Source organism: Coregonus clupeaformis, chromosome 36 (assembly GCF_020615455.1).
Source record: "Coregonus clupeaformis isolate EN_2021a chromosome 36, ASM2061545v1, whole genome shotgun sequence".
Lineage (NCBI taxonomy): Eukaryota > Metazoa > Chordata > Actinopteri > Salmoniformes > Salmonidae > Coregonus > Coregonus clupeaformis.
Genome location: NC_059227.1, coordinates 10,246,927 through 10,306,089, shown reverse-complemented (window position 1 = coordinate 10,306,089; position 59,163 = coordinate 10,246,927). Strand labels below are relative to the sequence as shown.

At 42.0% G+C, this 59,163-nt stretch overlaps 5 protein-coding genes and 1 non-coding gene across 6 annotated transcripts; 4 read left to right on the top strand and 2 right to left on the bottom strand.

Annotated features, from left to right (window-relative positions):
* Nucleotides 1-2,610: 2,610 nt before the first annotated feature.
* Nucleotides 2,611-2,692, bottom strand: trnas-gcu. The gene has a single exon. It is a non-coding gene; the product is annotated as a tRNA-Ser (tRNA).
* A 254-nt stretch (nt 2,693-2,946) lies between these two features.
* On the top strand, nt 2,947-4,486 carry LOC121552380. Its single transcript, XM_041865265.1, has 2 exons — nt 2,947-3,168; nt 3,785-4,486. The coding sequence occupies exons 1-2, from the start codon at nt 3,033-3,035 to the stop codon at nt 4,309-4,311; spliced, it is 663 nt and encodes a 220-aa protein (XP_041721199.1). The 5' UTR covers nt 2,947-3,032; the 3' UTR covers nt 4,312-4,486.
* Nucleotides 4,487-4,553: 67 nt separating this feature from the next.
* On the top strand, nt 4,554-12,173 carry LOC121552378 (meprin A subunit alpha). The gene is made up of 14 exons (XM_041865262.1): nt 4,554-5,059; nt 5,182-5,206; nt 5,304-5,348; nt 5,480-5,520; nt 5,672-5,747; nt 5,897-6,014; nt 6,243-6,418; nt 6,616-6,837; nt 7,059-7,205; nt 7,330-7,545; nt 10,782-11,246; nt 11,399-11,572; nt 11,763-11,840; nt 11,956-12,173. The coding sequence occupies exons 1-13, from the start codon at nt 5,000-5,002 to the stop codon at nt 11,810-11,812; spliced, it is 1,815 nt and encodes a 604-aa protein (XP_041721196.1). The 5' UTR covers nt 4,554-4,999; the 3' UTR covers nt 11,813-11,840; nt 11,956-12,173.
* Nucleotides 12,174-14,327: 2,154 nt separating this feature from the next.
* LOC121552377 (meprin A subunit alpha) lies at nt 14,328-18,526 on the top strand. The gene is made up of 14 exons (XM_041865261.1): nt 14,328-14,412; nt 14,513-14,537; nt 14,761-14,817; nt 14,921-14,961; nt 15,202-15,277; nt 15,441-15,558; nt 15,762-15,937; nt 16,033-16,254; nt 16,439-16,585; nt 16,762-16,977; nt 17,142-17,276; nt 17,394-17,720; nt 17,961-18,131; nt 18,221-18,526. The coding sequence occupies exons 1-14, from the start codon at nt 14,350-14,352 to the stop codon at nt 18,286-18,288; spliced, it is 1,842 nt and encodes a 613-aa protein (XP_041721195.1). The 5' UTR covers nt 14,328-14,349; the 3' UTR covers nt 18,289-18,526.
* Nucleotides 18,527-19,991: 1,465 nt separating this feature from the next.
* On the top strand, nt 19,992-35,003 carry mep1a.2 (meprin A, alpha (PABA peptide hydrolase), tandem duplicate 2). The gene is made up of 14 exons (XM_041865260.2): nt 19,992-20,077; nt 20,187-20,211; nt 20,299-20,352; nt 20,488-20,528; nt 20,622-20,697; nt 20,788-20,905; nt 22,255-22,430; nt 28,623-28,844; nt 29,023-29,169; nt 29,288-29,503; nt 29,652-30,101; nt 30,337-30,513; nt 32,717-32,930; nt 33,509-35,003. Exons 1-14 carry the CDS (start codon nt 20,015-20,017, stop codon nt 33,657-33,659), a joined length of 2,130 nt encoding a protein of 709 aa, XP_041721194.2. The 5' UTR covers nt 19,992-20,014; the 3' UTR covers nt 33,660-35,003.
* Nucleotides 35,004-36,451: 1,448 nt separating this feature from the next.
* Nucleotides 36,452-38,332, bottom strand: LOC121552379 (adhesion G-protein coupled receptor F3). The gene has a single exon (XM_045211254.1). The coding sequence runs from the start codon at nt 37,908-37,910 to the stop codon at nt 36,570-36,572; it is 1,341 nt and encodes a 446-aa protein (XP_045067189.1). The 5' UTR covers nt 37,911-38,332; the 3' UTR covers nt 36,452-36,569.
* Between the last annotated feature and the right edge of the window lie 20,831 nt (nt 38,333-59,163).

Genomic DNA, 59,163 nt, shown 5'->3' with positions numbered 1-59,163 from the left:
AAATTATGGTCACACCAGATACTGACTGGTTTTCTGATCCATGCCCCTACCTTTAAAAAAAAAGGTATCTGTGACCAACAGATGCATATCTGTATTCCCAGCCATGTGAAATCCACAGATTAAGGCCTAATGAATTTATTTAAATTGACTGATTTCCTTATATGACCTATAACTCAGTAAATGTTTTGAAATTGTTGCATGTTGCGTTTATATTTGTGTTCAGTGTATATATAATACAGTACCAGTCAAAAGTTTGGACACACCTACTCACTCATTCAAGGGTTTTTCTATATTTTTACTATTTTCTACATTGTAATATAACAGTGAAGACATCAAAACTATGAAATAACACAAAAAAGTGTTAAACAAATCAAAATATATTTTATATTTGAGATTCTTCAAATGGCCACCCTTTGCCTTGATGACAGCTTTGCACCTTCTTGGCATTCTCTCAACCAGGTTCATGAGGTAGTCACCTGGAATGCATTTCAATTAACAGGTGTGCCTTCTTAAAAGTTAATTTGTGGAATTTATTTCCTTCTTAATGTGTTTGAGCCAATAAGTTGTGTTGTGACAAGGTGTGTGTGTGTGTGTGTGTGTGTGGGGGGGGGGTATACAGAAGATAGCCCTATTTGGTAAAATACCAAGTCCATATTATGGCAAGAACAGCTCAAATAAGCAAAGAGAAACAACAGTCCATCATTACTTTAAGACATGAAGGTCAGTCAATACGGAACATTTCAAGAACTTTGAAAGTTTCTTCAAGTGCAGTCGCAAAAACCATCAAGCGCTATGATGAAACTGGCTCTCATGAGGACCGTGACAGGAATGGAAGACCCAGAGTTACCTCTGCTGCAGAGGATAAGTTCATTAGAGTTACCAGCCTCAGAAATTGCAGCCCAAATAAATGCTTCACAGAGTTCAAGTAACAGACACATCTCAACGTCAACTGTTCAGAGGGGACTGTGTGAATCAGACCTTCATGGTCAAATGACTGCAAAGAAACCACTACTTAAGGACACCAATAATAAGAAGAGACCTGCTTGGGCCAAGCAATGGACATTAGACCGGTGGAAATTTGTCCTTTGGTCTGGAGTCCAAATTGGAGATTTTTGGTTCCAACCGCTGTGTCTTTGTGAGACGCTGTGTGGGTGACCGGATGATCTCCGCATGTGTATTTCCCACCGTAAAGCATGGAGAAGGAGGTGTTGTGGTGTGTGGTTGCGGAGCTGGTGACACCGTCTGTGATTTATTTAGAATTCAAGGCACACTTAACCAGCATGGCTACCACAGCATTCTGCAGTGATAAGTCATCCCATCTGGTTTGGGCTTAGTGGGACTATCATTTGGACAATGACCCAACACAACTCCAGGCTGTGTAAGGGCTATTTTACCAAGAAGGAGAGTGATGGAGTGCTGCATCAGATGACCTGGCCTCCACAATCCCACAACCTCAACCCAATTGAGATGGTTTGGGATGAGTCGGACCGCAGAGTGAAGGAAAAGCAGCCATCAAGTGCTCAGCATATGTGGGAACTCCTTCAAGACTGTTGGAAAAGCATTCCAGGTGAAGCTGGTTGAGAGAATGCCAAGCGTGTGCAAAGCTGTCATCAAGGCAAAGGTTGGCTATTTGAAGATTCTCAAATATAAAATATACTTTGATTTGTTTAAGATTTTTTTGTTTACTACATGATTCCATATGTGTTATTTCATAGTATTGATGTCTTCACTATTATTCTACAATGTAAAAAATAGTCAAAATAAAGAAAAACCCTTGAATGAGTAGGTAGTGTATATCCCTTATTCCCCCCAGCTCTCAGAAGGTTATTTTAGTATTTTCATGGTTGTTTGACAAAACAAACAAATAGTCTTCCAAATTGTATTTGAAAGTACTGTATTTTCAACTACTTATTTCAAATACATGGGTTAAATTAATGGGAGCCAGTATTTGAGTATTTTCTAATACTTTCCAAGTGTATTTCCAAATACATTCCAATACTCAACTACTTGTTTTTTTTTATTTTACCTTTATTTAAAAAGGCAAGTCAGTTAAGAAGAAATTGTTATTTACAATGACGGCCTACACCGGCCAAACCCGGACGATGCTGGGCCAATTGTGCGCCGCCCTATGGGACTCCGCCTGTTGTTATACAGCCTGGAATCGAACCAGGGGGTCTGTAGTGACGCCTCAAGCGCTGAGATGCAGTGCCTTAGAAATATCTGAAATAGTTTTTGAACCCAGGTCTGGTTTCTACTCCTATTGCACTTTATTTTATTTTAATAAAATGCTGTTTAAAAAAAAAAGGAAACATTTTCCATGCATCCCTTCAATTTAATTGAATTTCTGACTAGATGCGGTTGTACATAATAATAATAATAATAATATGCCATTTAGCAGACGCTTTTATCCAAAGCGACTTACAGTCATGCGTGCATAAATTTTTGTGTATGGGTGATCCCGGGGATCGAACCCACTACCTTGGCGTTACAAGCGCCGTGCTCTACCAGCTGAGCTACAGAGGACCACAATTATGTCAGACATATTGTGTACAGCACAGAGCATAGCTAGTTGCAATATATGACTACATTCAGGATAGGGTTAAAAGTATTCGACGAGGATGGGATTCGAACCCACGCGTGCAGAGCACAATGGATTAGCAGTCCATCGCCTTAACCACTCGGCCACCTCGTCTTTCTTCCCTACGCTAAACAGTTAGCTTTATGAAACCAACCAGGCTACATATGTTCCCCCCAGCTAGCTATACAATATATTCTACTGCATGTTTGATTAGTTTTCGCAACATGTAACGTTGCATTTCAGAATCGTTCTGATTTGTATAAATAAAATGTTTTCATTTTAGCTAGCCTCATCTGTCTTAATCATTCCATTGTGGTAGATAGCTAACGTTAGCCAGCTAGCATTTCAAGCTGGACCTATGAGCGTAAGAAAACACTTGAAACGCAGGCGCATTCTGAATTCAACAAATATCTAGTAGCAGCAGCTAGTGCTTTGAAAGCTCACGCTAGCCAACATGCAAATGGCTGACAGAGTAATTTCGGCTGTTTCGGATTATCCCGAGTTGTATAACATAACTTTAAACTCGTACAAGGACTCACAGAGAAAGGCAAGGGCATGGAGGGCTGTAAGTCTGCAAGTGGAAATGCCTGGTAAGGACAGCTTGCTGCTAGCAAGACAACCTTAGCTAGCTAACTCGTAAGGGTGAGGACTAGATGGTATCAGCTACGAAGATAATTTACTTTTCGTAGCAGGTTAGGATAATTCATGTATCAGGTTAGAATAATTAGGTTAAGGCTTGGACAATTGTTTGGTTTAGGGATAACTAAAAATTGAAAAACTCCCGAAACGACATGATTTTGTGAAGATTTAGACGGTATTTGCGTCACTTCCGTCCGTAGCAGTACAGCATCTAGCCACAACCGCAAGTAAGCTTGCCAACTTGCTAGCAACCTACTTGAACTGTGTTGTTGACCAAAGACCCAACTTTCTCTCACCTAGTAGGTAGCTAGCTACATACATAGCCAGCTACATACTTAGCTAGCTACCTGCCAATTGTTATTTCCCTAATAAAACAACAATGTGATCCCTGCAATAAGGTAAATTAGGAATAAATACATGTTTACATAATATTCAAGAAATGGCATGGTGTGTAATTCCCTCAACCTTTGATAGGTCAGATTGAGATTGCTCTATTTGTGTAAGATGCAGGTACCCTTACCCGTCTCCCCTCTTCTTTTTGTCTGACGTGTCATTTGGTGTGTTCAGTTGATGACTGTCAGAAGAAATGGAAGAACCTGAGGGACACCTTTGTCAGATTCAAGCGGGCTGAGCAGCAGAGGAAAGCCTCTGGGGAGCCAGATAGTCACAAGAAGAACTGGATGCACAGCAGGAGAATGTCCTTCCTCACCCCCTTCATCCAGGCCAAGGGCTGGCAAGGAGACACCTCAGGTGACTTGGAGGATGAGGAGTGGGGAGAGGATGATAAGGAAAGGGAGAGGAACGGGGAAAGTGCCACAGAAGGCGTGGATAATAAATCAGCCTTCATTATCCACGAGATCGAGGGGGACCAGGCAGACGATGAAGATGCTCCCTCTCCTGACACTGCGTCGGGATCCAATGGGCCCAGCCAGAAGAGGAGGTGGCAGATGGATGGGATGGATGGAATGGAGGACATAGAGGACGAGATGTTCTTCTTTAGTTTGCTCCCGTATCTTAGGAAGCTCCCCCATAGAAAGAAGAGTGCTGTAAAACTGAAAATACACCAACTTTTACATGAAGCAGCATTCCAATAACCCACTGCCCCGCCACGCCCCCTCCTTCCCTCAATTCTGTTTCCACTATTTTGTAAAGCATAAGCCTACATTTTGTCATGTTACCAACTATTATTCTATACTCAGTTTGATACTTTGCCTGTTGTTTATGGTGATTGCAAGGTCAATTGTTAACAAATAAATACTTTATACATTTGAGGGCCTGAACTGATTGCTGTGTCTGCAAGCAATTCTCAACTTGCTCAGGATAATGAATCACTACTCCCTTCCCCCTGGACAGATGTGGAGACTGTTGGCAATGGTGATGCTACCTGTTAAGCAAGGTTAAACATTAATATAAGATCTCACTAGCCAGCTTTGACACTGTTTTGCATGCTTTTTATAAGTTTTTAACACAGAAGCAGAGAGGGGTACTTTTCAATACTTACAAGGTGGTGGCAGTCACAGTCTCACTGATTGTCATATAAAAAAAGTGTTATTCTTTTCCCCCAGCCAATGAGTGTTGGCTCACATTCGTTTTCCCTGAGCTGCTTGGGAAGGTGCTCTGAACTGGTTTTATAACATCCCACATGTCAGCAGCACTGTAGAGTCAAGGCCCCCAGTTACTTTTTACCATAGCAGACATAAACTTTATCAAGGGCTAAAGGTCCTCTGGTTCACTTGGAAACTTAAACCAAAGCAGAAACTCAAATCTCTAGCCATATTCATCATGTCCATGCAGACACTTCTCTTCTTGACAGGGCTGGTTGCGCTGTCCAGTTCATACACTGTAAGTACAGTAAATACATTTTAATTATGATTGTGAAGATGATTACTAGACATGTAATGGTAGTGCTTAAAGGAATAGTGGAATTGAAATGATAGCATATTTGTTTCTCTTTGGGGGGACAGATTCCTCTGTCATCTCGTGTGCATGGTATGTCAACCAAATATCTTTACATAAAGTCAATTCTAAGTACATCAAAATTATTCTACTTCCATGTCTTGATCTGAGCCATGCTTTTTATGTGCAGAGGTATACGGAAAGGGTGAAGATGATAATCCCTTACTTAACTTGGGTGAGTTTGAGGAACTTAACCTGATGTTTGTATGTGGTAATTTTGATTAAACATTTCATGTTTGATGTTCATGACATGAATAGTGATCAAATGTTGAATTCATTGTTTTCAAATGATATTTGGCCTGACAGGGGCAGAAGAAGACTTGGTTGAAGGGGATATGCTCATTCTGGTAAGAAACAGTGGTATTATTTTGCTATATGTTATCAGATAGCTGTTATCACTTAAAAAAACAGATTGTCCCTTGATAATCTTTATGTCTTCCCTGAGTCCAGAAAGATTCAGTCCAATTAGTACATGACTCCTTTTCCTCCTTTTAACAGCAAGGACGCAATGCCTTGATTGACACTAAATACAGATGGAAGTTTCCCATACCGTACATTCTGTCAGATGACTTGGGTAAGTGCAAGTTGAATTTGATATAGAGTCCAACTAAAATTACTTGAATTCATTTATTTACATGCAACACAGCATAAAAGGCACAATATCCATTTATTACACAGTAAGCCACTTGTGATGTCTTATCTTTGTTCTTCCTTGTCTTTCAGATTTGAATGCCAAAGGTTGTGTCCATCAGGCATTTGAAATGTACCGTCTGAAATCTTGCATAGACTTCAAGCCCTACGAAGGCGAGAAGACATACATCAAGTTTGAAAAGAGAGGCGGGTATGAGCTGATTATGTACAGATTGTCCAACAACCATTTATTTTACACAGATGCTCTACAGCTTTCATGTATACATTCACCAGGACAGACTAAATGAACAAATCTCAGTCAATTTGTTACGCAAAATGATTGCCTTCTTGCATAACTGCTGCATAGTTTTAACATTCGACTTTAAACATGTCCGCCCTCACACATCCATGTAACGCAACTTTGAACTGTGTTTGCCAGGTGTTTCTCCAGCGTTGGGGACCAGCAGAATGGACAGATCCTGTCCCTTGGCGATGGCTGTGACCACAAGGCTGTGATCGAACATGAGCTCCTCCACGCTCTGGGCTTCTACCATGAGCAGTCTCGCCAGGACAGAGACGACTACGTCAAGATCTGGCTTGACCAGGTCACTCCAGGTCAGTATCAGTCAGCCCTCTGGTTGATGAGAGACAGCAAGGGTGGCTGATCTTGGCCACAAAGGGCCAAGTGGAGGGTTTTGTTACAGCCTAGCACTAACACAGCTGATTCACAAAATGTGACTGTCTAGATGCAATAACATTATTAGTTAAGTGGGAACATTTTAGTATGACATGTTTTGTATTCTTTCTTGCAGGGCTGGAACATAATTTCAACAAATACGATGATTCCTTCATCACTGACCAGAACACCCCTTATGATTATGAGTCTGTCATGCACTACCGGCCATACTCCTTCAACGTGGACCCCAACATTCCCACCATCACCACCAACATCCCAGAATTCAACAATATCATTGGCCAGTACCTGGACTTCAGCAAACTGGACATGCTGAGGTTGAACAGGATGTATAACTGCTGTAAGTGTTGTGAGACAGAGAGTATTACCTATTTTTCCTGACACAGCTGTGTGGCAGCGGTGTAGGAAAATGTAAACTACTAGTTTTAAGAACAAGCTGATCACCTCTCTGTTTTTGTCAAGTTAAAATGTTCTAGTGTCAGATGTGATAATGAAATTAAAGTTGCTTCATTGTGATACACGTGCAAACGTGTCAACTGAGATATGCCCCTCCATTTCCAGCCTCCCCTCTCACTCTCCTGGACCAGTGTTCCTTTGAGTACATCAACATCTGTGGGATGATTCAGAGCCCCACTGATGATGCAGACTGGGTCCACACCAAGAGCAGCACTGGGAACGAGGATCACACTCTCATTGGCCAATGCAGAGGTCAGAGTTCAACGATACATAGCCTCAGATCAACCACTTCTAGGAGTAGATTACCATATCCCCAATCCTAACCATTAGAGTGAAGAGCTCTAACAGTATGTGTGATATCTTTGTGGTCTTTTAGATGCAGGTTACTACATGCACTTCAACACTAAAACTGGGAAGGCGGAGGAGTCAGCTCTGCTAGAGTCTCGCATCCTCTATCCCAAGAGACACCTGCAGTGTCTGCAGTTCTTCTACAAGATGACAGGCGGACCAAAGGACAGACTTGTGATATGGGTCAAGATGGACGATGGGACTGGGACAGTTCGCAAACTGAAGAAAATGCACACTATCTGGGGTATTCATTTTCAAATATACAATCACTGATACAGTTGAAGTCAGAAGTTTACATACACCTTAGCCAAATACATTTAAACTCAGTTTTTAACAATTCCTGACATTTAATCCTAGTAAAAACTCCCTGTTTTAGGATCACCACTTTATTTTAAGAATGTGAAATGTCAGAATAATAGTAGAGAGAATGATTTATTTCATCACATTCCCAGTGGGTCAGAAGTCTACATACACTCAATTAGTATTTGGTAGCATTGCCTTTAAATTGTTTAACTTGGGTCAAACGTTTTGGGTAGCCTTCCACAAGCTTCCCACAATAGGTTGGGTGAATTTTGGCCCATTCCTCCTGACAGAGCTGGTGTAACTGAGTCAGGTTTGTAGGCCTCCTTGCTCGCACATGCTTTTTCAGTTCTGCCCACAAACTTTCTATAGGATTGAGGTCAGGGCTTTGTGATGGCCACTCCAATACCTTGACTTTGTTGTCCATAAGCCATTTTGCCACAGCTTTGGGAGTATGTTAGGGGTCATTGTCCATTTGGAAGACCCATTTGCGACCAAGCTTTAACTTCCTGACTGATGTCTTGAGATGTTGCTTCAATATATCCACATAATTTTCCTTCCTCATAATGCCATCTATTTTGTGAAGCGCACTAGTCCCTCCTGCAGCAAAGCACCCCCACAGCATGATGCTGCCACCCCCGTGCTTCACGGTTGGGATGGTGTTCTTCGGCTTGCAAGCAACCCCCTTTTTCCTCCAAACATAACGATGGTCATTATGGCCAAACAGTTATATTTTTGTTTCATCAGATCAGAGGACATTTCTCCAAAAAGTACGATCTTTGTCCCCATGTGCAGTTGCAAACAGTAGTCTGGCTTTTTTATGGCGGTTTTGGAGCAGTGGCTTCTTCCTTGCTGAACGGCATTTCAGGTTATGTCTATATAGGACTAGTTTTACTGTGGATATAGATACTTGTTTCCTCCAGCATCTTCACAAGGTCCTTTGCTGTTGTTCTGGGATTGATTTGGACTTTTCGCACCAAAGTACGTTCATCTCTAGGAGACAGAATGCGTCTCCTTCCTGAGCGGTATGACGGCTGCATGGTCCCATGGTGTTTATACTTGCGTACTATTGTTTGTATAGATGAATGTTCCCAAGGACGAACCAGACATGTGGAGGTCTACATTTTTTTTTCTGAGGTCTTGGCTGATTTCTTTTGATTTTCCCATGATGTCAAGCAAAGAGGCACTGAGTTTGAAGGTAGGCCTTGAAATACATCCACAGGTACACCCCCAATTGACTCCAATGATGTCAATTAGCCTATCAGAAGCTTCTAAAGCAATGACATCATTTTCTGGAATTTTCCAAGCTGTTTAAAGGCACCGTCAACTTAGTGTATGTAAACTTCTGACCCACTGGAATTGTGATACAGTGAATTCTAAGTGAAATAATCTGTCTGTAAACAATTGTTGGAACAATTACTTGTGTCATGCACAAAGTAGATGTCCTAACCGACTTGCCAAAACTATAGTTTGTTAACAAGAAATTTGTGGAGTGGTTGAAAAACTACTTTTAATGACTCCAACCTAAGTGTATGTAAACTTCAGACTCCAACTGTATATGTATTGTTTATCCTCTTCGTTTGAAACTTTGTTACAGTGAGGGAAAAAAGTATTTGATCCCCTGCTGATTTTGTACATTTACCCACTGACAAAGAAATGATCAATCTATAATTTTAATGGTAGGTTTATTTGAACAGTGAGAGACAGAATAACAACAAAAAAATCCAGATAAACGCATGTCTGGCTCCCAGGTGTCTTTTATACAGGTAACGAGCTGAGATTAGGATCACACTCTTAAAGGGAGTGCTCCTAATCTCAGCTTGTTACCTGTATAAAAGACACCTGTCCACAGAATTAATCAATCAATCAGATTCCAAACTCTCCACCATGGCCAATACCAAAGAGCTCTCCAAGGATGTCAGGGACAAGATTGTAGACCTACACAAGGCTGGAATGGGCTACAAGATCATCGCCAAGCGGCTTGGTGAGAATGTGACAACAGTTGGTGCGATTATTTGCAAATGGAAGAAACACAAAATAACTGTCAATCTCCCTCGGCCTGGGGCTCCATGCAAGATCTCACCTCGTGGAGTTGCAATAATCATGAGAACGGTGAGGAATCAGCCCAGAACTACACGGGAGGATCTTGTCAATGATCTCAAGGCAGCTGGGACCATAGTCACCAAGAAAACAATTGGTAACACACTACGCCGTGAAGGACTGAAATCCTGCAGCGCCCGCAAGGTCCCCCTTTTCAAGAAAGTACATATACAGGCCCGTCTTAAGTTTGCCAATGAACATCTGAATGATTCAGAGGAGAACTGGGTGAAAGTGTTGTGGTCAGATGAGACCAAAATGGAGCTCTTTGGCATCAACTCAACTCGCCGTGTTTGGAGGAGGAGGAATGCTGCCTATGACCCCAAGAACACCATCCCCACCGTCAAACATGGAGGTGGAAACATTATGCTTTGGGGGTGTTTTTTTGCTAAGGGGACAGGACAACTTCACCGCATCAAAGGGATGATGGACGGGGCCATGTACCGTCAATTCTTGGGTGAGAACCTCCTTCCCTAAGCCAGGGCATTGAAAATGGGTCGTGGATGGGTATTCCAGCATGACAATGACCCAAAACACACAGCCAAGGCAACAAAGGAGTGGCTCAAGAAGAAGCACATTAAGGTCCTGGAGTGGCCTAGCCAGTCTCCAGACCTTAATCCCATAGAAAATCTGTGGAGGGAGCTGAAGGTTCGATTTGCCAAACGTCAGCTGAAGGTTCGAGTTGCCAGCCTCGAAACCTTAATGACTTGGAGAAGATCTGCAAAGAGGAGTGGAACAAAATCCCTCCTGAGATGTGTGCAAGCCTGGTGGCCAACTACAAGAAACGTTTGACCTCTGTGATTGCCAACAAGGGTTTTGCCACCAAGTACTAAGTCATGTTTTGCAGAGGGGTCAAATACTTATTTCCCTCATTAAAATGCAAATCAATTTATAACATTTTTGATATGCGTTTTTCTGGATTATTTTGTTGTTTTTCTGTCTCTCACTGTTCAAATAAACCTACCATTAAAATTATAGACTGATCATGTCTTTGTCAGTGGGCAAACGTACAAAATCAGCAGGGGATCAAATACTTTTTTCCCTCACTGTACTACATTGATTTAATTTTGTTTTGTAAACTAGGAGATGCCGACCACACATGGAGGATTGTCCACGTCTCCATGGAGATCGAAGAGAAGTTCCGCTATGCTTTCCAAGGTGTCCGAGGAGATCCAGCTACATCCAGTGGAGGAATCTTCATTGACGACATCAGCCTGACGGAGACTCGCTGTCCCAACGCTGTCTGGCAGATCAAGAACTTCACCGGAATCCTCAACACTGCAAACAATACCACTGTCATGGACAGTCCAGTCTTCTACAGCCCAGAGGGCTATCGTTACGGTGTACGTGTCCGTCCCGTCTCTGACTACAGTGACTACACTGGTGGCTACACTGGGCTGTACTTCCACCTGGCCAGCGGGGCTAATGACGTGGTCATGCAGTGGCCGGCCCTGAACAGGCAGGCTAAAATCGTGGTCATGGACCAGGATCCTGACATCAAACTGAGGATGTCGTCTGCTCGCAGTTTGACTACAGACCTGATAAAGAGTAGGTCATTATTGTGTTTAGAGACTACACTTGTGGTTAGATTTGTCTTCATGATATCTGGCCCATAATCTGATCAGATTACGACGGCCATGAAACAGCTGTAATGTGATTTAATAGTCTTATGATATACAGTATGTTTCTGTGTTCTCCAGCTCCAGATGGGAAGCTGTGGTGGGACAATCCAACCAATGTGGGGACCTATGACCCAGAGTGTGGGTGCTACAGGGGAGAGTCGCGAGGATGGCGCAATATGATCAAGCATTTTGACTTGCGACGACGGAACTACCTGAAAAACGATGACCTCATCATCTTTGTCGACTTTGAAGGTAAGTGGAGGAGGACTAGTATCGTTACTGGTCAGATCATACTATTAAAACACAAATTTGTTTTACATCACTGTCAGATATCAGGATTTGACCTCCTGAAATGCTTTGCGATAGCCAGAGCAATAAACGAGCTTGTTAGATTTTGAGGTCAGCTGATTGAATGGCAACACTGCTTTTAATGTCTCTATAGACATAACATCTCTGATAAAAACCGAGGTTCCCATCAACCCAAAGGAGTGAGAACGTGTTTTACTACCACAGAGGGGAGGTAAGCTGTTTCTTTTAAATTCTCTAAAATTTCTTTCCTTTTTGTGACATTTGTATTTTCATTAATATTGTTCCAATTTATGTTTTTTGTGTCTTTGTATTTAATATTTCGGCAGAACCGGCAGTCCTGAGGATTTGGACAGACTCAGGAAAAGTACAGAAAATAACAGCACAATTTATGTAAACTAATGTTGTTCGTAAATATACATTATTTTGTATAAAATGTGATTGGTTTGCAAACTTTATAAAATAACTAAATACTCTTGAAATTGTATGTGTTTTTACTGTTCAAATATTCTTATTCACATTTCTTTCATTAAAGTTTGAGTCTTCAAATAAATGCTTCATTATGTTTTTTCTGTTGCACAGGATTTTTTGTTTTGAAATAAAAATAAATATTTCGTAGACATGATCACAGTAAAATACAATTTATAAAGTCATATATGTATGAGGGTCATGACTCCTTTATATGCCACTTAAATGACGGGGGATTATTTCGAATAGGCTATCACTTTTAGTACCTCAAAATGTCCATGTTGTAATACAGTTTATGTCACATACTTCAATCATCATGTACATCATATACAATATGTTTGCATTTGTTACCATAGCGCGTTATATTACCCATAGAAATATATACTGAACAAAAATATAAACGCAACATGTAAGGTGTTGGTCTCATGTTTCATGAGCTGAAATAAAAGATCCCAGAACATTTCCATACGCACAAAAAGCTTATTTCTCTAAAATGTTGTGCACAAATTTGTTTACATCACTGTTAGTGAGCATTTCTCCTTTGCCAAGATAATCCATCCACCTGACAGGTGTGGCATATCAAGAAGCTGATTAAACAGCATGATCATTACACAGTTGCACCTTGTGCTGGGGACAATAAAAGGCCACTCTAAAAGTGCATGTTTTGTCACACAACACAATGCCACAGATGTCTCAAGTTTTGAGGGAGCGTGCAATTGGCATGCTGACTACGTTGTTTTAAAGAATTTGGCAGTACATCCAACCGGCCTCACAACCGCAGACTAAGTGTATCCACGCCAGCCCAGGACCTCCACATCCGGCTTCTTCACCTGCAGGATAATCTGAGACCAGCCACCCGGACAACTGATGAAACTGTGGGTTTGCACAAGCAAAACATTTCTGCACAAACTGTCAGAAACCATCTCAGGGAAGCTCATCTGCGTGCTCGTCATCCTCACCAGGGTCTTGACCTGACTGCAATTCAGCATTGTAACCGACTTCAGTGGGCAAATGCTCACCTTCGATGGCCACTGGCATGCTGAAGAAGTGTGCTCTTCATAGATGAATCCCTGTTTCAACTGTACCGGGCAGATGGCATTTAGCATGTATGGCATTGTGTGTGCGAGCAGTTTGCTGATGTCAACGTTGTGAACAGAGTGCCCCATGGTGATGGTGGGGTTATGGTATGGGCAGGCATAACTTATGGACAATGAACACAATTGCATTTTATCGATTGCAATTTGAATGCACAGAGATACCGTGAAGAGATCCTGAGGCCCATTGTCGTGCCGTTCATCTGCCGCCATCACCTCATGTTTCAGCATGATAATGCACAGCCCCATGTCGCAAGGATCTGTAGCATATTCCTGGAAGCTGAAAATGTCCCAGTTCTTCCATGGCCTGCATACTCACCAGACATGTCACCCATTGAGCATGTTTGGACTGCTCTGGATCGACATGTACGACAATGTGTTCCGGTTTCCGCCAATATCCAGCAACTTCTCTGTAGCTCAACTGGTAGAGCACGGCGCTTGTAACGCCAGGGTAGTGGGTTCGATCCCCGGGACCACCCATACACAAAAAATGTATGCACGCATGACTGTAAGTCGCTTTGGATAAAAGTGTCTGCTAAATGGCATATTATTTATTATTATTAACTTAACACAGCCATTGAAAAGGAGTGGGACAACATTCTACAGGCCACAATCAACAGCCTGATCAACTCTATGCGAAGGAGCTGTGTCACGCTGCATGAGGCAAATGGTGGTCACACCAGATACTGACTGTTTTTCTGATCCATGCCCTACATATTGTTAAGGTATCTGTGACCAGTCATGTGAAATCCATAGATTAGGGCCTAATGAATATATTTCAATTGATTTATTTCCTTATAGGAACTGTAACTCCAAATCTTTGAAATTGTTGCGTGTTGCGTTTATATTTTGGTTCAGTGTAATTACTATGTTGTTACCAATGGACACTAGCAGAACACAAAAACCCACTATTGCACTCTTGAACACACTTATCAACACTTATCACTCTCATGGCCATATCTGATCATTAACCAAAACTTTCCACTGAACCTGACGAGACAGTTTCAACACAACGATAAAGTATTGGTGTTGTATTGAAGTTTTGAATATGTAACATGATCACCTGTGGGTCAAAGTTTCCCTTCCAGCTTGCTGTATTAAGAGTATTTAAAGGGCTTTAATAAGTGCTGTGGTATCAGGTCTGTGGTCAACCTCTCCAAAATGACAGTACTAAGGCTCTTGTGCTGTCTGGGACTGCTGCTGTCTCTGTCCTCTGCATTCACAGTAAGATCTCTCTCTCTCTTTCTCTCTCTCTCTCGCTCTATCTAATACATTTCCCATGAATGCGTGATTATGAAAAAAACATTCTCATCTCACTTTACAGATTAGGCGGATGTCAAAGGAGAAATGTGAGAACATGTATATATATTTTGTCCTATAATTAATCAAATCATGTGGTACATATACATTTGTAATGTATCCAATCCTTATGGTGCTCATGTCACATTGGTGAGCTATTTTACATAACAATACTTATTTTTAGTTCAAGACAGGTCTAAGAAAAAGTGTTCAAATGGGCTTATAGCAAAAGTAAAATACATTCATCATCTAACATTGTGGCTCTTACTGTAGCCTTTGCCATTGATGCTGATGAGGTAATACGACGAGACATCCCCTTCGTCAACTCAGGTAAGTCTCTTTGTGCATGCTGGTATACAGTGGATGTATTTGATATCCTCTTTGTGATGTTTTAAAACTATCTTCCATGTCTATAATCTTTTATTTTCCATAGGATTGAAGACCCCTGTTGTCGAGGGCGACATTGCATTGAATGTACGTTTATACTGTGTTAAACCTTTCATTGTCTGCAAGTATGTTCGCTGTCTTTCCAATTAGAAGAAAAAATAGGGCTTTCAATAAAAAAAATAAGTGTGCTAAATAGCCTGCACTCTATAAATGAAACTTTGACCTTTTTGCTATCTAGATTTCGATTAATGTGATTTCAATAAAGTTAACGATAGTACGTCCAGTCAATAATTAAGTATTGCAATAAAAGTTATATCACTCCATCAGCCTGGACGCAATGCCCTTGTGGATCCAGCCTTCAGGTGGAAATTCCCCATCCCTTACATACTGGCTGACAGCCTTGGTAAAAATGTGCACCATCTCTCATCCTAGTAACATGATATACACTGGTGATGAACCATGATTAAAGAAGACTAAACTATCGGTATTGTTACCTCTACCATTATAATCAATGCACATACAGATTATAATATTTATAGTCCGTTAATCCCTTGTTTGTCTTTCAGACCTGAATGCCAAGGGGGTCATTTTCCAGGCCTTTGAGATGTACCGGCTGAAATCCTGTGTGGATTTCAAACCCTATGAAGGAGAGAAGAGCTTTATCAAGTTTGAAAAGCTAGATGGGTATAGTTTGTTTTTCTGATATACGAGTCTGCTCCTCCACTCGATGCTTCTAATGATCATAGTCTTAACAGCCTTAGTTGAATCTTGTGTATTACTGGTTGGCTGGAACAAAGGTCTGCACCCACACTGGCACTATGTGGATAAGATCTGTCTCCCGTGTTCAAGAGGTAATTCACTGCTGTGGCATCATGGAATTGTTGCAGTTGCTGGTCTATGGTCGGAGACCTACAGACAGGCCAGCAGTTGTCATTGGGCCCATCCTGTGACTACAAAGGCACCATAATGCATGAGCTCCTCCACGCCCTGGGCTTTTACCACGAACAGTCTCGCACCGACCGAGATGACTATGTGGACATCTGGTGGGACCAGGTCCTGCCTGGTAAGGTCTAAGAGCTCAACACCCAAAACATTTTTGCATGGCAAGCCAAGCCTTATTTTAGAACTTACCACAACCTTTGTGTGTACATTCTACAGGTATGGACCACAATTTTGATAAATACGCTGATGATTTCATCACCGACCAGAACACGCCATACGACTACGAGTCTATCATGCATTACGGTCCATATTCCTTTAACAAAGACCCACGGTACCCAACCATCACAGCCAAGGACCCAGAGATGACCAAAGTGCTGGGCCAGTACAATGACTTCAGCAGCCTGGATCTACTGAGGCTCAACAGGATGTATAACTGCTGTGAGACCCTTTCTCATTAGGACCAGGAGTTTTTCCTGATCAGGTCACATGATCAGGAGGACCATAATTTTTTTCCTAATCACTTGATTTGACCAGAAAAAACTGCTGATGTTGTGTTTAACTTATGTTGTTTTTAGCTGATTAAGTTTGCTTAGTTTGCCTGTGTATGATGTCTGTCCTGTAGCCTCCTCTCTGACGTTGTTGGACCTGTGTGCCTTTGAGACCGTCAACACCTGTGGGATGATCCAGAACCGTAACGATGATGGTGACTGGGTACGCACCAAGAGCCAGCCAGGGTCACATGACCACACTCTCATTGGCCAGTGCAAAGGTAGGGTTAACCTACAGTATTACTAGGGTCAGGAGCCCTGACATTGTCAGAAGAAAAACTCCTGCCCCTACACATCGCAAGGGTGAACACATAGGTTTATCAACCATTTTGAATGGCATACATTACTATTTTACTATAATACATTTATGATAACATCTTGTTTGTGATCTGTGTAGATGCAGGGTTCTTCATGAACTTTTACACTGACACCGGCCGGGCGGAAGACTCAGCTTTTCTGGAATCCAGGGTCCTGCACTCCAAGAGAAATCTGCAGTGTTTGCAGTTCTTCTACAAGATGACAGGAAGCCCCAAGGACAAGCTGGTGGTCTGGACCAGGAAGGAGGATGCTAAGGGCAAAGTCTTATCCCTTACTGCAGCTGGGAATTTCACAGGTAGGCTTGAGAAAAGTGGTGAACAGCCGTGCTCAATAATCTGATAAACCATGACTGTGCTATGTGTTGTAGCATCATAATATAGCTTCAACAGGTATTGTTTGAAAATGTTCAACCTTAAAAATGATGATTACCCTGCATCTCCCCCACATCTGTTTTCACAGGTGATGATGACCACTCCTGGAAGATTGCCCACGTTCCTTTAACGATGGACTCCAAGTTCCGCTATGCCTTCCAGGGGATCAGGGGCGACCCAGCAAACTCCTTGGGGGGGATCCAGGTGGATGACATCACCCTAGGTACGGTACTCTGTCTTAACATTTTAAGTAACTGTAAAACACTTTAGTGTGCAATGCATTATATGACAGGTGCTATCCGAATGAAGTTTATATTGTCATTATTGTTGTTGTTATTAGCGGAGACACGCTGCCCCAGTGGAACATGGCGTATCAAGAACTTCAGCCAGTACATGAAGAGTTACGCCACGGGAGAGTACATCCAGAGCCCACGTTTCTACAGCCCCGAGGGCTACGCCTTCGGAATCCAGCTGCTGCCCAACTCCTACTACGACGGGTACATCGGGGCCTTCTTCCACCTGAGCACCGGGGAGAACGACCAGGCCCTGGAGTGGCCGGCAGGGAACAGACAGGTCACTATCACACTGCTGGACCAGGACTCTGACGTCAGGCAGAGGCAGTCCTTCTCCTACAGCTTCACCACCAGTCCCACTCATCTCATCCCAGGTATGGGGCAGGCTAATGTTGGTTCAAAGGGGCACATAAAGAGAATTTCCTCACACTCAGATTATTGTGGCTATTAAAGCTTTTGGTCAAACAACTGTCATAGCAATACCAACATGTGTGTGAGTCAGCATAAAAAGACGTCTATACATCTATATCCGACAGGACATGGAAATCAATTCACTTCACATAATCTATATGTAGATTATCTGCTGATTTATAATACTCTCCCCACTCTTTCAGACTCCAACATGCTGTACTGGGACAACCCGTCCAAGATGGGGACGTACGACCCGTCCTGTGACTGTTATCATGGCTGGACCTGGGGCTGGAACGCCTACTTCTCCCACTACCACCTAAATAGGAGGAGCTACCTGAAGAATGATGACCTCATTCTCTTCGTTGAGTTTGAAGGTGCGTCTGACTCTACTTTCAAGGGCTCTGAGATATTTTTGACCACTTGAAACTGTATTAAACCTGTTCACTGTTGTTTGTATTTCCAGATCTTACTCCACTAATCAAAACTGAAGTTCCAATCAAGCTTCCAGTTCAGCTCCGGAGTCAGGACTGAGGTTGACCAGAACATTTATGCATTTTTAAATGTCAAATGTTCACTTTTCTTTTTATTTCAAACATTTACATAAAGGCGGTGGAAGTCAACATTAGCATGCCTATACAAGTAAATTATCAGTTGTCAGTTGCAATGTTAAACACTGTCCTGACAATCTGTCTGTGGCCTCCATCTTGAAACCGGTTTGTTTATTTGTAACCTGTGAAATGCAGCTTCATGCAGCTTTTAACTCATTAAAATCAAGCTATTCAAAGTATTGTCGTCTCTAATTTTGTCTTTTCACCAGTTAACCACCATTTGCCCTGCCACCCATAACCAGAATAAAGGATATACAGTGCGCTCCAAAAGTATTGGGACAGTGACAACGTTTTGTTGTTGTTTTAGCTCTGTACTCCAGCACTTTGTATTTGAAATGATATATGAGGTTAAAGTGCAGACTCTTTTTTTTTTTTTTTTTTTTAACACATACAATATATCACACTAACCAAACAACAACAAAAAAACACCACATGTAAACACATGACACAACAATGTTCTCTCTCTGTCACGTTCGTTGAAAGACGGGTCAGACCAAGGCACAGCGTGATATGCATACATGTTTATTTTAACTGAATAAACACCACGACAAAACAATAAACGAAACGAAACGTGAAGTCCAAGGTAATCTAAAATAATCTGAAACACAACCAAACCAAACAGCAAATGCATCCTACAAATGTGTATAGTCACAAGCTTGATGTAGTTGTTGCGTGCTATGAATATGGGACCAAATACTTAACTTTTTTACTACTTTAATACACATATAAGTGAATTTGTCCCAATACATTTGGTCCCCTAAAATGGGGGGGGGGGGGCTATGTACAAAAAGTGCTGTAATCTCTAAATGGTTCACCCGATATGGATGGAAATACCCTCAAATTAAAGCTGACAGACTGCACTTTAACCTCATAGTCATTGTATCATTTCAAATCCCCCCAAAAAATAATAAAACACTTTTCTTAAACTTTTGGAGCTCACTGTATGTTCAAACACACTGACACACTATTACCTGCTCTGCCTGTCATTCATAACATCATGTATCTCAGGATATATTAAGACTAGTAAATACATAAACCTGGAGGAAACACAACTGCAATTAATACACTATTTGTTTTATATTTAAATCATTTAGAAATAAGTTTAAACTTAAGAAACTTAAACCTGCATGCTAAAGTGCATGTCAGAAACTCAATCGAAAACACTAAATCATGTTTGAAACTGTTGCTGACATAGTACCAATACATTATTTCAAAACACAATAACATATTTATCTGCTAAGGTTACAAGATAAGATCAGTGAAGATAATGACATGACAAGGCACATCTGACTGAACGTCAAAGTGAGAGAGAGATGTCATGGTCGTGTGAAGTTCACATTACTCATTACAGTCATTACAAACAGATGTTGGATCTTAATTTGAACCAGTTTGTTACAGCAGGAAAATAATCCTGCAGCAACAGAAAATGTGAATTATTATGTGGATTATAATGAATGGACATTTTTGTAGGGATTGATACATTTTCATTAGGGCAAATCAAGTCTGATATTTTAAAGTGGAATACACTATAAGTTTGCATTTCTAATTAAGATCCTACATCTGTATAGATCAAGTTCCACCCAGACACTGACTTTATTGGTCTGTTTACAATAGCAGATGAACACATATCCAACTCCTCTAGATTAAACATGGGCTCTGTCTATGCACCATGGAGGATCACCACTTTCATCGCAATTCTGGTTGTGTTCAAGGTAGGGCACACATCCTGTGTTATTATAATTATAATTGTACATTTTATCAATAATTGTACATTTTATCAATTATATGTTGTGAGTCAAGCAGTGTCTCTTTTTGTTGTAGGTGCAAGCTGTTCCGACACTTTATGGTAAGTTCTAGATCGTCTCGTGCATAAGGGTGTATGTGTGATAATGCTCTGTGTTCTTACAGAATGGTTTCTCTGTTGAATTATTAGGTGGTGATGCAGATGCAGGTGAATTGCGAGAGGATATACTCGATATCAATTCAGGTAATTAGCTCTACACTCTCTGTTAAACTGTAACATTACTGAAGTTATATAATAATATGTGCAATAATCTCACAAATCTGGCAATACAATTTTTTACTGAGAGTGATTGATTTTTATTATTTTCTGATATTTCAGAAGCAGATCTAAACCTGTTTGAGGGAGACATTGCAGGTGATGTAAGGACACTTCTCTTCATAGCCTTATTATATGTAATAGTTGACTAAACATAAATCAGTTAGCCTACTTCATTTATTTTATGGATTTTGCAGCCAAGGCGAAATGCAATCCTGGATGAAAGGAGAAGATGGAAGTTTCCCATTCCTTACATTTTGACAGATTCGTTGGGTATGTAGGCTCTACCAACCATGTCTCAATGCTGAATGAAATACAATTGTTGACAACATTCTGAAAACTAGTTCATATTCATTCCCTCAGAGCTGAATGCAAAAGGTGTTATTCAGCAGGCATTCGAAGCATACCGCCTGAAATCCTGTGTGGACTTCAAGCCCTACGAGGGAGAAAGCACATATATCTCCTTCACAAAGCTGAGTGGGTGAGTTCAGCCAAATACACTGTAATGCCATGAGCTCTTGCTTAACTTTATGGACTGTCTGTCCTTCCAAAGCATAAAATGCAAGGTTTTATGGAGAGCACAGATTAGAAAATGCTTATCTAAGGAAATTACATTCATTATAGTGTTCTATGCATCTACAGATTCCAAACCTGCAATAAACGGTGACCCCTCTTTTAGTGTTAAGTCGATGAATGTCCTAAAGCATTTTGTTGAATACAGTCCTTCATGTCACCATTGTTATGATGAGGTACAGTATATATTTTGTGTGGACCACAGTACAGTAATGTTATGGTGAAATATGAAGTAAGATGTACTATTGTGAATCAGTTTTCTCCACAGAACAAATGAGGAAACATTGTGTAGTAGATTGTTAATATTTTTCCTTTAGTTTAGCACATTTTTCTTACTTCCTTTTTAAAAACTCTGCATTGTTGGTTAAGGGCTTCTTGGTTAAGAGAATCATGTATGGATCATTTAGCTATTTGATCTAGAATTTTAGGACCCCTTTAGGTATAAAATAAATATATAAAAAAGTATTAATAAAATATGAAATTTGGCCTTTCTACTATAGCCCATAGAAACACATTGGAAAACACATTCATAAATGGCAAAAAAGACAGTCAAAAAAGTAATAATAAGAAACAAGGTTTTTAAGTGTCTGTCCTATATCTAGGAGCTCAGGAAATATTTGTGTGTTTTTTTTAAACACATATTTAACCCTTTTTTTGGGTGGTAGGCAGAAAACATTATTTTAAACTGGTACCGGTTACCTTCAGACGAGTCCCTTGACACTTGTTCTGTGACACTTGTGGGGGTTGTAGCAAAACGAGAGAACATCATCGTGTTCGTGAGAATCTCCCCTTTCCACAGTGGGGTCACATTAGTTTATAGCCCTAACGGTTTGGACACTACCAAACAGAAGTTTGCACATCAACAGCACCAGCTTCAGATGAGTCCTCTGACACTTGTGGGAGTCATAATTGCTATATAACAGGCCAAACTGTTCAGACACTACAGGCGTTTTCGTGAGAAGACCGATTATCGGGATGTCTCATGGTTTGACAAACACCTTTCACCGCAACATCGGCGGATGATGTGGATTGAGAAACAGCCAATTAAAAAAAAAACAGATATCTCTAGCTTAAATTGACTGATTTTGATGGGGATTTCTTTATTATTTTACTTACCGGTGCGTCAATTGACTCTTAGGGGTAAATAAGTAAGCATTTCACGGTATGTGACAAACAACATTTGATTTGATTTAATTTGATTTGATTTTGTGTTTACTCTGGTGTCATAATGCGTAATCCTGTCTGTGACGGCCACAGATGCTGGTCATTTGTAGGAGATGATAAGGTAGGACAGAACCTCTCTATAGGGGCGCGCTGTGACACTAAGGCCATCGTGGAACATGAGCTCCTCCACGCTCTGGGCTTCTACCATGAGCAGTCACGCTCTGACAGAGACGACTACGTCAAGATCTGGTGGGACCAAATCATAGAAGGTGGGTGTGATGGAATTAGGCATAGACGGTGGCAGATACAGTATCAGTTGTGTATCAAATCAAATCAAAGGTTATTGGTGGTGTACATAGATTTGCAGATGTTATCGCAGGTGCAGCGAAATGCTTGTGTTTCTAGCTCCAACATTGCAGTAATACAGTGGCTTGCGAAAGTATTCACCCCCCTTGGCATTTTTCCTATTTTGTTGCCTTACAACCTGGAATTAAAATTGATTTTTGGGGGGTTTGTATCATTTGATTTACACAACATGCCTACCACTTTGAAGATGCAAAATAAAAACATTTGTGGAACAAACAAGAAATAAGACAAAAAAACAGAAAACTTGAGCGTGCATAACTATTCACCCCCCCCCAAAGTCAATACTTTGTAGAGCCACCTTTTGCAGCAATTACAGCTACAAGTCTCTTGGGGTATGTTTCTATAAGCTTGGCACATCTAGCCACTGGGATTTTTGCCCATTCTTCAAGGCAAAACTGCTCCAGCTCCTTCAAGTTAGATGGGTTCCGCTGGTGTAGAGCAATCTTTAAGTCATACCACATATTCTCAATTGGATTGAGGTCTGGGCTTTGACTAGGCCATTCCAAGACATTTAAATGTTTCCCCTTAAACCACTCGAGTGTTGCTTTAGCAGTATGCTTAGGGTCATTGTCCTGCTGGAATGTGAACCTCCGTCCCAGTCTCAAATCTCTGGAAGACTGAAACAGGTTTCCCTCAAGAATTTCCCTGTATTTAGCGCCATCCATCATTCCTTCAATTCTGACCAGTTTCCCAGTCCCTGCCAATGAAAAACATCCTCGGGGTGATGAGAGGTGTTGGGTTTGCGCCAGACATTGCGTTTTCCTTGATAGCCAAAAAGCTCAATTTACATTTCATCTGACCAGAGTACCTTCTTCCATATGTTTGGGGAGTCTCCCACATGCCTTTTGACGAACACCAAATGTGTTTGCTTAGTTTTTTCTTTAAACAATGGCTTTTTTCTGGCCACTCTTCCGTAAAGCCCAGCTCTGTGGCGTGTACGGCTTAAAGTGGTCCTATGGACAGATACTCCAATCTCCGCTGTGGAGCTTTGCAGCTCCTTCAGGGTTATCTTTGGTCTCTTTGTTGCCTCTCTGATTAATGCCCTCCTTGCCTGGGCCGTGAGTTTTGGTGGGCGGCCCTCTCTTGGCAGTTTTATTGTGGTGCCATATTCTTTCCATTTTTTAATAATGGATTTAATGGTGCTCCGTGGGATGTTCAAAGTTTCTAATATTTTTTTATAACCCAACCCTGATCTTTACTTCTCCACAACTTTGTCCCTGACCTGTTTAGAGAGCTCCTTGGTCTTCATGGTGCCGCTTGCTTGGTGGTGCCCCTTGTTTAGTGGTGTTGCAGACTCCGGGTGCATTTCAGAACAGGTGTACATATACTGAGATCATGTGACAGATCATATGACACTTAGATTACACACAGGTGGACTTTATTTAACTAATTATGTGACTTCTGAAGGTAATTGGTTGCACCAGATCTTATTTAGGGGCTTCATAGCAAAGGGGGTGAAAACATACTGTCACGGATGCCGCCGAGGCTGCTCCTCCTCCTTGCTCGGGCAGGCTTCGGCGTTCGTCGTCCCCGGAGTACTAGCTACTGCCGCTCGATGTTTCGATGTTTGTCTTGTATTGTCTAGTTGGTACACCTGTTTCGTATTCTGTATTGATTATGTACCATATAAGTTCCCTTGTTTTATGTTTGCTTTTGTGTGTTATTGTCCGCGTCTCTTGCATGTATGTTCGGCATTGACCATCTTGTTTATTACGCACTCCGCATACATTTCTCCTCTTGTGTTTGGAGGCTTTTGTTTTGTGTGTATTTTACTTTGGAAAGTAAAGTAGTCGTTACTGATCCTCTGTGTCCTGCGCCTGACTTCACCGCCGCATACACCTCAGCATTGACAGAATAACACACCACCCATGGAGTCAGCAGGAGCAGCGGCGGTGACCGAGTCACTGGAGGATCGGGTCAGCAGCCAGGACGCCATGATCCATAGACTCGGCTCCGCCATGCAAGACGTGATGGACACCCTGTGCCGATGGGAAAGAGGAGGCTTGCCCACACCTCCTCCTACATTACCACCACCATCGGCCAGCCCCTCGTACCATCTCCGGAGTCCAGTGGGATTCGGCTCTCGCTCCCGAGGGCATATGATGGCACCGCAGCCGGGTGTCAGGGTTTCCTACTTCAAGTGGAACTCTACCTGGCAACCATACACCCGGTGCCCTCGGGATACGAGAGCGTTTCCGCCCTCATCTCCTGTCTATCCGGCAAGGCTTTGGAGTGGGCCAATGCCGAATGGAGGGGAATAGACGCCGCCACCATCAGCTACGCTGAGTTCTCCCGCCGCTTCAGGGCTGTTTTCGATCATCCCCCAGAGGGTAAAGCGGCGGGGGAGTGTCTGTTCCACCTCCGACAGGGGAAGAGGAGCGCACAAGAGTTCGCCCTGGACTTCCGGACTCTAGCGGCGGATGCGGGGTGGAATGAGAGGGCCCTCATCGACCACTATCGGTGCAGCCTGCGAGAGGACGTTCGACGAGAGTTGGCCTGCAGGGACACCAATCTAAACTTCGATCAGTTGGTGGACATGTCGATCTGTCTGGATACCCTGCTGGCTACCCGCGGACGTCCGGAGTTGGGGCCGTCCAGTCCATCCCCCAGCACCTCCGAGCCGAGCCCTATGGAGCTCGGGGGTGCTGGCGCTAGAGAGAGGAGGAGAGAGATCCGGAGGGAGGCCGTCCTCTGCACCAACTGTGGCCGTAGAGGACACACTGCGGTTCGGTGCTGGGGAGGGTCTCCAGGGGATCGAGGCAACAGGTCACACACTGGGGAGTCATTCCAGGTGAGTAGGCGCCCAACTCACCCAGAGCTCTCTGTTGTTCACCTGTGTATACAAGTAGTATTTCCCCAGGTTGCATCTCATTCCCAGCATAAGGCGCTAGTCGATTCAGGCGCAGCTGGGAATTTTATTGATCGTAATTTTTGTGTTAAAGTTAGGGATTTCCCCTCCTACCAGTAGATGTGCACTTTCCTATTCATGCCCTAGATAGCCGTCCGTTGGGATCTGGGTTGATTAGGGAGGTCACAGCGCCACTAAAGATGAGGACGCAGGGGGTCATGAGGGAGATCATTCAGTTGTATCTGATCGACTCTCCTGCGTATCCCGTGGTGCTGGGACTTCCTTGGTTAATCTCCCATGACCCCACCATTTCGTGGCAACAGAGGGCTCTCAAGGAGTGGTCTGACCAGTGTGTCGGGCGGTGTCTAGGTGTTTCCGTAGGGGGCGACCACGGTGGAAAGTCCGAACCAAATGCCCGCACTGCACATTCCTCCTGAGTATGATGATTTGGCACTCGTGTTCAGTAAGACGAGGGCGACGCGATTGCCACCTCATAGACAGGGGGATTGTGCGATAGACCTCCAGGCAGGTGTTGCACTTCCGCAGTAGTCATGTGTATCCTCTGTCTCAAGAGGAGACGGCGGCTATGGAGACATACATAGCCGAGTCTCTGAGACAGGGATACGTACGGCCCCTCCACTTCTCCTGCGTCCTCGAGTTTATTTTTTGTGAAGAAGAAGGATGGAGGGTTGCGCCCGTATTGATTACCGTAGTCTCAATCAGATCACTGTTAAATGCAGTTATCCTCTCCCTCTGATTGCGAGTATGACGGAATCAATACACAGAGCGCGCTTTCTTCACAAAACTGGATCTCAGGAGCGCCTACAACTTGGTGCGCATTAGGGAGGGAGATGAATGGAAGACAGCATTTAGTACCACCTCGGGTCACTATGAGTATCTCGTCATGCCATACGGGTTAATGAATGCTCCTTCATCTTCCAATCCTTTGTGGACGAGATCTTCCGGGATTTGCATGGGCAGGGTGTAGTGGTGTATATTGACGACATTCTAGTTTACTCTTCTACACGAGCCGAGCATGTAGCCCTGGTGCGTCGAGTGTTGGGTAGGCTGTTGGAGCATGACTTGTATGTCAAGGCAGAGAAATGTTTGTTTTTCCAGGAGTCCATCTCCTTCCTGTGCCATTGGTTGTCCGCGTCAGGGGTGGAGATGGAGATTGACCACGTTTCAGCTGTGCGTAATTGGCGGACTCCAACCACGGTTAAGGAGGTGCAGCGGTTTTGGGGTTTTGCCAATTACTACCGGAGGTTTATCCTGGGTTTTGGACAGGTAGCAGCTCCCATCACCTCCCTGCTGAAGGGGGCCCCCGCAGCATACACCTCAGCATTGACACATACGCACGCACCACTTTTCTGTTATTTATTTTTTAGAATTTTAGAATAGTTTTTTAGAATATTTTTTTTCATTCCACTTCACCAATTTGGACTATTTTGTGTATGTCCATTACATGAAATCCAAATAAAAATCAATTTTAAATTACAGGTTGTAATGCAACAAAATAGGAAAAACGCCAAGGGGGATGAATCCTTTTGCAAGGCACTGTACTTAGCAATAATAAGAAAACAAAACACAATCCACACAAAGAAATAAGAGCAACTGTACCTGGTGAAGTGAATTACAAGCTTCTAACAATTTTGAATAACACATTCTGTAACCTACATACAGTGGGGAGAACAAGTATTTGATACACTGCCGATTTTGCAGGTTTTACTACTTACAAAGCATGTAGAGGTCTGTAATTTTTATCATAGGTACACATCAACTGTGAGAGACGGAATCTAAAACAAAAATCCAGAAAATCACATTGTATGATTTTTAAGTAATTAATTTGCATTTTATTGCATGACATAAGTATTTGATACATCAGAAAAGCAGAACTTAATATTTGGTACAGAAACCTTTGTTTGCAATTACAGAGATCATACGTTTCCTGTAGGTCTTGACCAGGTTTGCACACACTGCAGCAGGGATTTTGGCCCACTCCTCCATACAGACCTTCTCCAGATCCTTCAGGTTTTGGGGCTATCGCTGGGCAATACGGACTTTCAGCTCCCTCCAAAGATTTTCTATTGGGTTCAGGTCTGGAGACTGGCTAAGCCACTCCAGGACCTTGAGATGCTTCTTACGGAGCCACTCCTTAGTTGCCCTGGCTGTGTGTTTTGGGTCGTTTTCATGCTGGAAGACCCAGCCACGACCCATCTTCAATGCTCTTACTGAGGGAAGGAGGTTGTTGGCCAAGATCTCGCGATACATGGCCCCATCCATCCTCCCCTCAATACGGTACAGTCGTCCTGTCCCCTTTGCAGAAAAGAATCCCCAAAGAATGATGTTTCCACCTCCATGCTTCACGGTTGGGATGGTTTTCTTGGGGTTGTACTCATCTTTCTTCTTCCTCCAAACACGGCGAGTGGAGTTTAGACCAAAAAACTATATTTTTGTCTCATCAGACCACATGCCCTTCTCCCATTCCTCCTCTGGATAATCCAGATGGTCATTGGCAAACTTCAGACAGGCCTGGACATGCGCTGGCTTGAGCAGGGGGACCTTGCGTGCGCTGCAGGATTTTAATCCATGACGGCGTAGTGTGTTACTAATGGTTTTCTTTGAGACTGTGGTCCCAGCTCTCTTCAGGTCATTGACCAGGTCTTGCCGTGTAGTTCTGGGCTGATCCCTCACCTTCCTCATGATCATTGATGCCCCACGAGGTGAGATCTTGCATGGAGCCCCAGACCGAGAGTGATTGACCGTCATCTTGAACTTCTTCCATTTTCTAATAATTGCGCCAACAGTTGTTGCCTTCTCACCAAGCTGCTTGCCTATTGTCCTGTAGCCCATCCCAGCCTTGTGAAGGTCTACAATTTTATCCCTGATGTCCTTACACAGCTCTCTGGTCTTGGCCATTGTGGAGAGGTTGGAGTCTGTTTGATTGAGTGTGTGGACAGGTGTCTTTTATATAGGTAACGAGTTCAAACAGGTGCAGTTAATACAGGTAATGAGTGGAGAACAGGAGGGCTTCTTAAAGAAAAACGAACAGGTCTGTGAGAGCCGGAATTCTTACTGGTTGGTAGGTGATCAAATACTTATGTCATGCAATAAAATGCAAATTCATTACTTAAAAATCATACAATGTGATTTTCTGGATTTTTGTTTTAGATTCGTGCTTTGTAAGTAGGAAAACCTGCAAAATCGGCAGTGTATCAAATACTTGTTCTCCCCACTGTATCTACAGGAAAGGAGCACAACTTCAACAAGTATGAGGACGACTTCATCACAGACCTGAACACGCCGTATGACTATGAGTCCGTCATGCACTACAGGCCATTGTCTTTCAACAAGAACGCCACCATCCCTACCATCACCACAGCCATCCCAGCGTTCAATGAGATCATCGGACAGCGTCTGGACTTCAGTGCAGTAGACCTGCTCAGGCTGAACCGCATGTACGACTGCAGTAAGTGACCCAGATAGAATGACCTATATGATCAAACTGCAAGAGCCATCAACTTTGCTCAGTAGCATCAAATAAAGTGTAAGGAAATTATGATGAACAACCACAGCCTTAGACATTCTGATAGAGATTTGATGATGATGATTATGAATGTTAGCTAACAGAGTTTCTATTTTTGCAGCCAATACACACACTCTCCTGGACCAGTGTTCCTTTGAGCTGATCAACATCTGTGGTATGATCCAGGGTGAGACTGACCAGGCAGACTGGGTCCAGACCCTGAGCAGCGCTGAGGAGACAGACCACACACTGGCAGGCCGCTGCAGAGGTACCTACTACATACACACATGGACAAAATCTTTCACATCCTTCATCCTTCCACATGATGTTATCAATCAGAAATCATTGGTTAATTATTTGTACTGTACCTATGACCCTCTCTGTAGATGCTGGCTATTTCATGAGGTTTGACACATCTAAAGCGACAGTGGGGAAAAGTGCTCTTCTAGAGTCACGCATCCTCTACCCTAAGAGGAGCGAGCAGTGTCTGCAGTTCTTCTACAAGATGATTGGCCCCCCCGGGGACAGGCTGTTAGTGTGGGTCAGAACTGATGATGGGACGGGAAATGTCTGCAGTGTCAAGAAGGTCCACACCATCACAGGTACTGTTCAGGATAACCCCACTTTCAACGAAAGACATAAATATGTTACACATATGGTTTGTAGAGTTTTGATGGTGTCTGTGTTGCATGTTACTCCCGGAGTATAGGAAGATGATCAGGAAGCTGATCAGGTGTCTTATTTCCTCAGGGGATGGAGATGATGCCTGGAACATAGCCCACGTGACCCTGAAGGTCAAAGAGAGGTTCCGCTACTTCTTCCAGGGCGTGGTAGGGTCCAACAACAATACAGCGGGGGCCATCTTGATCGATGACATCACATTAACAGAAACCACGTGCCCCAGCGGTGTTTGGAGAATTCAGAACTTCACTGGCCTGCTCGCCACAACGCCAGCCGGAGGGCATATCAGGAGCAAGCCGTTCTACAGCGCTGAGGGTTACGCTTATGGGATCAGCCTCTACCCCAAGGGAAGAGACGGCACATATCCTGACTATGTGGGCGTGACCTTCCATCTATGCAGCGGGGAGAACGACGGTGTGATGGAATGGCCAGTGATCAACAGGCAGGCCACTGTCACTGCCATGGACCAGGACCCCGACGCTAAGCTGAGGATGTCTGCCACCAGAAGCTTCACCACCGGTCAGTTAATGTAATCATGTGTTTATGAGTTCCTTATGTAAAATATGTCTTGCATCGCATACAAACAGGCACAGTATTGTTCAGTATTTACTGACTCGTTGTGAAAATCTACATGTTTGTCTGATCTTAGTCCACCATAAAATATAATATAAATGTATACACCAGGCAATCCTTTGATACATGTAAAATGATTGGCTTTGTAACATGTTAATACCATAATTGTTTTCTTCTCCAGATACTACTAACCCATATTGGGTCAAGCCCACCAGCACCAGTGGGGCGGAGTGGGACGCGAGCTGCAACTGCTACAGAGGATCTGAGTATGGATGGACTACGTTCCTCTCTCATGACCAGCTGCACAGGAAAAGCTTTCTCAAGAACGATGATCTCATCATTATTGCCGACTTTGACGGTGAGGGCCTGCACAGCAAACTTGACAACATCAGTTTATTTGCTCCACATACAAAATATTGAGACACACACTACCGGTCAACAGTTTTAGAACACCTACTCATTCAAGGGTTTTTCTTAATTTTTTACTATTGTCTACATTGTAGAATAATAGTGAAGACATCAAAACTATGAAATAACACATATGGAATCATGTATTAACCAAAAAAGTGTTAAACAAATCAAAATACACTACCGGTCAAAAGTTTTAGAACACTTACTCATTCAAGGGTTTTTCTTTATTTTTACTATTTTCTACATTGTAGAATGATAGTGAAGACATCAAAACTATGAAATAACATATATGGAATCATGTAGTAACAAAAAAGTGTTAAACAAATCAAAATATATTTTATATTTGAGATTCTTCAAATAGCCACCTTTTGCCTTGATGACAGCTTTGCACACTCTTGGCATTCTCTCAACCAGCTTAATGAGGTAGTCACCTGGAATGCATTTCACTTAACAGATGTGCCTTCTTAATGAATTTGAGCCAATCAGTTTTGTTGTGACAAGGTAGGGGTGTATACAGAATATAGCCCTATTTGGTAAAAGTCCAAGTCCATATTATGTCAAGAACAGCTCAAATAAGCAAAGAGAAACGACAGTCCATCATTACTTTAAGACATGAAGGTTAGTCAATACGGAACATTTCAAGAACTTTGAAAGTTTCTTCAAGTGCAGTCACAAAAACCATCAAGCGCTATGATGAAACTGGCTCTCATGAGTACCGCCACAGGAATGGAAGACCCAGAGTTACCTCTGCTGCAGAGGATAAGTTCATTAGAGTTACCAGCCTCAGAAATTGCAGCCCAAATAAATGCTTCACAGAGTTCAAGTAACAGACACATCTCAACGTCAACTATTGAGAGGAGACTGCGTGAATCAGGCCTTCATGGTCGAATTGCTGCAAAGAAACCACTACTAAAGGACACCAATAAGAAGAAGAGACTTGCTTGGGCCAAGAAACACGAACAATGGACATTATAACGGTGGAAATTTGTCCGTTGGTCTGGAGTCCAAATTGGAGATTTTTGGTTCCAACCGCCGTGTCTTTGTGAGACGCTGTGTGGGTGAACGGATGATCTCCGCATGTGTATTTCCCACCGTAAAGCATAGAGGATGAGGTGTTATTGTGTGGGGGTGCTTTGCTGGTGACACTGTCTGTGATTTATTTAGAATTCAAGGCACACTTAACCAGCAAGGCTACCACAGCATTCTGCAGCGATAGGCCATCCCATCTGGTTTGGGCTTTGTGGGACTATCATTTGTTTTTCAACAGGATAATGACCTAACACACCTCCAGGCTGTGTAAGGGCTATTTTACCAAGAAGGAGAGTGATGGAGTGCTGCATCAGATGACCTGGCCTCCACAATCCCCCGACCTCAACCCAATTGAGATGGTTTGGGATGAGTCGGACCGCAGAGTGAAGGAAAAGCAGCCAACAAGTGCTCAGCATATGTGGGAACTCCTTCAAGACTGTTGGAAAAGCATTCCAGGTGAAGCTGGTTGAGAGAATGCCAAGAGTGTGCAAAGCTGTCATCAAGGCAAAGGGTGGCTGTTTGAAATTTAAAATATATTTTGATTTGTTTAACACTTTTGTGGTTACTACATGATTCCATATGTGTTTTTTCATAGTTATGATGTCTTCACTATTGTTCTACAATGTAGAAAATAGTAAAAATAAAGAAAAACACTTGAATGATAATGTGTTCTAAAACCTTTGACCGGTAGTGTATTTTGATTTGTTTAACACCTTTTTGGTTAATACATGATTCTATATGTGTTATTTTATAGTTTTGATGTCTTCACTATTGTTCTACAATGTAGAAAATAGTAAAAATAAAGAAAAACACTTGAATGAGTAGGTGTTCTAAAACTTTTGACCGGTAGTCTATACTGTAGTTCTATATAGTGTATTGTTATGTGATGATTTGAACGGTTTGTTTTGTGATGATTTTAACTGTTTCGGACTGTTACTATTTAACCTAACCCACGTCACCCTAAAACTGTGCAAGGCAATCAATTGACATGGTCACTTTACAGAAAGAGACATAGTAGAGTTGAATAATTTAGCAGCTGGATTGTTACCACACAAGACATAAAAAACAACAACATTCTCTCTCCTAACGCTAAACAATTATTCTTTGTGGATGTGTTCCAGATTTGACACACCTGGTGAAGACGGAGGTCCCTGTCCAACCAAAGAGTCCCAGTGATGACCTCCCAGAGGAGGAGACCCCCAGACAGGAGGAGGAGATGGCTGACGGTCCCAAACACAGACAGGCACGGGCCGCCCCTAGTGACCCGTGTAGCCCCGCCCCCTGCCTCAACGGGGGAGTGTGTGTGGTTGAGAAACACGGGAAAGCCACGTGCAGGTGTGTTTATAAGTATGACTTTCACAACCTCATATCAACACCTAGTGGTCGATTCAATCCGTATAGCGGAAGTTCAGCGCTATAGCGTGATTGAAATTTAAAGACAATCTTCCCATGTTTGCAGAGACTACATTTACGGTAAACGCTGCAAATGTCGGCTCAATCGGAAATGATCTTTAAATATTAATTGTGCTATAGCGCTGAACTTCAGCGATACAGATTGAATGGAGCTCCTACTGTAGTTACTGTGTGACAAACCATACACACATTTCCTTTCCTTTTTTTCATACACACATTTCCATTCCAAAAACTGCCCGATCTTTGTCTGTGTTGACTGATTCTGTAATTGGGCATTTTGACAAGGGCACATCACATCTGGGTCACTACTTGTAGTTCTGGTTGAGTTTTTCAGGGCTTGATAAGTGCAATTTACAGTACGTTATAATTTTTACATGCTCCCTGCATTTCTACTAATTTTTGCTTCCATGAAAGCACAGTACAATATGTTATAGGAGACAAAGAGTGAGTATGTGTTTCACCGTTATTACTGACTCATAATTGCTGTTATTCTCACAAAGGTGTGCCTCTGGCCAGGCCACATACTATGCTGGTGAGACGTGTGAGAAGCAGCATATCGATGGCAGCATTCTGGGCATTCTGATTGGTGGAGCTGCAGGTACGATCGTTCTGACTCTGGCAATTTTCTCAGTCATCCGGAGAAGTCACTGAGTCACCACACTGCATCACAGCTATACTCATGTACCACCTCAATCCCAATGCCTCTCTAAGAAACAGTGATAGTAGAGTGCCACGCCTATTGTATACTTGATATCATTTGTTTGAATCAATAAGAACTCTGTGACCATGGCCGGTATTCAATCAATTAATTGCAGATAGTGACTTTTCAGAGGCCAGGTCCCTCTCCAAAATGTATCAACTGTATGTGAAATTATATATTAGTGACTTATGTTTATGTTAGGTTTGGACCTTTGTAATTGTACATAACATGAACTAAAACAACATTGTGGCAATTTGCTCAAGAATGAAATAATTGCTTCTGTGAGATTTATGTTTCTTTATTTTATTGATTATTAGATGATTGCAAGAGCACACACACACATACAGATAACAATGTAAAATTGTAATAAAATTAACATAGGGCTATGTTATCCATGTTATAGCGTGATTGACATTTAAAGGCAATTTCCGATTGGATTGACATTTGCAGCGTTTACCGTGAATGCAGTCTCTGAGAAACGTGGGAACACTGCCTTTAAATGTCAATCGCACTCTGGATTGAATCTAGGCCATAGACTAATGGAGTTACTACCCTTCCCTAATAAAGCTAGTTAATCTAGGGGCTCTATTCAATCCATAGCACTGAAGATCCGCTGTATAGCGCAATTGACAATTAAAGGCAACGTTCCCGCGGTTACAGAGACTGCATTCATGGTAAATGCTGCATATGTCAACTCAATTGGAAATTACCTTTACATTTTTATGCGGATCTTCCACGATACTTTGTCGATATGGATTTAATCCAGCCCTAGGTTTCTCATTCTAATACATAAATGCATTTTCTCTACAGCCACAAATGATGCTGCAATATTCATATCAATCAATTGGTGGAGGTGGGTTTAGATGAAAAAATAATTATGCCGGGATTCAATCAAAGGCACGTTGTCTATCAAGTGCACAGCACTTGAATGGCATTTTCCAGGTAATTTCTGCTTGAGCCGATATCTGCAGTGTTTACCGTGAATGCAATCTCTGCAAATGTTGGGGAAATAGCCTTTAAAAGGCACTTTGTCAGTATGCAATGTGTTTGTCTACAACAAGCCTCTGATTGAATTCCGGCCTTCCTTTATTACAATAACTTTGATTGACACTTTTAATCTACAGTCATAATTAATGCAAGTACAGAAAAACTCAATAAATTAAATCAAAAGTAATAATAACCAAATGCCATTGACCAACATAGCAGTAATTGTATGACATCTCTTTTGACATCATAGCATGCTACAGTACTGTTTGTAGAAAATAGGCTTATAAAAGTTTACAGGAAATCACAAAGATGTGTTTAGCAATTGATTAATGTGTAGGAGTTCAGTTATTAATATGAAACATGATAGGTAATTGACATAATATAATTAATTCATGATAAGACCTGTCTAAATACCACCTAAACCTCAGCCATCCCTGTATTTGAGGAACCAACCAGGTGGATGTTTCTCTCTGGGTGAGAGTAGTGGCAGACACATGGATTGGTCCTGATCCAGTATATAGATAGTTTTCTGAGGCAGAAAACATATGATGAGTACATTGTCCTTCAATCCCCAATCGTGCAAACCCTTGGAGTGTGCAGGCTTTTGTTACAGCCCAGTGCTAACATGCCTGATTTAACTAATCAAGGGCTTGAAGAGTTAAGTGTTAATTGCATTAATGAAATTACATGTGTTTAGCAGCAGACATGTGCGTGTCTTGTATCAAGACTGTACAAACCTCGATGTTCATCACTTATTTGAAGTGGTTTTCATATTCTCACATTTCTCTTTGGTAGTAGGTGCCTGGTGAGAGAGGTGGGCAGATTTAGAGCTGAGCTTTCAGTAACACATGACATTACGTTGCTTTTCTGTATAGTAACACTATAATTACACTGGCATTACAACGTTGGTACATAGTACTTTATTTTGCTTTGCTTTCTAACTACAAAGGAATAGAGCTGGGCGTTTTTTGTTATTAAACAGTCTTTATAAACTGGGTGGTTCGAGCCCTGAATGCTGATTGGCTGATTGGTATAATAATAATAATAATATGCCATTTAGCAGACGCTTGTATCCAAAGCGACTTACAGTCATGTGTGCATACATTTTTACGTATGGGTGGTCCCGGGGATCGAACCCACTACCCTGGCGTTACAAGCGCCATACTCTACCAATTGAGCTACAGAGGTACCACGGGTATGACAAAACATGTATTTTTACTGCTCAAATTACATTGGTAACCGGTTTATAATAGCAATAAAGCACCTCGGGGGTTTGTGATATATGGTCAATATACCACGGCTAAAGGCTGTGTCCAGGCATTCCACGTTGCGTCGTGCATAAGAACAGCCTTTAGCCGTGGTATATTGGCCATGTACTACACCTCCTCAGGCCTTATTGCTTAAGTATTCAATTTGTGTAAAGCCATCCACTTCCATTACCATGTCATTACAAGACATTACCAAAGTACTATGGAAGTACAATGTTGTAACTAGCGTAATTATAGGATTCCTACACAGGTATAAGAGCAACTTGAAGAAAAATGTAACCACATTTCACTGCTCTATAATTGAATGGAAAGACAACAAAAGCAGAAATAAAAGAGCAGAACTCACCCAAGCCAAGTTCAACACCTCATCTCGCACCTTGTATTAACATGACAAAAAAGGAGTAGTGGTAAGTATACATAATATCTACACAGTTAGCATACATAATTCACTATTGTAACACTATTCAATTACATAAACTCCCTAAGGATTGACAAATACCCTTTTCTCTGCAAAACCTCCAGTCAGCAAAATGAAGAGGCCCTGAAAAACATTACACTATGAATACAATGGCAAAAACTGATTTCAGCTTCTTTCACTCAATAGTTTCAGACAGGAATATCTGTAATGGAAAATATATGAAAAAGTACCTGAAAGGAGTTTATGATGGAGAAAGCATAATTCACCACAACACCCATTGGTGCCCTGCTATCAATGCTCAGCACAAAGAATCCCAAAACCCATGTTATCCCAAAGACTGGCGTTAACAAGACCACCCCTTTCATGATGCTTTTGGCTGTCTCTTTCTCGTCGGATTTACTCCCATCAGAAACAGTGGACTTTAGGAGTGTCATGATGACAACACCCATGGAGAAGAAATTCATAAAAACAATCGTCCCGACGGGCAGAAGAAATGCGTGAATGGACCCCTTCAGAAGTCCCTCGTAAATGAGCCAGCAGGTTTCTGTGTCGTGGTAGGGTTTCCCTGTGTATTTGTAGTACACATAGGTAACCGACACGATCACTGTGGGACAGATGTAGCCGAGGACGGTGGACAGGAGCAGATACACCCTCTTCCTCAGCGGGTGGAAGATGAAGATGAGCTGGTGTAGTAGCATGATGCTGAGGCATAGCATCCAGCAGAACATAGCCAGGAAGAAGAACTGCTTGGTCACGGTCAGGACGAGGCACCAGGTAGGAGTTTGGATGCTGGGGAAGTAGACAGCCAGCATACTGCAGTCGGCCAGTAACAGGCACAGAGAGATGTTGACCAGGGCCGTGTGGCGGAAGTGCGAGAGGTTGGACTTGACGACGGCCGACCACACCAGCGCCTCGATGATGAGGAAGATGAGGAGGGAGCAGATGGACACGCCGAGGCCCACGTAGGTGATCTCATCCAGAAAAAGCAGGGTCACCGGGGTCTTTGACATCAGCACTGAGAAGGAGGTCAGATGGGTGCACTCGCAATAGCTTCTATTGTTGACCATTTTCTTCCACTTGCAGCCTTCTTCAGACCATTCCATCAATGTGGTGTTCCAGAACACACAGAGGATGTTATAGTCTTGAGCCATTGACTTGGTGATGGGAAAGTCCAATTTGATGTTTGTTTTGGAGTCATTGCTGTTTTGCAGTGTGGCTGACACCACAATGCTAGGGAACTTATAGTCTGGGAAATTTGAATTGTTTAATTTGTCAGCTAGGTTTTTTACTCCCACAGTTTTCACTATTCCCGAGGACAGGGCCAATGTGACTTCTACGCCAAACACAGTTCCATTGCAAGATGTGTTGTTTTGACCATTGCAGAGTATCAGTTGTATATTTGGGGTGTCATTTCCGTCACTGGTATTCATTTTGATGTTATTCACTAGACCTTCGACAGACTGGAGGTATTTTGAGGACATGTCGTATTCAAGGGTTTTGTTGACTGTCTTCCAAGAGTTATTCAACATGTTGCTTGCTGCACCAAGAAATACCTGAAAAAATATATATACATTTATGTTTCTGTATGAGATATATTGTACACAACTGTATAATTCTTAATTGGGGTATGGCTCACATCTAAAATGGAGTTATCCAGGTTGATGTTTGCTGATGCTTGCGACATGATATCCAGAACATTGATGGATGCACTCACATCAGCAACTGAGGTAGCATCCATGTTGTTCTTCAAACCAGAAAAGATTTGAAGAGCAACCTCCTGAGTGGCCCCAAGTCCCTCTTTAAAGTTCTGTGATGGTAAAACAAACATGGAATAGTAACTTTGTTTCTTATACCAACACATTCTATAGGCCCAGAGTATTTCAATGCAAGTCACACATCATTCCAGTGGCTGGATGTGTAGTTGAAGAATGTGAGATATCATATGACCAACCCGTGACTAATGTCATATTACTAAAATGCAGGAATGCAAACACTTTTACTGAAAATATAGGCATTCACCAAAACATAACCAATGTTCCATATCAACTTTACAGTATGAAAGTTGTATGAGTGCAGAAGGTGAAAGGCCATACTCACTGCTGCTAAATTGACAACTTTGTTTATTTCCTCATTGACACAGTTATCCAGCACATCCATCCATTCAGGCCCCCTGCATGTCCGCTCTTGGTACCCCACTTTATTCACCTCACATTCTCGGATGATAACAGTGACACCTTTTGGGGTTTTTGGCCATATGTGTTCTTCAGGACAAGCCTTGTCCTTGTCCTGAGCTGATTAAAAACAGCAGTAAAGAGTATTAATAAGAATTAAACCTCCACTTCATTGAGTGAACTTAATTAATCTTCTTAATCCCCTTCAGGATGTAAGGGGACTTTAACAAATCACTTAAGAAACACATTTGAGTGATAGTAATAAACTTGTATGGCTTTTCTTTTTTTTCTTTTTTTTTATGGACTCATGCAATCTAACATACCATATATCACTGGGATAGTTATAGATGCATTCTTGTTCTCATCCTTCTGGTTTTGAAATGTGACAATGACAACATTGGATGGGCTTGAAGGATCGCAACTTATCTTCTGAGTTACGGTGTAGGTGGTCCCCGCTAGTGGTACTAGAATAGAATGTGGTTACACTTTATTTGGATAGTGAAGATTTTCCATCTGTAGATGCTCTACAGATGGTCATACTATCAACAAACTATCTGTTAATAAGCAACTGCTTATTTTTCTCAAGTTACTGCAACTTTATACATTTTGAGCACGATGAGAAATAAGGTTATACATAGTTCAAGACACAAGACTAAGAGTTCATAAGAGTACCTGGTTGAGTTTGGGGTTTATTTTGGTATGCCCAAGTGACGTTGTATTGCTCTGTGCTGTTCTCGATGGTTGCAGTGACTGTCACAGAGTTTGTATCTTGGCAATCTACAGTCAGTGGGACACTCGACATGGTGATCTTATCTGGTAGCAGGGCTACCTTCAACTCTGCAGAAGCTGCGTGCACAATGGACCCTTCGGAAAATCCACACTTATAAATCCCTTCAGAAGCATTAAGAGAGGGATAAAATAGATAATCATCATTCAAAAAGCAATACACATGATCATCAGTAGGCCTATTTCAGCATCAAACACAATTAGATGCAATATTTCCAATGACTAAACAGGAAATAGAATCCTACACCCTCGACAAAGGTCTCTCAGACGCACCTGCCCAGTTCCCTGACAACTTTACAATTTGGACTGTGGTACGGTTGGGTGACATTTCATTGGGGAATGAGACGGTTATGCTGCTTCCATTGTTCAGATTAAATGTCTCATTTCCTTTGAACAGTTTCCAGTTCCATGAGCCATTTGTTTTCTCCTCAAATGTGCAGTTCAATGTCGGTGTTGAGAAGAATTGCACTGTGTCCATTGGATACTGAATGCTCACGAGTCCTGTGGAAAAGTAAAAACATACAGTATCAATACAATAAATAATACAGTACATTCTTACACGCTTTACATAATAATTACCAACATAACATAACCTATATTCATACCATAATCCTTGCCACATTTCTCAATATCATATTGTCTTTAAACTTGTTTGTATGGTCCGACGAAGGTCATCATAATACCGAAAGCTTAGCAAGTTAAACTCTGAAACTGCAACTGATTGGAGTGTGCAGAGACTCCATTTATCTATATATATAATATTTTCTCCTGTGCCTTATCTGAGCCTAATGCCCGGGTGTGTGTGGTTATCTACACATGGTCTTAATATCACTATGTGAAATGACTGTACTGTAATAGAGGGGGCATTTACCTGATGTTTCAACAGCAATTTTGCCAACAGTAGGTTCCAGGTCAGCTATTATTTTTGCAAGTGTATCAGTCAGAAATATGACACTGAGATGCACTTTGAAATCAACAATTTGGCCATCATTCCTTATGTGTCAGTATTGAGTTGCCAATGGGTGAAAGGGAGACAAAAACAGAAATGGATGTTGCATCTTTGGGGAGAAAAACAAGCACTCTTGCCAAATATTAAGGAATGAATAAATACGTCTAATAAATTTAGATTGTATTACCTCAGTCCAGATACATTGAGGCATCCAAACCCATGTAATTTTTGAAAACCATCTGTAAGCTAAGAGAAAAAGGAAATGTTATCATCAATATTAAATATAATGTGTATTCAGGTGTCACTTTAACTCATTATACATGTTGATAATTTTGATCAAAAACAAAACTACTATTTCAGCAGATTTGGAAAAAAAATGTACCTGTTTTTTTATAGTATCAGTTAGATTATTTTTTGATCCCACTTGAACTGTTCCTTTAATGTGAACTATGTCAACAAAAACCAAAAATTATAATAGTGACAACATACAGTAACACTGCAACAATAACAATAACTACCTTAATAATAGCGGTGGTTGACAATTAGTAGAAATTACAGCAAAAATGTTACAATGAAGAACGAATCCTAATAATACTTTTGTAGTAGTATTATCTAGGGCTAGGCTATTGATCATATAAAATAATGATAGTAGAAATAACAGTATCAACAATAGTACCTTTCACTTTGGGTATGCAGAGGGCTGGGTAATTAGAAATATTTGCGTTACAATATGAGTCATTGCAGCACTGGAACTTCCAACACACATCGTTACTCCAGATGTACTTTGATGAACAGTTACATGTAGAAGCATTCCCGACAATTTTACAGTCTACACAGAAACACACATTATCAATCAGGCTATGGATGAAACACTGATAGAGGAGCGTTTTTTAAAAACATTTTTTTTTCATGAAACCATATTTGGTAGAAATAGTGATACTGTACCTGCTGTTAGTTCAAGCAGTTCAATAGTCATTGTTTTATTAGGTGTTGTTATTTCCTTGATTGCTGATAGAGCACCAGAGATGAACAATGTAGCATTGCTCTCTACCATGAACTCAGCCATGTAGGTATCTAAAACAATCAGTGACATAAAGGAAACATTTAGGCAAATACAGTGGGGGGAAAAAAGTATTTAGTCAGCCACCAGTTGTGCAAGTTCTCCCACATAAAAAGATGAGAGAGGCCTGTAATTTTCATCATAGGTACACGTACAATGACAGACAAAATGATAAATAAAAATCCAGAATTCATCCATTTTTAATGAATTTATTTGCAAATTATGTTGGAAAATAAGTATTTGGTCAATAACAAAAGTTTCTCAATACTTTGTTATATACCCTTTGTTGGCAATGACACAGGTCAAACGTTTTCTGTAAGTCTTCAGAAGGTTTTCACACACTGTTGCTGGTATTTTGGCCCATTCCTCCATGCAGATCTCCTCTAGAGCGGTGATGTTTTGGGGCTGTCGCTGGGCAACACAGACTTTCAACTCCCTCCAAAGATTTTCTATGGGGTTGAGATCTGGAGACTGGCTAGGCAACTCCAGGACCCTGAAATGCTTCTTACGAAGCCACTCCTTCGTTGCCGGGCGGTGTGTTTGGGATCTTGTCATGCTGAAAGACCCAGCCACGTTTCATCTTCAATGCCCTTGCTGATGGAAGGAGGTTTTCACTCAAAATCTCATGATACATGGCCCCATTCATTCTTTCCTTTAACGGATCAGTCGTCCTGGTCCCTTTGCAGAAAAACAGCCCCAAAGCATGATGTTTCCACCCCCATGCTTCACAGTAGGTATGGTGTTCTTTGGATGCAATTCAGCATTCTTTGTCCTCCAAACACGACGAGTTGAGTTTTTACCAAAAAGTTATATTTTGGTTTCATCTGACCATATGACATTCTCCCAGTCCTCTTCTGGATCATCCAAATGCACTCTAGCAAACTTCAGACGGGCCTGGACATGTACTGGCTTAGCAGGTGGACACGTCTGGCACTGCAGGATTTGAGTCCCTGGCGGCGTAGTGTGTTACTGATGGTAGGCTTTGTTACTTTGGTCCCAGCTCTCTGCAGGTCATTCACTAGGTCCCCCCGTGTGGTTCTGGGATTTTTGCTCACCGTTCTTGTGATCATTTTGACCCCACAGGGTGAGATCTTGCGTGGAGCCCCAGATCGAGGGAGATTATCAGTGGTCTTGTATGTCTTCCATTTCCTAATAATTGCTCCCACAGTTGATTTCTTCAAACCAAGCTGCTTACCTATTGCAGATTCAGTCTTCCCAGCCTGGTGCAGGTCTACAATTTTGTTTCTGGTGTCCTTTGACAGCTCTTTGGTCTTGGCCATAGTGGAGTTTGGAGTGTGACTGTTGAGGTTGTGGACAGGTGTCTTTTATAGTTCAAACAGGTGCCATTAATACAGGTAACGAGTGGAGGACAGAGGAGCCTCTTAAAGAAGAAGTTACAGGTCTGTGAGAGCCAGAAATCTTGCTTGTTTGTAGGTGACCAAATACTTATTTTCCAACATAATTTGCAAATAAATTCATTAAAAATCCTACAATGTGATTTTCTGGATTTTTTTTTCTCAATTTGTCTGTCATAGTTGACGTGTACCTATGATGAAAATAACAGACCTCTCTCATCTTTTTAAGTGGGAGAACTTGCACAATTGGTGGCTGACTAAATACTTTTTTCCCCCACTGAAGGTATGAGAGCCTGTTCGACAACTGATTTAAATGATAAGGGCAGAGGGTCTTCAAGTGTGCATCTGCTTGTGTGAGCGAGTTAGTAATTTCACCTTTCCTCATGCGTTCCCTTTATGGTTATTTTCATAGAGAGTAAGCTGCTTGGTTTGTTATGCATTCAGACATAAATGTATAAATAACTCACCCACTGCTAAGGCCTGTGTCAACGAAGAGAGAGACACATTTTAATTAATCACTAAAGGAACATTATAAACTGGCTGATTTGAGCCCTGCATGCTGATTGGCTGACAGCCATGGTACATCAGACCGTATATGACAAAACTTTTATTTTTACTGCTCTAATTATGTTGATAACCAGTTCATAATAGCAATAAGGCACCTCGGGGGTTTGTGATATATGGCCAATATACTACGGCTAAGGGCTGTGTCCAGGCATTCTGCATTGCATCGTGCATAAGGACAGCCCTTAGCCGTGGTATATTGGCCATATACCACACCCCCTCGGGCCTTATTGCTTAAATAACCACTATAATTAATCTGTGAGATAATATACATTCATTAGGCTACTTCCATTTCTGTATAACGTGTCTTGTTTTTATCTGTGCTATACTTGATTTACTTGGCTAACATCCATGGCTCCTGTGTAAATTGTCTTACTGGCTCATTTGAAATAGCATTACAATGTACTGCTTACCTGGTGGTAGTGGAATACCACACCACAGAGAAGTATTACAGCTCTGGCCCACATCGTTTGTCTGATGGAAGTAAAGAAGATGGACACTGCTTCAATAATTTGGACACATAACTTAATTATATAATGTTCGGATCTTCGAGTGAAACAAAAAGTGAAGACATAACATCAATTTTCCTGATAGTCAATACCCATTGTTGTTGTATTTGTCTCATTTGAGTCTGTCTTTTTGTTGCTTTTTTTTATTCTATTCAGATGTTATTATCCATCTCTGGGAATTGATTTCCTTTTATATTTCCCTGTGAGGTAGCTACTCATATAAATAATCAACTTCATAACCATTATTAACCTCTTATCTCATGAGCTGAGGTACACAAAGTCATAATATAACTAGACAAACTTTCCTTTTTTTTCTCAAGCATCTACACACAATACCCCATAATGACAAAGTGAAAACATGTTTGTATAACATTTTGTAATTGTATTGAAAATGAAATACAGAAATATCTAATTTACATAAGTATTCACACCCCTGAGTCAATACATGTCTTTCTGGGTAAGTCTCGAAGAGTTTTGCAGACCTGGATCAAACATTATTATTTAAAAAATTGCTAGACAGACATTTTCAAGTCTTGCCATTGATTTTCAAGGCGATTTAAGTCAAAACTCTAATTAGGCCACTCAGGAACATTCAATGTCGGCTTGGTAAGCAACTCCAGTGTATATTTGGCCTTGTGTTTTAGGTTATTGTCCTGCTGAAAGGTGAATTTGTCTCCCAATGTCTGTTGGAAAGCAGATTTAATCAGGTTCATACATAACACTTGTATTCAGGACATAAAGTTAATTTATTTGCCACATTTTTTGCAGTTTTACTTCAATGCCTTATTGCAAACAGGAGGCATGTTTTGGAATAGTTTTATTTTATACAGGCTTCCTTCTTTTCACTCTTTCATTTCGGTTAGTATTGTGGAGTAACTACAATGTTGTTCTTCCATCACAGCCATTAAACTCTGCAACTGTTTTAAAGTCACCGTTGGCCTCATGGTGAAATCCCTGAATGGTTTCCTTCCTCTCCGGCAACTGGGTTAGGAAGGACGCTTGTATATTTGTAGAGACTGAGTGTATTGATTCACCATCCAAAGTGTAATAACTTAATAACTTCACCATGCTCAAAGGGATATTCAATGTCTGCTTTTTTTTCTATCAATAGGTGCCCTTATTTGCGACGCATTGTAAAACCTCCCTGGTCTTTGTGGTTTAATTTGTGTTTGAAATACAATGCTCGACTAAGGGATCTTACAGATAATTGTATGTGTGGGGTACAGAGATGAGGTAGTCATTCAAAAAATCATGTTAAACACTACGTTTACACACAGAGTGAGTCCATGCAACTTAATATGTGACTTGTTAAGCACATTTTTACTCCTGAACTTATTTATGCTTGCATAACAAAGGGGTTGAATACTTATTGACTTCATTTTTTATTAATTTGTAAAAATGTTGAAAAACATAATTCCACTTTGACATTATTGTATGTAGGCCAGTGACATAAAATCTCAATTTTATGAATTTTTAATACAGACTGTAACAAAACAAAATGTGGAAAAAGTAAAGGGGTGTGAATACTTTCTGAAGGCACTGTAGATATTGATAAAAACTATTATAAAAATATAACTGCAATAGAGCATGCTGGTAAAAATGATGATGATGTGTGTAGTTTTGGTTCAACTCTGTTTATTAACACCTACACTGGGGTTATTTTACACCACTGAGGGTTATTGTACTTCTTTACAGTGTTTAGTTAACTCTTGAATCAACAGTAGAAATGTTACACTGGAAAATCAACACTAGTTAACACTGGCCAATTTGCTGTGTGCTATGAAAGGGACACATCTGCAGGCTTCCATACAATTCTGAGGAAGAACCATGAAAGAATCTTCATTTTTTCAGTGTAAACCGGCATGGCACACATAATTGCATATGGTTATTAACTAAAGAATATCATAAACATTTTACTTGAGGTAATTTAACAGTGAAAAGGGTAGGCCTACACAGTCAGCTGGAACTTACACGTCACCATCTTACATGATACTAAAACCTGTGGGCTAGCACAATTACACACTAAAAACAAATTGTTCTATATTGTGCCAAATATGGGTTATTTGGCTTGTAACCATAGCAGAACCCTTTTTGGTGCTATATGGTACCTTTTTTGAAGGTTCTGTAAAGAACCATGCTCATAAGGTTCTAAATGGAACCTGTATGGTGCTACAAATAATCATTTTCCTTTAAAAATAAAGGTTATATATAGCACCAAAAATCAGTTCCCCTATGGTTACAACCCTTTTGGGGGCTATATATATATCTCTTTTTTATGGTTCTTTATAGAACCTTTATGGAGAATGGTTCTATAAAGAACCCTTCTCTATCTCAAAGGTTCTTTGTAGAACTCACGGTTGTACAAAAAGAGCTGTGAACAAACCAAGCCACAAATATTCTAATAAGCCACCCCTACATTTTTATAATCACTGAAAGAGGATAGAACCCTTTTTTGAATGGCAAAGAACATTTGAGTCAGTATGGTTCCACGTAGAACCATCACCCTTCCCAAAGAACCCTTGTGGAACTCTACTTTTTTAGTGTGCACAAAACATCCTGGTGCATTTAGAGTTATCACAACACAGAAAAAGTAATTATGCCACTTTTATAAAGTAATGTATGGCCTCTCAATATGACATTAGTTTGAGCATTAATGAGATGGTACACCAGGTAGTGTGAATAGAACAGAAGACTATGCAGAAGCAGGCTATATAAACAGGCTTCATTCTTCCAGACATATCTGTTTTCTGTCTATGGAAGCTCAGTTTATTTAAAAAGAACTTGAGCACTTATTAGTCCAGATGTAGGCTAATTTGGGTCTGGGAAATCTCCCCTATAAGTAAACAATTTTTCAACCTCAATACAGTACGTCATTTTGCTAGCCTAACTAATTATTGGTAACTAAAAAAAAATTACAATATTCAAAATGTTTCACTCACACAATAACATGTTTTGTTTAAAGTTGTTTTCAAACCACAACTTGGCATAAGTTTGAAGAAGAATATACAAGGCAACCACCAAGTATTAAACAGTATGAACCATTTGTAAATGCAGTCCTTCATAGAAACTTTGAAAGATAATATATTTTCAGGAAGAGGAGATACTGACCTTGACTTAAGAAATCTGTTCATAAACCTGGGTTTTACTTGTGAAACCAGTGATCAACAGGTGGGATGCAGTTTGTAATCCATGATTACCAGGATGCCATCAGGGTAGACTGAATGCTCACAGTGAACAGGCTGCGTCTGGCTAAAGCTTGAAAGCAGCAAAAGAGATGCGTCAGATAACGATAAGCAGCTGCTTTGAAAAAGCGTTCCCTGCCATTTGCATGGCTGGTATCTCCCTATACCATCTGGACTGGTCAACATTGACCTTCATACCTTCAACTTTCCATCCACATTTGGCTACCAAATCCAGCTTTTCCTTCAGGAGGTTACAGACTATGTCAAGAGGAAAATTTGCCTGGACATTACATGTAATTCCTATATGTTTAATTCCTATACATTTAATTATTATATATTCAATTGAGGAAAGACAGGTGGAACAGTGAGAGGCCCAATGTGTTTGGTTCTTTTATTGAAAATATTTAACAGCTAGACATTACAGAACAGAATACTTGATGAGGCCTGACTGTATTGAGACACAGTGACCTCGTAACTACTTCAATACTGGTTAATTAAGAGTCTATTGACGCACCCATGTGTCAATCTAAGAAACGTAATACAAAAACCCCATTAAAATCTGTCAGTTTAAGATAGAGATATCTGCCTTTTTGCAACTTCAAAACATCTGCCTGTTTAACAACCCTCTCAAACATTTGTAATGATAATTCCATTTGTTTTACCTCTGACACAAAGCTGTCTGATTAAAATCGTGAGAAGAAAACATTCAGTTCATTAGCCATGTTCTGGCCCTCAGGTCTCCCAAGGTCGGCATTGGTTTTCCCCTACCTATGTGGGGGGCACTAGCCATGGATTGAATCCCTTGCCAGGCCACCCTTGAGTTTCCTGAGGTGAGGGTCCTCTCCACCCTTTGCTTGTATGCCTCCTTGTCCATCAGTATCTGTCTTTTGATCTCACGTTGTACATCTCTTAAAGCCTGTCTGTCACCCTTAGCGTAAACTGCCTTCTTCCTATTAAGTAGTGATTTTAGATGTTTTGATACCGAAGGCTTATTGTTAGGGAAGATTTTACAGGTTTTAGTAGGCACAACTGACTCAACAAAGAAGTTTACAGCAAGAGTTCATTAAGATCAGAGCTGTTGTCCTCAAATATCTCCAACATAGTACAGTCAAAACACCCTTGGAGATGATTGACTCTATTGTCGTTCCAGATCTGGACAGTTTTAACTGTTGGTTTCTCCCTCTCCAGGAGCCGACAGTTGGTTGGCGGGAGGTAGACAACATTGCGGTCTGATGTCCCCAAGGGAGGTCTGGTGGTGACAGAGAAAGCATGTGGTATTGTCCCATAGCACAAATCAAGAGTCTTATTTTTCCTAGTGTGACATTTCCCATACTGGTGGTATGTGCGCAGGACCTTGTGCAAAGTGCAGTTGTTAAAACCCCCTAAAATAAATGTGGGTGTGCCAGGGGAGATGGATTCCAGTTTCTGTGACAAATGATAGCCTTCGCTATATTAGCTTTTGGTTGAATGTACACAACGGTAACAAACAATTGGGGGGACTCACGGGGCAGATAGTAGGGTCACAGTGACAAAGAAAGCAGATCATATTTTCTACAAGTTATTTAAAATATGATGAAAAAAACATGACTGTAAAGAATGCATTACAACAACAACAAAGGACTTAAGAAACAAACTTTCAAACTAAAGGAAACTTCTTGGCAGAGAAAAAACACATCTTATGTAGGTGTCATAACCAGCCATAAAGTAATACAATATACTGTATGTCACAACAGGTGTAAAAATATGGGTCATGACAGTGTTATGAGCATATAATGACAGGTTATGACAAGTTATGTCAGCTGTTATGACATATTATGACATGATTATGACCGTTTCATAACTACATTTATATTGATCAATGCATTGTTGGGTTTAGAGTTTGCAAGAAAGGCATTTCACTGTACTTATGCACGTGACATTCAAACTTGAAACTTGAAACTGAAATAAGTTGACTTTCATACCTCCACAATCTTCAACTGATGCAAAGGCAGGTTGAACATGAAAATCAATTTTGTTCAACTAATTTACTGATCTCACTCATGACATGACTTGTAGTCTTATTTTAGCATTAACTTTTGTTTAGGACTCAGTTACCACTTTACTGTTATGTCAACCATAAATGTGGTTATACTGTCTATGGGTAGGTCTACATATTTTCCTGACCTCACAGATTTGCATAACTACAGTGCATTCGGAGAGTATTCATACCCCTTGACTTTTTCCACATTTTGTTATGTTACAGCCTTATTCTAAAATTGATTAAAACACTTTTTTTCCATCATCAATCTACACACAATACCCCATAAAGACAAAGCAAAAACTAAAAAACTAAAAAACTTTTATATATCATTTACATAAGTATTCAGGTCCTTTACTCAGTACTTTGTTGAAGCACCTTTGGCAGCGATTGCAGCCTCAAGTCTTCTTGGGTATGACGTTACAAGCTTGGCACACCAGTATCTGGGGAGTTTCTCCCAGCTATTTTCAGGTCTATCCAGAGATGTTCGATCGGGTTCATGTCCAGGCTGTGGCTGGGCCACTCAAGGACATTCAGAGACTTGTCCTGAAGCCACTCCTGCGTTGTCTTGGCTGTGTGCTTAGGGTTGTTGTCCTGTTGGATGGTGAACCTTCGCCCCAGTCTGATGTCCTGAGCGCTCTGGAGCAGGTTTTCATCAAGGATCTCCCTGTACACTTTGCTCCGTTCATCTTTCCCTCGATCCTGACTAGTCTCCCAGTCCCTGCCGCTGAAAGACATCCCCACAGCATGATGCTGCCACCAGCATGCTTCACCGTAGGGATGGTACCAGGTTTCCTCCAGACGTGACGCTTGGTATTCAGGCCAAAGAGTTCAATCTTGGTTTCATTAGACCAGAGAACCTTGTTTCTCATTGTCTGAGAGTCCATTAGGTGTCTTTTGGCAAACTCCAAGCGGGATGTCATATGCCTTTAACTGAGGAGTGGCTTCCGTCTGGCCACTCTACCATAAAGGCCTGATTGGTGGAGTGCTGCAGAGATGGTTGTTCTTCTGGAAGGTTCTCCAATCTCCACAGAGGAACTCTGGAGCTCTGTCAGAATGACCATCGGTTCTCGGTCACCTCCCTGACCAAGGCCCTTCTCCCCCGATTGCTCAGTTTGGCTGGGCGGCCAGCTCTATGAAGAGTCTTGGTGGTTCCAAACTTCTTCCATTTAAGAATGATGGAGGCCACTGTGTTCTTGGGGACCTTCAATGCTGCAGACATTTTTGGTACCCTTCCCCAGATCTGTGCCTCGACACAATCCTGTCTCGGAGCTCTACGGACAATTTCTTCGACCTCATGGCTTAGTATTTGTTCTGACATGCACTCCCAATTGTGGGACCTTATATAGGCAGGTGTGTGCCTTTCCAAATCATGTCCAATCAATTCAATTTACCACAGGTGGACTCCAATCAAGTTGTAGAAACATCTCAAAGATGATCAATGGAAACAGGATGCACCTGAGCTCAATTTCGAGTCCGATAGCAAAGGGTCTGAATACTTATGTAAATAAGGTGTGTGTAGCAATATGTGTGTAGCATGGATGTATAGATACTGAGTGTACAAAACATTAGGAACACCTTCCTAATATTGAGTTGCCCGTTTGCCCTCAGAGGAGCCTCAATTTGTCGGGGCATGGATTCTACAATGTGTCTAAGGCGTTCCACAGGGATGCTGGCCCATGTTGACTCCAATTCTTCCCACAGTTGTGTCAAGTTGGCTTGATGTCCTTTGGGTGGTGGACCATTCTTGACACACCCAGGAAACTGTGGAGCGTGAACAACCCAGCAGCGTTGCAGTTCTTGACACAAACCAGTGCGCCTGGCACCTTCTACCATACCCCGTTCAAGGGCACTTAAATATTTTGTCTTGCCCATTCCCCTTCTGAATGGCACACATACACAATCCATGTCTCAATTGTCTCAAGGCTTAAAAATTATTCTTCAACCTGTCTCTTCCCCTTCATCTACACTGATTGAAGTTGATTTAACAAGTCACATCAATAAGGGATCATAGCTTTCACCTGGATTCACCTGGTCAGTCTATGTCATGGAAAGAGCAGGTGTTCGTCATGTTTTGTAGACTCAGTGTATGTGTGTGTGTGCATGTCTGTGCGGGTGTGTGCATGAGTGAATGCATGTGTGCTACGGTGCAGAGAATCAGAGCAGGTGGTCAGTCCAGTTCAAGGGTTCAGCAGTCTGATGGCTTGTAGATAGAAATTGTCTCTGAGCCTGTTGGTATCAGACCTCATGCTCCGATACCGTCTGCCCGATGGTAAAGGAGAGAACAGCTTGTGGCTGGGGTGTGTGGGGTCCTTGATGATCCTGCGTGCTTTCCTCAGGCACCATTTCGAGTAGATGTCCTGGGTGAGTGGGAGCACGTCTTCACCACCCGCTGGAGGGCATTACAGTCATGGACAGAGCAATTCCCATACCAGCCCGTGATGCAACCGATCAGGACGCTCTCAAATTTCTTCAGCCGCCTTAGGAAGTAGAGATGCTGTTGCGCCCTATTGACAAGAGTGGTGGTGTTGTTGGTCCATGACAAGTCCTCGGTTATGTGGATGCCGAGGAACTTAAAACTTGTGACTCTCTCTACTGCAGTCCCGTTGATGTGGAGCAGGGCATGTTCCCCCCTATGCTTCCTGAAGTCAACAATCAACTCCTTTGTTTTACTGAGGGGAGAGGGAGAGACTGTTGTCATGACACCGCAAAGCCAGTTCACTTACTATCATAAAGTTATGCTTACAGTAGTCTTTAAAGAAGCATCACGTGATGTTGTTCCACTCACTAAAACAATGCCTGAGCCAAAGCCACAATCATGCAAATGTTGGAAACAAAGCCATAAAGATGCACGAGTACAGCACATCAACAAACATTATTTCTGCCAAATTTATTGAAATCCAGATCTGCCTCTTTCTAAGAACTACATGTACTAGAAAGTTAACGCAGCATAGATAGAACAACTACAGTATTTTGTAACCCAAGTCCTATTTTGTGAGACAAAATATAATCTCAAACTCCAATGGATCGGGCGCTATCCACATGTTTTTACATAAGTGAAGTTTCATGATGGCAGGTCGATTTATTTATATAGCAATTATTCGTCCAATAGGTGATCAATGCAGGGGCTGTGATCACCTAGTAGCCTTGGGGCTAGGGTGTTGTGGATGGGGTTGAGGATGGGCTAAACCATGGGTTCAAGCCTAGGTACTCGTTGTTTTATCTTCATTAAAATGTTTCTGTTTTAACCCTAACCCAAACCTCAATCCTAACCTTAACCACTCTGAATTAATACCTAAACTTAGTCATCGAGGTTAGTTTTGGTTTCACAGCTGAATGACAGCACTGTCGTTGCATAGTTTGAATGACTCCTCCTGGGGATTCGTATTTAGCTGTTTAAAAGTTTGAAATGAGGTGTCCTAATTCTACAGTTACATTCCAAAATATATTTTTTCAAATACATGCATACAAAACATACAGTGCCTTCAGAAAGTATTCACACCCCTTGTCTTTTTCCACATTTGTTGTGTTACAAAGTGGGATTAAAATTGATTTAATTGTCTTTTTTTAATCTACACAAAATACTAGAAGAAAAATAAATAAAAAACACAACAAAAACACAAATATATCTTGATTAGTTAAATATTCAACACCTTGACGTGTTAGAATCACCTTTGGCAGTGATTACAGCTGAGTATTTCTGGGTAAGTCTCTAAGAGCTTCCCACACCTGGATTGTGTAACATTTGCCCATTATTCTTTTCAAAATTCTTCAAGCTCTGTCAAATTGGTTGTTGATCATTGCTCAACAACCATTTTCAGATCTTGCCACAGATTTATAAGCAGATTTAAGTCAAACTGTAACTCGGTCACTCAGGAACATTCACTGTCTTCTTGATAAGCAACTCCAGTGTAGATTTCGCCTTGTGTTTTAGTTTATTGTCCTGCTGAAAGGTGAATTCATCTCCCAGAGTCTGGTAGAAAGCAGACTGAACCAGAATTTCCTCTAGGATATAGCCTGTGCTTAGCTCCATTCCGTTTATTTTTTATCCTGAAAAACTCCCCAGTCCTTAACGATTACAAGATCATCTCTTTTGGTACTATCCTTCAGTGGCTCGCTTTTGGAGTCAGGTCCAGGAGTGGTTGTTAAGTCATAATGTCTGTGTTCAGATGGACCTAAAATAGTACTGTTAGGATCTGAAAAACCACGATCAATCAATGGGAAATATGATTATACTTTTAGATAAAGTATCTATTTTTAGGTCACTCTCTGTAGAAATGGTACAAATAGAGAGGTTCAAGACCCTCGTAAGACATCACAGTAAAATTGAAGGATGTATTGCAAAATAAATAGTAAAATGGCAGTGTACTGGGAAAGATGGGTTAACTTTCCCAGTGCCTATTTCTCTTTTAAAGAATAAGCAGATTATATTATTGTGTGTTCTTGAGTGGCTTTGGAGTCCAGGGACAGACATCTGCTTCCATTGGGGTTGTGGGTTCGCTAAAGAAGATCCTACTTGGGAGACGGTGTTGGGGCATCCTGATGGTGTAGCCGGTCCATCGGAGTTGTGTCTTAGTGATCTTAGCCTCAATGCTGGTGCTGTTAGCTTTCTCCAGGACTTTTTACAGGGGTCAGTTTGGTAAAATGAATCCCGTCCAAATAGTCCTCTGGAAAAACAGTACTGCTGGGGTAATAATTACATAACCGTAATATAATGAAGTAATACAAGTCCCGTTCAAATAGGGCTGTAAAGAGGACATTTGTCTGGATGTTCTATGTAATTCCTATACATTTAATTGAGTACAAACAGGTGGAGCAGTGAGAGGCCCAATGTGTTTATTTCTTTTATTGAAAATATTTACAAGCAAAGCATTACAGAACACATTGCTTGATGAGGCCTGACTGTATTTGAGCCACAGTGACCTCAGTAACTACCTCAATATTGCTTCAAATGGACAAAACAACATGTTCTATGGTATGACAACATACAATTCTGAGTTAAATAAGTGTTTCCTCAAAGGCCAGGTTGTGCTCCTAGAACACTGGGATGAATGTTTTACCTGCTCTCTGTAGCTATACAGCTGCAATGTGCAAACACATCATCACCATGCAAATAGTTACTGGCAGGAACAAAAGGCTAGATTCAATCCATATAGATACACATGGCATGGTCTTCCCTTTCCTCCTCTGAGGAGCCTCCACTGGTCCATATGTGTTAAGAGAAGCAATGAAGAGATGCTAGAACAAGGAGTGGAACCTGAACAAGGAGCTCCACCCTCTCTCTTTCCAAGTTACAGGCCAAATGTCCCCTCCCCTTCCGAAATGTTAAAGATGCAAACATCTGCAACATCGTGATTTGTCCAAATAACCAGTGACGAAAAACCCAAACACCGGAACTACTGCTGCTCGCTATCCCAGGGATCCCATTCCTTCCCGACAGATTCTACAGTACCAGTTGTTAACGTAGATCTGTCCACAAGAGATTAAGATTACCCATGGACTGAACATGCTACAGTATCAATGCTTGCAACCAAGCAAGAACAACACAAACAAAACAATCTAATTCATTTAACTAATTTAATAAGGATCCTTTATTTATTTATAATTAAACTTGCGAAAGTATAAAATAGTTAATGTGCCATTTTCTTGATTGAAAACTAATTAGCCCAAGTGCTCTGTGTGAAAGAGGTTGGTCTCGTGCTCATCTCAGTGATTTGAATAGCAAACAAAACCAAGACCCATTACTTTTCATTCTCTTTTGTTAACATTGCTGCCCTTCAAATAATGATTACATCATCAGTGTGTCACGATCGTCTGAGGAAGCGGACCAATACGCAGCGTTGTGAGTGAACATGATGACTTTATTAAATAAAGCAACCACGAAGAAAACAACAAATGACGATACGTGAAGTTCAAATACTGAAATAGACTAACAGCAACACGGAAACAATAACCCACAAAACAAAGGTGAAAACACACAGAATATATATGGCTCCCAATCAGAGATAACGAGCCGACAGCTGACACTCGTTACCTCCGATTGGGAGTCATTGACCAAATAAGGAAACTTACCAAAACCAAACACAACAAATGAACACACCCTATACCCAACACAACCAAATGAAAACACCCTGGCTAAACATAAAAAGTCCCAGAGCCAGAGTGTGACAGTACCCCCCCCTAAAGGCGCGGACTGCGACCGCGCCTAAATACAAGCAAACAGGGGAGGGCTGGGTGGGCATTCCTCCTCGGCGGCGGCTCCGGCTCCGGGCTTCCTCCCCACTTCCTCTCCAACCCCCCAAAGTACCCCTGGTCCTGTCTAGCCCCGCTGGCCGGAACCGGACTGACGACACGCGCCCCTGGCTTGGTGCGTGGAACAGGAACGGACCGGACCGGGCTGACGATACACACCCCTGGCTTGGTGCGTGGAGCAGGAACGGACCAGAATGGGCTGGCAACGTGCACCACAGGCTTGGTGCGGAGAGCAGGAACGAGCCGGACAGGGCTGACGCCTCGTACCCTTGGCTTGGTGCGAGTGGCAGGAACGGGCTGGACCAGGCTGACGACTCGCACCCTTGGCTTGGTGCGAGTAGCAGGAACGGGCTGGACCAGGCTGACGACTCGCACCCTTGGCTTGGTGCGAGTGGCAGGAACAGGCCAGGCCGGGCTGGCGACGCGCACCGTAGGTCTGGTGCGAGTGGCAGGAACAGGCCGGGCCGGGCTGGCGACGCGCACCGTAGGTTTAGTGCGAGTGGAAGGAACAGGCCGGGCCGGGCTGGCGACGCGCACCGTAGGTTTGGTGCGAGTGGCAGGGACAGGCCGGGCTGGGCTGGCGACGCACACCGTAGGTTTGGTGCGAGTGGCAGGAACAGGCCGGGCCGGACTGGCGACGCGCACCGTAGGTTTAGTGCGAGTGGCAGGAACAGGCCGGGCCGGGCTGGCGACGCGCACCGTAGGTTTGGTGCGAGTGGCAGGGACAGGCCGGGCTGGGCTGGCGACGCACACCGTAGGTTTGGTGCGAGTGGCAGGAACAGGTCGGGCTGGGCTGGCGACGCGCACCACTGACTTGGTGGAAGTGGCAGGAACAGGCCGGACCGTACTGGGAACACACACCACTGGCCCTACTTGGGGATCAGGAACAGGCCGGACCGGACTGGCAACACACGCCAGTACCTCTCGCCGTGCCTCAACAACCTCCTTCCCCCTGGTGACCAGTGACTCCCCTAACCTGGCGGCCTCCTCTGCCATCCTTCTGCACCACTCTATCCCGTACACCTGCTGCCCCGACGTCGTGAGCCCCCCCCTAAAAATTTTCTGGGGTTCTCTCCGCTCCGTGGACCAGGCCTCCATCATTCTCGCCCAATTCTCGCTCCTCTGTTTCCAACTCTCGCCATTCAGCTCCTGGACACGCTGCTTGGTCTGGTTTAGGTGGGTTATTCTGTCACGATCGTCTGAGGAAGCGGACCAATACGCAGCGTTGTGAGTGAACATGATGACTTTATTAAATAAAGCAACCACGAAGAAAACAACAAATGACGATACGTGAAGTTCAAATACTGAAATAGACTAACAGCAACACGGAAACAATAACCCACAAAACAAAGGTGAAAACACACAGAATATATATGGCTCCCAATCAGAGATAACGAGCCGACAGCTGACACTCGTTACCTCCGATTGGGAGTCATTGACCAAATAAGGAAACTTACCAAAACCAAACACAACAAATGAACACACCCTATACCCAACACAACCAAATGAAAACACCCTGGCTAAACATAAAAAGTCCCAGAGCCAGAGTGTGACACAGTGTGTCAACTTCCATATCTCTACAGACACTGACATTTGGGGTGTCTAGGTATACATTTCTATGATTAAGATCATGCAAGATCATGCAACAAAAAAATGCTGTTTGCCACATTTCATTGAAATACAAAAAACAAAGCATGCTGACACCATGTAAACTGATAGCTAGACATTACATAAAAACGTGCCAGAGATAAGTATGGTTGGAGAGGCCAGGCGGTCTGAAAGCCCAAATCAAAATAAAGTGAAAAAAGGAGATACATCATGGCACCTGTACACACTCAGGTTGTTCAGCTAATATACAAGGCATTTGACACAATGGTTGTGATAAAACTGATATTTTTGTGATACAATGGTGATTGTCTAAACAACATATTTTACACAACCATTGTGTTGTGTCTTCTTAAACTTGTGTTATTATTTTGGTACAGAAAAACTCAGTTGTGCCAAATGCTTACATCAGTGTGAATGGGGATCCATCTTACATTCCTCTCAATGTAATACTGATAACAATGTTTATCTTTTGCATGTTTTGCCCTCTTTTTAGTCTCCCTCAGAATATGCATACACACACACAGTGGGGAGAACAAGTATTTGATACACTGCCGATTTTGCAGGTTTTCCTACTTACAAAGCATGTAGAGGTCTGTAATTTGTATCATAGGTACACTTCAACTGTGAGAGACGGAATCTAAAACAAAAATCCAGAAAATCACATTGTATGATTTTTAAGTAATTAATTTGCATTTTATTGCATGACATAAGTATTTGATCACCTACCAACCAGTAAGAATTCCGGCTCTCACAGACCTGTTAGTTTTTCTTTAAGAAGCCCTCCTGTTCTCCACTCATTACCTGTATTAACTGCACCTGTTTGAACTCGTTACCTGTATAAAAGACACCTGTCCACACACTCAATCAAACAGACTCCAACCTCTCCACAATGGCCAAGACCAGAGAGCTGTGTAAGGACATCAGGGATACAATTGTAGACCTGCACAAGGCTGGGATGGGCTACAGGACAATAGGCAAGCAGCTTGGTGAGAAGGCAACAACTGTTGGCGCAATTATTAGAAAATGGAAGAAGTTCAAGATGACGGTCAATCACCCTCGGTCTGGGGCTCCATGCAAGATCTCACCTCGTGGGGCATCAATGATCATGAGGAAGGTGAGGGATCAGCCCAGAACTACACGGCAGGACCTGGTCAATGACCTGAAGAGAGCTGGGACCACAGTCTCAAAGAAAACCATTAGTAACACACTACGCCGTCATGGATTAAAATCCTGCAGCGCACGCAAGGTCCCCCTGCTCAAGCCAGCGCATGTCCAGGCTGTCTGAAGTTTGCCAATGACCATCTGGATGATCCAGAGGAGGAATGGGAGAAGGTCAAGTGGTCTGATGAGACAAAAATATAGCTTTTTGGTCTAAACTCCACTCGCCGTGTTTGGAGGAAGAAGAAGGATGAGTACAACCCCAAGAACACCATCCCAACCGTGAAGCATGGAGGTGGAAACATCATTCTTTGGGGATGCTTTTCTGCAACGGGGACAGGACGACTGCACCGTATTGAGGGGATGATGGATGGGGCCATGTATCGCGAGATCTTGGCCAACAACCTCCTTCCCTCAGTAAGAGCATTGTAAATGGGTCGTGGCTGGGTCTTCCAGCATGACAACGACCCGAAACACACAGCCAGGGCAACTAAGGAGTGGCTCCGTAAGAAGCATCTCAAGGTCCTGGAGTGGCCTAGCCAGTCTCCAGACCTGAACCCAATAGAAAATCTTTGGATGGAGCTGAAAGTCCATATTGCCCAGCGACAGCCCCGAAACCTGAAGGATCTGGAGAAGGTCTATATGGAGGAGTGGGCCAAAATCCCTGCTGCAGTGTGTGCAACCTGGTCAAGACCTACAGGAAATTAATTGCAAACAAAGGTTTAATTAAACAAAATTAATTACTTAAAAATCATACAATGTGATTTTCTGGATTTTTGTTTTAGATTCCGTCTCTCACAGTTGAAGTGTACCTATGATAAAAATTACAGACCTCTACATGCTTTGTAAGTAGGAAAACCTGCAAAATCGGCAGTGTATCAAATACTTGTTCTCCCCACTGTAATTACTTAATCCATGACCATGATATATCAAAAACAAGTATCCAAAGTGCAATGTGTTAGGCTCCACAAAAAATGACCTTTCACATGTAGATCAAACTTGACATAGATGCTGACAAAATGAATTAACAGTGAATTAGTTAAAGACACAATTTAATGCCCTACTAAATGAGAAACAATCTCAATTCGTCATGTAAACTGATTATTCCATTAACAGTTTTACAGTAGTACTCTTATTTTAACACCACCCCCATCCAAACAATTTAATAATG

Bases quoted from the DNA above. Each gene is read 5' to 3' on its own strand.
- LOC121552380 (XM_041865265.1), top strand. From the start codon at position 3,033: ATGCAAATGGCTGACAGAGTAATTTCGGCTGTTTCGGATTATCCCGAG. The intron at 3,169-3,784 runs GTAAGGACAGCT...TGGTGTGTTCAG, and splicing joins TCTGCAAGTGGAAATGCCTG to TTGATGACTGTCAGAAGAAA.
- LOC121552378 (XM_041865262.1), top strand. From the start codon at position 5,000: ATGTCCATGCAGACACTTCTCTTCTTGACAGGGCTGGTTGCGCTGTCC. The intron at 5,207-5,303 runs GTATGTCAACCA...TTTTATGTGCAG, and splicing joins TCTGTCATCTCGTGTGCATG to AGGTATACGGAAAGGGTGAA. The intron at 5,748-5,896 runs GTAAGTGCAAGT...CTTGTCTTTCAG, and splicing joins CATTCTGTCAGATGACTTGG to ATTTGAATGCCAAAGGTTGT.
- LOC121552377 (XM_041865261.1), top strand. From the start codon at position 14,350: ATGACAGTACTAAGGCTCTTGTGCTGTCTGGGACTGCTGCTGTCTCTG. The intron at 17,721-17,960 runs GTATGGGGCAGG...CCACTCTTTCAG, and splicing joins TCCCACTCATCTCATCCCAG to ACTCCAACATGCTGTACTGG. The intron at 18,132-18,220 runs GTGCGTCTGACT...TTGTATTTCCAG, and splicing joins TCTCTTCGTTGAGTTTGAAG to ATCTTACTCCACTAATCAAA.
- mep1a.2 (XM_041865260.2), top strand. From the start codon at position 20,015: ATGGGCTCTGTCTATGCACCATGGAGGATCACCACTTTCATCGCAATT. The intron at 30,102-30,336 runs GTCAGTTAATGT...TTTCTTCTCCAG, and splicing joins CACCAGAAGCTTCACCACCG to ATACTACTAACCCATATTGG. The intron at 32,931-33,508 runs GTGTGTTTATAA...ATTCTCACAAAG, and splicing joins CACGGGAAAGCCACGTGCAG to GTGTGCCTCTGGCCAGGCCA.
- LOC121552379 (XM_045211254.1), bottom strand. From the start codon at position 37,910: ATGTTGAATAACTCTTGGAAGACAGTCAACAAAACCCTTGAATACGAC.